Source organism: Nicotiana tabacum, chromosome 18, assembly GCF_000715075.1.
Source record: "Nicotiana tabacum cultivar K326 chromosome 18, ASM71507v2, whole genome shotgun sequence".
Lineage (NCBI taxonomy): Eukaryota > Viridiplantae > Streptophyta > Magnoliopsida > Solanales > Solanaceae > Nicotiana > Nicotiana tabacum.
Window position 1 is genome coordinate 143,494,634 of NC_134097.1, and position 72,089 is coordinate 143,566,722.

General features: G+C 40.0%; 1 protein-coding gene, 1 long non-coding RNA gene and 1 pseudogene across 2 annotated transcripts; 2 read left to right on the forward strand and 1 right to left on the reverse strand.

Annotated features, from left to right (window-relative positions):
- The first annotated feature begins 18,544 nt into the window (after positions 1 to 18,544).
- On the forward strand, positions 18,545 to 20,335 carry LOC107820329 (glucan endo-1,3-beta-glucosidase, acidic-like). Its single transcript, XM_075236422.1, has 2 exons — positions 18,545 to 18,575; positions 19,295 to 20,335. The coding sequence occupies exons 1-2, from the start codon at positions 18,545 to 18,547 to the stop codon at positions 20,239 to 20,241; spliced, it is 978 nt and encodes a 325-aa protein (XP_075092523.1). The 3' UTR covers positions 20,242 to 20,335.
- Positions 20,336 to 20,701: 366 nt separating this feature from the next.
- Positions 20,702 to 23,835, reverse strand: LOC107820330 (uncharacterized). Its single transcript, XR_012701810.1, has 5 exons — positions 23,704 to 23,835; positions 23,481 to 23,580; positions 23,334 to 23,386; positions 22,805 to 22,875; positions 20,702 to 21,775 (listed from the first exon to the last, which is right to left on the reverse strand). It is a non-coding gene; the product is annotated as an uncharacterized LOC107820330 (long non-coding RNA).
- A 13,750-nt stretch (positions 23,836 to 37,585) lies between these two features.
- Positions 37,586 to 39,494, forward strand: LOC107803849 (glucan endo-1,3-beta-glucosidase, acidic-like; annotated as a pseudogene).
- The last annotated feature ends 32,595 nt before the right edge of the window (positions 39,495 to 72,089 follow it).

Here is a 72,089-nt window from a genome sequence, read left to right on the forward strand (position 1 = left end):
ATATTAATAGTTGATAAAGAGTAAAATTACAGACAGAATATGCTCAGTACACAGAGATAGCAACAAGGGATCTCCCGGGATATCATCCCGTAGTCCCAAATATAAAGGCACAGAGGATCTCCCGGGATATCGTTTCGTAGCCCAAATTATAAATATGCAGGAGAAAATCACGGAATACCAATCCGTAGTCCCAAAGTAAATACCCAATACAGGGGAATCTCCCGGGTGTCGTCTCGTAGTCCCAAGCGTAAAAGTGCAGGGGGATCTCCTGAAATATAAATCTCTGCCAACCGCTCCAAAGAATAAGTAGTACACACAGGAATGAAGTGCGCGGACTTGGTCAGCCAATCTACAATCACCCAAATGGCATCGAACTTCTTCAAAGTTCGTGGGAGTCCAACTACGAAGTCCATGGTGATCTGCTCCCACTTTCACTCCGAAATCTCTATCTGCTAAAGCAACCCACCTGATCTCTGGTGCTCATACTTTACCTGCTGACAATTGAGGCACCGAGCTACATACCCGACTATATCTTTCTTCATCTACCTCCACCAATAGTGCTATCTCAAATCCTGATACATTTTCGCGGCACCCGGATGGATGGAATACCGCGAACTGTGGGTCTCCTCTAGAATCAACTCCCGAAGCCGATCAACATTGGGTACACAGACCCGACCCTACATCCTTAATACCCCGTCATCACCAAGGGTCACATATCTGGCATCACCACGCAGAACCTTGTCCTCGAGGACAAACAAATGAGGGTCATCATACTAACGCTCTCGAATATGATCGAACAAGGAAGACCGAGAAATCACACAAGCTAGAACCCGATTGGGATCCGAAAGATCCAATCTCACAAACTGGCTGGTTAAGGTCTGAACATCCATCGTCATGGGCATCTCCGCTGCTGGTAAATAAGCCAAACTCCCTAAATTCTCTGCCCAATGACTCAAAGCATCGGCAACCATATTGGCCTTGTCCGGGTGATATAAGATAGTGATATCATAGTCCTTTAGCAGCTCTAACCACCTCCTCTAGTGCAAATTAAGATCCTTCTGCTTTAACAGATGCTGCAAACTCTGGTGATCAGTATAAATCTCACAAGGAACACCGTACAAATAATAACGCAAGATCTTCAAGGCATGAACAATAGCAGCCAACTCGAGATCATGGACAAGATAATTCTTCTCATATACCTTCAACTGTCTGGACGCATAGGCAATCACCCTACCATTCTTCATCAATACCGCTCCAAGGCCAATCCTCTAGGCATCACAATAGAGAGTATAAGACCCCGAACCTGTAGGCAATATCAAAACTGGGGTTGTAGTCAAAGTTGTCTTGAGCTTATAGAAGCTCACCTCACACTCTTTCATCCACTAGAACGGAGCACCCTTCTGGGTCAACCTGGTCATAGATGCTGCAATAGATGAAAATTCCTTAACGAATCGACGGTAATAACCCGCCAAGCCAAGAAAACTGCGATGATGATCAGCATTGCTTCCACTTTCTTGGCAGGTTTCACCTTTATCCCCAGCACTGCTTCCACTTTCTTCAGATCCACCTTTATCCCCTCACTCGATACCACGTGACCCAAGAATGCCATAAAATCCAACCAAAACTCACATTTCGAGAACTTTGCATATAATTTCTTTTCTTCAAGGTCTGGAGCACTATCCTCAGGTGCTGCTCATGATCTTCCCAACTCTGGGAGTACACCAGAATATCATCAATAAAGATAATGACGAACGAGTCAAGACATGGCCGGAACACATGGTGCATCAAATGCATGAAGGTTGTTGGGGCATTGATTTGCCCAAATGACATAATAAGGAACTCGTAATGACCATACCGAGTACTGAAAGCAGTATTTGGGATATCTGACTCCCGAATCTTCAACTGATGATAACATGAACGCAAGTCAATCTTAGAAAACAATCGTGCACTCTGTAACTGGTCAAACAGATCATCAATATGAGGCAAAGGATACCGATTCTTCACTGTAACTTTGTTCAACTAGCGATAATCAATGGACATACGCATAGAACCGTCCTTTTTCTTCACAAACAAGATAGGAGCACCCCAAGGTGATACACTCGGCAGACTAAAACCCTTATCAAGCAATTCCTATAACTGATCCTTCAACTCCTTCAACTCAGGATGGGCCATACGATACGGAGGAATAGAAATGGGTTGAGTGCCCGGCAACAAATCAATGCCGAAATCAATATCTTTTTTGGGCGACATACCGGGAAGATCAGTTGGAAACACATCAGGGAAGTCCTGTACTACTGGGACTGAATCAACTGTAGGGGTATCAATACTAAAATCACTCACATAGGCCAGATACGCGTCACACCCCTTCTCAATCATTCGTTGAACCTTAAAGAATGAAATAACTCTACTGGGAGTGTGATTTAAGGTACCCTTCCACTCAACTCGAGGAACACCTGGCATAGCCAGTGTCACGATTTTGGCATGACAATAAAGAATAATATAATGGGGCGACAACCAGTCCATGCCCAAGATAACATCAAAATCTACCATGCTGAGCAATAATAAATCGACTCTGGTCTCAAAACCACTAAAAGCAACCAACACGACTGATAAATGTGGTCCATAATAAGGGAATCCCCACAAGAGTAGAAACATAAATAGGGGAACTCAATGAATCCCGAGATACGCCCAAATACGGGGCAAAATAAGAATACACATAAGAATAAGTGGAGCCTGGATCGAATAAAACTGATGCATCTTTATGACAAACCAGGACAACACCTGTGATGACAGAATCGGAGGTGACAACCTTGGTACGGGAAGGAAGGGCATAGTATCTGGCCTAGCCTCCCCCTCTAGGGCGACCTCTACCTCTTCAACCTCCACCTCTAGCTGGCTGGGCAGGCGAGGTGGCAACTGGTGTTGTAATCATGGCTTGAGAACCTAGTGGAGCACGCTTTGGCTGAGAAGTCTGTGGAGGTACACCCCTCCTAAGTCTGGGGCAATCCCTCACCATATGGCATGTGTCGGCACACTCAAAACAAGCTCTTGGAGGACGTGGTGGTTGTGACTGGCTTGGGCCAGGTCTGCTGGACTGACCACTAAAAGCACCCCACGCAGGAGGCGCACTAGATACTAGAGGTGTATAATAAGGCTCTTAAGGTCTAGGAGGAACTGGAATACCACTGGCTGTTGGAAGAGCTGAATGAACGGTGACTCATATAACCCCTACCATGACGAACTGCAGCTGAGGCACGAGCACTAGAATAATGGCCCAACTCACGAGACCTCTTGTCCTTCCTCTCCTCCATGTCCCGAGCATGCATACCCTCTACTCTCCCAGCAATGCTCACCACCTGCTGATAAGAAATATCCTTCTCCAACTCCCGAGCCATGTTAGACCTGATGCTGGGAATGATCCCCTTAATAAATCGGTGAACTCTCTCACGAACTGTAGAAACCAAGGCTGGTGCATGTCTATCCAAGTCAGTGAAATGGACAACATACTCTAAAACAGTCATAATGCCCAGGCGCAAATACTGAAACGCGGCGCGTCATGCGTCCCTAAGGCTCTGCGAGACAAACTCTCTCAAGAATATATCTGAAAACTGAGTCCAAGTAACGGAAGTTGCCTTAGCTGGACTGTCCAACTCAAAAGTACGCCACCACTGATAGGTTGCTCCTCAAAGTTGGAAGGCAGTGAAAGAAACTCCACTCGGCCCTGATATACCCATAGTGCGGATGATACAGTAGCATTCCTCCAGAAATTCTAGAGCATCATCTGATGCTAGACCACTGAATACAGGAGGTTTGTCCTTCTTGAACTTTTCAAGCCTATGTTGCTCATCCTCGGAAGTCGCTGCCCTGTCCTCGGGCTGAACTGGGGCTACAGGCGGTACCGGTATAACCTCTAAGATCTGATCAACCTGGACCCGCTGCTCAGGAGTACGGGCGGCGGGAGTCTGTGCTCCTCCCCCGGCCTGGGATGTGACTGCAGCAAGGGGATTCAACACTACCTGAGCTAGGGTTGTGTACATGCTTACGAATTGTGCAAGGTTCTCCTGAAGAGCTGGAATAGTAGTAGCAGTAGGTGTATCGGGTGCCCGGGCTCCGGCTAGATCTGTTGGTGGCTCCTCGGTGGCAGCTCGCGTAGGTGCTCCGGCTACACCACGTGCACATCCTCGGCCTCTACCCCGGCCCCGACCTCTAACGGCTCTAGCAAGGGGTGGGGAGCCTAGTCATCTCCGGTATCACGTGTCCTCACCATCTGTGAGATAATAGAAGATAGAAGTTTAGAATTTCAATATCAAAAATCTCGCATGATAAGGAAATCAAATGAAGTGGAATTTTCCTAACAGTTACATAGCCTCTCGTGGATCGTACAGACGTCTCCGGACCGATCCAGAGACTCTAATAAACCGGCTTGTGGTTCATGACTCCTATGAACCAAGAGCTACGATACCAACTTTGAGAATCGGATTTCGACCCGGATATCAAAATCTCACTAACAATCCGAAAACTTCAAAAATTCAACTTTCGGCATTTCAAGCCTAAGTAAGCTACAGACCTCCAAATCACAATCCGAACATTCCCCTAAGCCCGAAATCACTCAACGGAGCTAACAGAATCGACAGAATTCCATTCCGGGGCCGTCTTCATACTGCTCCGACTACGGTCCAAATTTTAAACCTTAAGCTCGCATTGAGGGACTAAGTGTCCCAAAACACTCCGAAACTCACAATGAATCATCCCAGCAAATCAAAATAGCAGAAACAAGCACGGGAAATGCAGTTAATAGGGGATCAGGGTGTTAATTCTTAAAACGACATGTCGGGTCGTTATATCCTCCCTCTTATAAAACATTCGTTCGTGAGTTTATTTTAAAACATTTGTTCTCAGTGATTCGAGGGCTGGATCAACATATTCTTGAACATATGATGATACAGACCTCTCTGGATTATTTAATCTCCATGAAAGTCGATCATTGTATGGATATTCTTCTTGAAGTATTTTATTATCAAGAAGAACATCTATTGATCACGATATTATTTTATGCCTTGATCCCTTTGTGAATATCCCGAGAATTTATGGGACTTTTGAGACCCCTCTTCAAGAAAATATGTATCCCTTTATATAGGTGTACGTTAGGGTTTAGGGTAGAGTAACCTCCAAGAAATTCTGATAGACTCCTAAAATTTCAAGAGTCTTGTAGTATCTTAAATTTAGGATTTAGCTTGATCCTTTAAAATTTCGATGTCTACAAATTCCCCCTACTTCAAAGTTTATTGGGGTGTAGGCTTGCCAATACTTGAAGACGAGACTTGAAGTACTCGACTATCGCAACAAATAATTTTGAAACTTGGAGTTTTCAATTTATAGGAGGAAGAGATGAAGGGTAGAACTGGTCCCACTAGGCGTGCCAATTTATTTGCAATAAATTTTCAACATGCGAACATAGGCTACAACCACAAAAGAATAAATTGATTTTGTTGATAAACATTGCGGGTAAAAACTCTGTTTATCCCTTGAATCTTCCTCTGAATTGTTCTCCGTGATTCGAGGGCTGGATCAGCATAGTCTCGAACATAGTATAAGTAATGTCCGTCGGGTATGGAACATCCACCGTACACGCTCTCACTATCTGTGAGAGAATAGAATAAGGAAACTTAGTACACCATCAATGCACGATAGGAGATGAATAAAAAGTAGTTTCCTAATACCCTATAGTCTCTCGAAGATAAGTACAGACGTCTCTGTGCCGATCCACAAGACTCTACCAGGTTTGCCCATAACTTGTGAGACCTACGTGAACCTAGTGCTCTGATACCATGTTGTCACGACCCAAATTCCATATTAGGTCGTGATGGTACCCAACACCGTTGTTAGGCAAGCCAACATTAATCAAATAGTAAATTCTCATTTGTTTAGTTAGTACGTGATAACTTCCATTATATATTTAAGAAATTTATAGTTTAAAAACTTAAGCATATTTAAATGAAGGAAATCAATGCAAATCTCAATTATGAAGACAAGCCAAAACATCATAATTCTGCTAATGTGTGTGGAAGACCTAGTGTCACAAGTGTATGGGCAATCAAGTAGAATATACATAACCATACTACCCTACTGTCTGGAAAAGGAATAGACAGCAAACATAAAGACAAAAGAAAGACTCCAACTGTTGTAGATCGGCTCAAAAGTGCAGCTCACCAGAAAGTCTCAAGCTGAGGAGTCCACTCTATGCACCGGACTGATGGCCAGATGCACCTGTCTTAAAGCTTGTACAATCAAGAATAGAAGTGTAGCATGAGTACATAGAAATATATACCCAATAAGTATCTGAAACTCATTCAAATAAGAATAAATACTGAAACTCCTTTCACCCAATTAATAAAACTCGGCACTTTGCTCATTTAAAATAAGTGATCCTTCAAGCAATAAAATATCCGAATTATAAGACTTCAGGTTCCATTATCATACACAACTACCACCGAGGACGTTCGGCCCGATTAACCATAAAAGTAAAATGTGCACTGCCGAGGGTCGAACGGCACGAACCATAGATGCATCTATTCACCCCGCTCGCGAATCATACATGTGACGAGGTAAAAAGCATAACCCCGCTCGCAAATCATACGTGTGACGCGGTCAAACATAATTTTCATCATTTAAGACACAACAGTTCTTTAATTCTATTTTAAAAAATGGATACAATTCACTTGAAGCCTGTAAATCCTTAGATTTCCATCAACTTAAATTCTTTCATACCATTAGCACATATAAGCAAATAATAGTGTCCACAAGGCATGATGCAAACCTAGAGCTACCCGGACATAAGAGGAATAGTAGCTACGTACGGACTCTCGTCACTTCGTGCATACATAGCCCCCCACAATAAATCATATATTAATGAAGTTCACCTATGGGGAAGTTTCCCCCTTACAAGATTAGAAAAGAGACTTACCTCATTTCGAGCCTACTTCCAACTCAAGAACGCATTCAAACTCTCAAACCGGAGCTGCACAATCAGAAACTATGCAAATAGTGTAGAAACCAATCATTATAGGCTTACAAATTCATATTCTAGCTATTAAAGTGATTATCCAACCCCAAAGGCAAGGTTCGTAAAATTCACCCACATGCCCACGAGCCTGGATTCCGGAAATTTTTGAAGGAAGTTGTTACCCATAACCTAAGGATCAAGAATATATGATTTTTACTTTATTCCATAACGAATTTTGTGGTTAAATTTTGTTTTTACCAAAATCCTAGGTTTTACAATAGTCCCATGATTTTTCACTAATCTATACGTGATAATCTACCAAAATCCAAGTATTTAACTCACATATAGTAGGAATTTCTTACCTTCAAAAGCTTGGTGAAGAACCCCTCTCAAGAAGCTCAAAAATCGTCTACAATGGAGTGAAAAATGAGCCAAAATGTCTAAATCCCAAAATAAATGAAGGTCACTGCCTTTAGTGATTTCCGCATCTGCGGAAAAAAGGTCCGCTTCTGCTGAACTCCACTGGGCCAGCTGGGCCGTATCTGCGAGAAGCCAACCACTTCTGTGGAAAAGAGGTCGCTTCTGCGGTTTCTAGGTTGGCCACCCATGGCCGTATCTGTGACGGCTTAGTCGCTTCTGCGGTCTTGCACCTGCGGCTGGCCAACTGCAAGTGCGGTTATGACAGATGCCTGGAGCTTCAGCTTCTTCTCATATTATCAAACGGACTCGCTCGAACCCTCTGAACGCCCGAAATAATGCTAAATCTAAGAATCACACCATTAAACCAATTGGATCAAACTTATGAACTTCAAGTACATTAATCTACTTGCAATGTAACGAAATACACTTATACTACTCGGATTGACACCAAATTTTGCGTGCAAGTATTAAATGACATTATGGAACTATTCTTGGTCTCGGAATCCCATTTGGACCTCAATAACACAAAAACCCGCTCCAACCCAAATTTAAAGAACTTCAAAATCCTTAAGGAATCAACTTTCACTATTAGGCGCCAAAACGTTCACGGGTCATCTAAAATCCAATCCGGGCATATGTCCAAGTCCGAAATTATCATACGAACCTATTGGAGCCATCAAATTCTGATTCTGAGGTCGTTTACTCAAAATGTTGACCGAAGTCAAACTTGGCCTTCGAAGCCAACCTTAAGGAACCAAAGGTTCCGATTTCAACCCAAACTCTTCCAAATCCCGAACCAACCATCCCCGCAAGTCATAAATCAGTTAAAAGCAAGTACGTGAAGTCTTATTTAGGGGAACGAGGTTCTAGAAAGCAAAATAATTGGTTGGGTCGTTACATTCTCCACCTCTTAAACAAACGATCGTCCTCGAATGGGTTTAGATTCATACCAGAAGTGCTAAATAAGTGTGGATATCTGCTCCGCATGTCCTCCTCGGACTCCCAGGTCGCCTCCTCGACTGATTGGCCCCTCCACTTTACTGCGGAAATCTTCTTGGATCGCAACTGGAGATCTTGTCTAGCAACAATGGCAACTGGCTCCTCCTCATAACCCAAACTGTCATCTAGCTGAATAGTGCTGAAGTCTAACACATGTGACAAGTCGGCGTGATACCTACGTAGCATAGACACGTGAAAAATTTGATGAACTCCCGATAAGTTGGGGGTAAAGCAAGCTCATAAGCAACTTCCCAACTCGCCACAACACCTCAAATGGGACTATAAACCTTGGGCTCAACATTCCCTTCTTCTCGAATCTTATAATACCCTTCATCGGCGAGACTTTCAAGAGAACCTTCTCCCCGGCCATGAATGATACATCACGCACCGTCTGATCCGTGTAACTCTTATGCCTGGACTGTGCTATGCGAAGTCTCTCCTAAATCATCTTTACATTTTCCAAGGCATCCTTCACCAAGTTCGTACCATAAAACCTAGACTCACCAGGCTCAAACCACCCGATAGAAGAACGACATCGCCGACCATATAAAGCCTCAAATGGAGCCATCTCGATGCTGGACTGATAACTATTGTTGTAAGAAAACTCAGTCAAAGGCAAGAACTGATCCCACTTCCCCCCTAAAGTCAATCATATGCTCTAAGCATGTCCTCCAAAATCTGAACTGTCCGTTCTGACTATCTGTCGGTCTGCAGGTGGAATGTTGTGCTGAGCTCTACCCGGGTCCCCAACTCACTCTGTACGGCTCTTCAGAAATGGGAAGTGAACTGAGGGCCTCTATCTAATATGATGGAAACAAGCACATCGTTCAACCGAAGTATCTCCCAAATGTATATCTGAGCCAACCTCTCTGAAGTATAGGTAGTTATTAACCGAATAAAGTGTACTGACATGGTCAAGTGTCAATAATGACCCAAACTACATCATACTTCCGCAATGTCTGCGGGAACCCAACTACAAAGTCCATAGTAATGTGCTCCTACTTCTACTCAGTTATAGGCATCTGCTGAAGTAGGCCACCTGGCCTCTAATGCTCATACTTAACCTACTGGCAATTCAATCACCTAGCCACATATTCGAATATATCTTTCTTCATCCGCCTCCACCAATAATGTTGCCTTGGGTCATGATACATCTTTGTAGCACTTGGATCAATCGAATACCGTGAACTGTGTGCCTCCTCTAGAATCCTTGCCCTCAAGCCATCGACATTAGGAACACATAGGCGACCCGAGAATCGCAGAACACCATCCTCGCCAATAGAAATCTCCTTGGAACTACCCTATAGCATCGTCTCTCTAAGAACTGCCAATTGCGGATCATTGAACTACCGAGCCTTTATTTGTCCCAATAATGAAGATTTAGCAATAACACACGCAAGGAATCAGTTGGGCTCTGAAATATCCAACCTCACAAGTCTTTTAGCCAAGGACTGGATGTCCAAGGCTAGTGTTCTCTCCTCCATTGAGATGTATGCCAAGCTACCCATACTCTCTGCCTTCCTACTTAAGGCATCCGCGACCACGTTTGCCTTGCCCGGATGATAAAGAATGGTAATGCCATAATCCTTCAGTAACTCAAGCCACCTACGCTGCCTCAAATTAATATCCTCTGCTTGAACAATTGTTGTAAGCTGCGATGATCAATATAAACCTCACATGACACCCTATAGATAATGCCTCCATATCTTAAGAGTGTGAACAATAGCTACTAACTCTAGGTCGTGTACAGGATAATTCTTCTCATGAATCTTCAGCTGATGCGAAACATATGCAATAACTCATCCCTCTTGCATCAATACACATCCAAAGCTAACGCGTGAAGCCTCGCAATATACCGTATACATCCCTGAATCGGAAGGCAACACTAGAACCGGTGTTGTAGTCAAGGCTGTCTTGAGCTTCTGAAAGCTCGCCTCATAATCATCGGACTAATAGAAAGGAGCACCCTTCTGGGTCAATCTAGTCAAAGGTGATGAAATGGATGAAAAGCCCTGCACAAATCAGCGGTAATAACCTGCTAACCCTAGGAAGCTCCTGATCTCAGTCACTAAAGTAGGACGGGGTTAACTCTGAACTGCCTCGATTTTCTTAGGGTCTACTTTAGTACCCTCTCCTGATACAACATGCCCCAAGAATGCTACTGACTCAAGCTAGAACTCACACTTGGAGAACTTAGTATATAGCTCCAACTCTCGTAATGTCTGGAGCACTACTCGTAAATGTTGCTCGTGCTCCCCCAGGCTACGTGAGTAGATCAAGATGTCATCAATGAAGACAATAACAAAGGAATCGATATAAGGCCTTAACATAAACACCGATGGGGCATTAGTCAAGCCGAAGGACAACACTAGAAACGCATAATGACCATATCTAGTATGGAAGGAAGTCTTCGGAACATTTAAGTCCCGAATCTTCAACTGGTGGTACCCCGATCTCAAGTCGATCTTAGAAAACACTCTAGCACCATGCAACTGATCAAACAAATCATCGATACAAGGCAATGGGTACTTATTCTTGATGGTTACTTTGTTCAACTAGCGGTAATCAATACACATCCGCATAGTCCCATCCTTCTTCTTCACAAATAACACTGGTGCACCCCAAGATGATATACTGAGCCTCACAAACTCCTTTGCTAACAACTCCTCAAGCTGATCCTTCAACTCTTTCAACTCTTTCGGTGCCATACAATACAGTGGGATAGATATAGGTTGGGTACCTGGAGCCAAATCAATACAGAAATTAATGACACGATTCGGCGACATGCTTGGAAGGTCAGAAGGAAAGACATTGATAAACTCCCGGACTACTGGCACTAAATCAATCGTAGGAGACTCTGCGGTGGTGTCCTGAACATATGCTAGATACGCCAAACAACCTTTCTCGACCAGATATCGAGCCTTCAGAAAAGAGATAACCCGACTAGATGCACTAACGGAGGAAACCTTCCACTCTAATCCCGGTAACTCTGGCCTTGCTAAAGTAATAGTCTTGGCATGATAATCAAGAATGGTGTGATATGGAGATAACCAATCCATGCCTTGGATGACCTCAAAGTCGATCATATCAAGTAATAGAAGGTCTGGTCTAGTCTCGTAACCACAGAATGTAACCACACATGACCGGTAGATCCGATCCACGACTATAGAATCGCCCACCAGAGTGGACATATAAACAAAAGTACCCAAAGACTCATGAGGGATATCCAGGAAATGAGCAAATAGAGATGACACATATGAATATGTAGACCCTGGATCAAATAATACCGAAGCATCCCTGCCGCATACAGAAATAATACATGTGATCACGGTATCTGAGGCCACTGCATCTGGTCTGACCGAAAAAGCATAGAATCTAGCTGGAGCGCTGGCTGACTGAACTCCCCTTGCCTGGCCTCCACCTCTAGGACGACCCCTACCAACCTGTCCCCCACCTCTAGGCAGTCGAATGCCTGGTGCTGCAATCATAAGCTGATGACCCTGCTATACTACATTACCCCGAATTCTGGGGTAGGTCCTCTTTATATGACCTAGATCTCCACACTCGTAACAACCCCGCGGTGCCATAGACTATTATCCTGTATCCTTACCCAGATGGCGTGAATACCTGTTGGAGGAACCCTGAATAGCTGGTGGGCGGTAAGAACTCTCCGGCATCGCACTGAAATAAGGCCTCATTGGAGCACCTCGAGGAGGTGATGGTGGTGTTGAATATGCGGGCCTGCTAGATTGGACCCTCCCAAACTGAACTCTGCCCCTAGCTGGGGCACCTTTAAACTCTCCAAATAATCGGGTCCTCTTGTCCTGCTACAACTGCTCTCTACTCCTCTGGCGGTAACCCTTAATCCTCCGCACAATTTCTACCACTAGCTGATACTCAGTCCCCATCTCAACCTCTCGGGCCATGCTAGCTCGAATACCGGGGTGTAATCCCGCAACAAATCTCCACACTCTCTCTGCGTTTGTAGGAAGTATCATGAGTGCATGGCGAGACAACTCAGAGAATCTCGCCTCATAGTCGGTCACAGACATCTGACCCCGATCAAGCTGCTCAAACTGACACCACAACTCTTCCCTCTGAGAGGGTGGAATATACCTCTCCAATAGAAGCAGTGTAAACTGATCCAAAGTCATAGGAGGAGAACCTACTGGTCTGTTGAGAAGATAAGACTGCCACCATCTACGGGCCCTGCCCTCTAACTAGAAGGTGGTGAAATCCACTCCATGGGACTCCAATATCCTTATGTTGTGCAGTCTATCCCTACACGTGTCAATGAAATCCTGGGCATCCTCATGACGCTCACCTCCAAATATAGGAGGGTATAGCCTAGTCCATCTGTCTAATAACTTCTGTAAATTGTCGTTCGCAGCTGGTTTGGGCTCAGGTGCCACTACTGTAAATAGCTGGGCACCGCCCGCGAGTAGTGTACTCGGAGTCTGGTATACGGTAGTTACGTGCCTAGGAGCCTAAGCAGTAGGGGTCTGTGCTCCCCCTCTTGCCTGAGATGTGGCCGAGTCTGCTGGAAATAAACCAACCTGAGTCATCGAGTCCATGAACCGCAGCATACGGCCCATGGCCTCCTGAAAACCCGGTTCTGTCATGAAATCCGTCGGGGCAAGCTCTGTTGCGGGCACCTTGCCCTGCTCCTCGATAATGGGATCCCCTTCTAGATCCGCCGATGGTACAACTGGGTCAGCTCTGGGACGCCCTTGTCCCCTACCTCGGGCTAGTGCCCTCCCCCGGCCTCTACCTTGGCCTCTAGCAACGGGGGGAGCAGCTCCTCCCGGGTCTGGAACGTCCGTCGTATGTGTCCCCACCATCTGTGAGAGAATAGAATAAGGAAACTTAGTACACCATCAACTGCATGATAGGAGATGAATAAAAAGTAGTTTCCTAAAACCCTATAGCCTCTTGAAGATAAGTACAAACATCTCTGTACCGATCCGTAAGACTCTACCAGGTTTGCCCATAACTTGTGAGACCTACATGAACCTAGTGCTCTGATACCATGTTGTCACGATCCAAATTTCATATTAGGCCGTGATGGCACCTAACACCATTGTTAGGCAAGCCAACACTAATCAAATAGTAAATTCTCATTTGTGTAGTTAGTACGTGATAACTTCCATTATAAGTTTATGAAATTCATAGTTTAAAAACTTAAGCATATTTAAATGAAGGAAATAAATGCGAATCTCAATCATGAAGATAAGCCAAAATATCATAATTCTACTAATGTGTGTGCTAAGGCCTGGTGTCACAAGTGTATGGGCAATCTAGTAGAATATACATACCATACTACCCTACTGTCTGGAAAAGGAATGGACCAAAAATATAAAGACAAAAGAAAGACTCTAGCCGTTGCAGATCGGCTCAAAAGGGCAACTCACTGGAAAGTTTCAAGCTGAGGAGTCCACTCTATGCGCCGAACTGATGGCCAGATGCACCTGCCTTAAAGCCTATACAATCAAGTATAGAAGTGTAGCATGAGTACATAGAAATATATGTACCCAGTAAGTATCTCGCCTCACTTCGCAGAAGTAGTGACGAGGGGTCAACTCCGACAGTTACTAGGGCTAGCAAATATAATAATATGAAGTTCAATATATTTAATTCACAATGTATGTAGATGACAACAATCTAAACTAAGAATAAATACTGAGACACCTTTCACCCAATTAATAAAACTTGGCACTTTGCTCATTTAAAATAAGTGATCCTTCAAGCAATAAATTATACGAATTATAAGAGTTTTGGTTCCATTATCATACACAACTACCACCGAGGACGTTCTGCCCGATCAAACATAAAAGTAAAATGTGCATTGTCGAGGGTCGAACGGCACGAACCGTAGATACATCTATTCACCCCACTCGTGAATCATATATGTGACGCGGTAAAAAGCATAACTCCACTCGCGAATCATATGTGCGACGCAGTCAAACATAATTTTCATCATTTAAGACACAACACTTCTTTAATTCCTTTTTAAAAAAATGGATACAATTCCCTTGAAACCTGTAAATCCTTAGATTTCCATCAACTTAAATTCTTTCATACCATTAGCACATATAAGAAAATAATAGTGTCCGCAAAGCATGATGTAAACCTAGAGCTACCCGGACATAATGGGAATAGTAGCTACGTACAGACTCTCGTCACTTCGTGCATACGTATCCCCCTACAATAAATCATATATTAATTAAGTTCACCTATGGGGAAGTTTCCCCCTTACAAGGTTAGAAAAGAGACTTACCTCGTTTCGATCCTACTTTTAACTCAAGAACGCGTTCAAACTCTCAAATCGGAGCCGCACAATCCGAAACTTTGTAAATAGTGTAGAAACTAATCATTATAGGCTTACAAATTCATACTCTAGCCATTAAAGTGATTATCCAACTCCAAAGGCAAGGTTCTTAAAATTCACCGCCGAGCCCACGTGCCCGGATTCCGAAATTTTTTGAAGGAAGTTGTTACTCATAACCTAAGGATCAAGAATATATGATTTTTACTTCATTCCATAACAAATTTCGTGGTTAAATCTTGTTTTTACCAAAACCCTAAGTTTTACTCTTATCCCATGATTTTTCACTAATTTATACATAATAATCTACCCAAAATCCAAGTATTTAACTCACATATGGTAGGAATTTCTTACCTTGAAAAGCTTGGTGAAGAACCCCTCTCAGGAAGCTCAAAAATCGTCTACAATGTAGTGAAAAATGAGCCAAAACGTCTAAATCCCGAAATAATGAAGGTCGCTACCTTCAGTAACTTCCGCATCTGCCGTCCTAAGCCGCACCTGCGCCCACCGCATCTGCGGAAAAAGGGTCCGCTTCTGCGAAACACCACTGGGCCGACTGGGCCGCATCTGCGAGAAGCCAACCGCTTCTGCGGAAAGGAAGCCGCTTCTGCGGTTTCTGGGTTGGCCATCCGCTACCGCATCTGCAAAGGCTTAGCCGTTTTTGCGGTTTCTCACCTACGACTGGCCAACTGCAAGTGCGGTTATGACAAATGCCTGGAGCTTCAGCTCCTTCTCATATTTTCAAGTAAGCTCGAGCCTCGTACGATTGACGCTCGAGGCCCCCATGGCCCTGCCCGAACTTACCGACAAGTTTGGAATAATAAAACGGATTTGCTCGAACCCTCGGAACGACCGAAACATTGCTAAATCTAAGAATCACACCCTAAAACTTATTGGATCAAACTTCTGAACTTCAAGTTCTTCAATCTACTTCCAATGTGACTAAACACACTTATACTACTCAGATTGATACCAAATTTTACGTGCAAGTCTTAAATGACATTACGGAACTATTCTCGATCTCGGAATTTCGTTCGGACCTAGATAACACAAAAACCCGCTCCAAACCACATTTAAATAATTTCAAAATCCTTAAGGAATCAACTTTCACTATTAGGTGCCAAAACGTTCCTGGTTCATCTAAAACCCAATCCGGACATACGTCCAAGTTCGAAATTATCATACAAACCTATTGGAGCCGTCAAATCCCGATTCGAGGTCGTTTATTCAAAATGTTGACCGAAGTCAAACTTAGCCTTCTAAGCCAACCTTAAGGAACCAAGGGTTCCGATTTCAACCCAAACTCTTCCAAATCTTGAACCAACCATCCCCGCAAGTCATAAATCAGTTAAACCAAGTACGGGAAATCTTATTCAGGGGAACGGGGTTCTAGAAAATAAAACGACCGGTCGGGTCATTACAATTTAATCTCCATGAAAGTCGATCACTGTATGGATATTCTTCTTGAAGTATTTGATTATCAAGAAGAACATCTATTGATCACGACATTATTTTATGCCTCGATCCCTTTGTGAATATCCCGAGAATTTATGGAATTTTTGAGATCCCTCTTCAAGGGAATATTTATACCTTTATATAGGTGTGCGTTAGGGTTTAGGGTAGAGTAACATCCAAGAAACCCTGATAGACTTCTAAGATTTCGAGAGTCCTGTAGTATCTTGAATTTAGGATTTAGCTTGATCCTTTAAAATTTCGATGTCTACACTTGAACCAAATCACATTAAATATAACAGAAACTACATCGGTCCGATTTTTGTCGATTTTACAGTTTCCCCCGATTTTTATCGTTTTTCTTTTTATGAAAATTCTCAAGTCTCAGGGTGTGTTTGGTATGAAGGAAAACATTTTCCGGAAAATGTTTTCCAATTTTCCTATGTTTGGTTGACTTAAATGTTTTGGAAAACATTTTCCTTATGAACTCATTTTCCTCCAATTGGAGGAAAATATTTTCCTTATCAAGAGAAGGGAAAACATTTTCCAAAACTCCTTCTCAACCTTCCCCACCCTCACCAACCACCCCACCCCCTCTCCAAAAAAGGTGTTTTTTTTTCACATTTCAGTTTTTCCACCACCCACCCTACTACCCCTCCCCCTCCTCCCGCAAAAAAAATTGTTTTTTTTTGGAAATTATAAATTTCTGTTTTTTCGTTTTTCTGCACCACCCACCTCCTCACCTACCCCCCCCCCCCCGCAAGTTTTTCTTTTACTTTTTTTGTAATTTTAAATTTCTATTTTCTTCGTTTTTCTGCCGTCCCTGCCCCCGCCCCACCCCTCCCCCTCCCCCTCCCCTCTCCCCCCAAAAAAATATTTTTTAAATATATTTTTCAGTTTTACTTTTTTTTATTTATCGGTTCAAAATTTTACAAGTTCCAAAGTTATGAGTTCGGAGGTTTATGTGTTTGGAAGTTTAGAAATTATAAAATTTACGGGTTCGAAATTCCATGGTTTCGTAAGTTTTGCGTTCAAAAGTTCATCAAATTTGTGGGTTCTAAAGGTTGTTGGTTTGAAAGTTTATGGCTTCATGTTTATTATATCTAAATTATTTATAAATACTCTTGAAAAGTCATTTTCCTTAATTGTGTACCAAACACCGAAAAATGAATACGATTACTACTTGTTTTCCAAAAAAAATATTTTCTTGAAAAATATTTTCTATGGAAAACATTTTCCTTTATACGTAACACACCCTTAGAGTCTTGACATCAAGTCCCTTACTTGACATCGGAAAAATTGTAGGAAATTCTTGAAATAGACTAATTGATCATATGGCTACTGAAAAGGCCAACGTTAGACATTAGACCTATATTGAGAAAAAAATTATATTAATTAGATATATAGTGTACTCACAAGTCTTAATATATTTTGCAGAAAAACATCCACTAAAAAATAAGGCACTAGATAACAATTTCACAAGGATAATTAGTCTTAGTGAGGGAATAATTACTGTGTTCAAAGGAAAATGTTGCAAAACACAGTTTAAAAATATTAATTGTATAAAACTATCAGACAGTAACAAGGCTTAATTAGTTAGAAAAGCCACTTCCACAAAGAAAATAAAACAAAAAAAATTTACGGTTTATATTTATATTGCTTAAAATCAAATCAAACCAAAATTTTATCAGTTTTAAACCAAATCAAACAAAAAAAATATCTTTTTTATTTTTGGTCGGTTTACTTAAGTTTTTAATTTGGTTTAGTTTTACGGTTTACATGAACACCTCCATATATAGTTAATTAATTTGATTGTGTGAATAACTTTTAGGCAGTCAAATGCACGCAGTCAATGATTTTTGTTTTTGCCCTTTTTGTGCTACTTCTCGTGGATATGTATGGCTATTTTAAAATTGACATAGCATTTAAACCACAAGCTCAAAATTCAATTAATTTGACAAAAAAAATATATAATTTATCTATCGCTAGACATCTAACACAATTCAGTGAGGGAAAAAAAACCCCAGATATTATGATGATATATTAAAAAGTATGTCATGCTCTAATCATATTCCAAAATTGTGAGGAACTGCTCATAAATAATAGAGTAGTAAATCTGAACTCAAATTCTCAATTAGTCCATCAAATAATTTCCAATTATGTACATGTGATATAAGCTTATATGTTTATATATTAATGACTTTACATATTCCTAACTTTGACCAAATTACAGTAACTAATTTTAATATGACACTTTAGTCATTTTTTCCCCTATATAAGAGGCCATCATTTGGTCTTTTTCCTACAGTATACACATTTCATTTGTTTCTTATTGCTTTTTCACGATGGCTAACTTGTTCATGTTTCTTATTGTTGGTATGGTAATGACATACCTTCAAATAATAGGTATTTTCTCATCATCTCATTATCTTGGTTTTACTTTTAACATTTTATTGTTATCATTTTGTATACCTTCAAATAATGATATTCTTTTTGGTGTATCCCCTATGTTCTGTGCATGATTCTATAAAATAGGTCATGAAAGCATTGAAAGGGGAATAAATTTAGCAAATCGCATTTTTAACATAATTTATACAAATGAGTTTAAGTTCTATGTACTATTGATGTACAAATATTGATATAACTCGATTACCTAAAATGTAATTATCGGTAACCCTTTTCTATTAATATTGGTTGGTCGCTTCAAAAAATAGTCAACAAACTATTATAATTGATTAAACTATATCGATAACGTAAAATCTTATGCAGAATAGGTGCTTTAGTTTCAAAGGGTGTCAACTTGGGTACATATGTAATGGCGGAGGCACGGCTAATGACGGGGTTCAATTGAATCCCTTTCGTTGGAGTACTGTGTAAATAATGCGAGAATAATATTTTTCATATACATATAAACTTTTGAATCTCTCCCTGACATAGAAAAACTTTTCATTGTAGTGACATAAGTAGTTTAGAAAATTGCTTTAGGTCGCAAGTATGAACTTTTTGAATCCCCTTATTACAATTTTTGGCTTCCGTCGCTGATTCGACAATAAATTCCTTTATTTACACTATCTTTTTTTTATTTTATGATGCAGAGGCACAACCTATTGGAGTATGTTATGGAAGAAATGGTAACAACTTACCATCAGCACAAGATGTTGTAAATCTTTATAAAGCTAATGGCATAACAAATATGAGAGTTTATGATCCAATTGCTGAAACACTCACTGCTCTTAAGGGAAGTAACATTGAAATAATTCTTGATATTCCTAATGATAATCTTCAAGCTTTAACAGATCCAAATGCAGCTACAAATTGGGTTAATGCAAATATTGTGGCTTATTCACCAGATGTTAAGTTCAAATATATAAATGTTGGAAATGAAATATCCCCTGCTAATAGTGCAACATCTAAATTTGCTCCCTTTCTTCTCCCTGCGTTGCAAAACGTGCAACAGGCGATAACGAAATTTCAACTTCAGGTTAAGGTCTCAACGGCAATAGAGACAGGGATTTTGACGAACACATATCCACCTTCTCAGTCAGTATTTAGGGACGATATAAGCAGTTTTATTAACCCACTTATCGGGTTCTTGAAACAGAATAACTTGCCTGTCTTAGCAAATATTTATCCGTATTTTGGTTATCTTGGTGACCCTGCTCATGTGCCACTCCCTTATGCACTATTTACACAACAAAATCCCGATCCATCGGGCTATCGTAATCTTTTCGACGCTATGTTGGATGCAACATATTATGCAGTTGAGAAAGCTGGCGGAGAAAACTTGCCAATTGTTGTTTCGGAAAGTGGATGGCCATCAGATGGTGGAGATGGAGCAAGTATAGATAATGCTGGAATTTATTACACTAATTTGATTAGTCATGTGAAGTCAGGTGCAGGAACTCCACACAAGCCCGGAACTCCTATAGAAATTTATTTGTTTGCTATGTTTGATGAAAATATTAAGATCGGGGCCGAAACTGAGAAGTATTTTGGAGTTTTCCATCCCGATAAAACTCCGAAGTATAATCTTAGCTTCTAGTAAAGTAATTGATTTTACAAAATTTGTAATTCTTCAATGATTTTAGGTGAAAACTATTGTCTCAATAAAAATTTGCTATATATGGAAGAATACATGAAAGACGTTAGTTCCTAAAATATGGCGTTCATATCTATATGCCTACCACCTTTATTAAAACTAGATATGAACAGCCCGTGCTACCAAGACCTAGTCAATATATTTTTTATTTTCATTTTTCAGTTTATTCTTGACATTTCTTTTTATGTCTATTTGCAATACATTTCATAAATATAAAGAATTCTTAAAATAATAAATGGAAGGGAACAAAATAATACAGTTCATAAAGTACTCCACAATGATCAATCTAATCCATCCTATGTTGCAATATATATATATATATATATATATATATATATATATATATATATATATATATATATCCTCTTAGCAGATAAATTCAGAAGGATTACATAATGTTCACAGGCACTTTGAACTAATTCAATACCTATACTTAATTCATTAGTGAAATTGATAGGTGATTTCACATATTTTTGTCCATAATAATTAAAAATAAAGGAGTACGAAAACAAAGTTTAAAAAAAAGTCTAACAATGCATCGCGAAGTTAAATGTAATGAATTCTAGTAGGGGCTTCAAACTGTGATAAGCTGCACCAAATTTTCGTTCTTGCAAAGCCAGGTTAGAAAAGAAAATCAAATGTTTTAGGTGTTTTACCACATATATGCAAAACAAAATGGAATAGGAACGATACTGGAGCAACAAAAAAAAGTGCGAGAAGATCACCAATTTCAAGTCCCAAAATGAATGAGAAACTTATGTCAAACATCCCCATTACTCTTTATCAGATCCCAGAGTAGAACAGATTTCACGTACTATATCAACACAAGTAGCAACAATCAATTATATATAGAGAGTATTTACCTTCAATGTTTTCATGTCTTCCTAACATCCTCTTCAATGAAGATGCATATAATTTATGACCCTTTCTGGCCCATTGTCTTATATAGGGTGTATGATATAAGCTTCTATATTGGTCAATGCATTGTAAAAGTTCCAAAAATTCTCAAAAGTTAACCTCTTATGGCTTATTCTCGTAATTCAATGCACTCATGAGATTTCTCAAATTTTACAACATTTTATTGACATGTTATATTATCTAAATCACTGTAAATATGATATTGATGTGTAACACATTATAGTTTATTTCTTGCCTAGACAATGGTACTACTACTACTCTATAATAATTTGATGATTAGAGTTAAGAAGTCCACAATTCGAAAGCTGAACTTAGATTTCTGTTCACATTAAATTTCAAATCACCTAATTGCCAAGCATATGTTTTGCCAAATAGAATAGAATTATTTGTCAAAGGCAGCTTCAGCTAAAAGACTAAAGAGTATCACATTACTTTTATCAACAAGGGGAATTGTAAAAACCTTTTTTTAGCTGACAAGGTATTAAAGTTCATTTCTTTATCTTTTTACATAAACAATATATCTCCTTTAGGGGGTCAACATTATCACAGGAAATATCACCTGCAAAGAAAGACTAAGTTAAAAAATTATTATTAAAAAAAACTAATTCTGTATTCAATAGAGTAAAATAGAGAGACAAAAATTGGACTAAGATTTGGAATTATAGCTTTAAATATAGAACTATGCGTAGAAGACTTACAATAATTACTTCATCTTCATTATTCCTTTATGTATACATTAGAAAAAATTCATAGAAACAGAAATTGATGTATCTTATAAGTTTCTTCCTGGTATTAGGTGAATTGTCTACACAAAGGAAAAGGAACAGTTTTCTATCTTAGATTTAGTTACTCAAATATTATAGTTAATAAACAAAAGTTGCTGTAATAGATGGATTTAACACTAATAGTTCACATGCAGAAGAATAATCAATTAATAGTATAAATTATTACACACGATATTACAAAGTTTAGGCTAACAAATTATTTAGTAGTCATCCATATCCAAGTTCTTCCAAAAGAAACAACATAGAAATTTATGAAGAAATCAAAGTAGTTATTACATTCACACTTCTAAAATTCAGACATTGCTATTGCAAATTTAGGGGTAACAAAGCTCTTATTTCATTAAGGAAAAATTCATTTCACAAACGAAGGCATAAATATAGTAATGGACTTTTCAAATTAAGAATCAAATGAAGAAAAGGATAAACTCCTGTCTAACTAAACAAGCAGAGCAACCTACAAATTGGATTTTTCCTAGTAAGTGTTTGAACTTTGAACTCATCATGACTAATGTCATAAATACACGTAGCAGAGAGCAAAGATTCTCCAGAATTTGATCATACTACGAAAATCGATATCCTAATTCCTAAACCAGTAGCCTTGAATTAGAGGGAATTACCTAAAACGATAGATAATGGACTACATGTTAATATTCGAGACACCTCCTCTCCTATTTTCCTCTTTGCCTCTCTGTGTGTGAGCACAATAGAGGAATGAAGTACTATAGATTATAGAAACCCACATATTGCAAAAATTTAATATTGGCTTAGCATATTCAGGAACTCAAAGGAAAAAATGCAATTACCTATCTTGAACTTTCAATACCATCTGCAGACTCGGTTTCAAGAGAATCCATAACAAACTGCATAAAAAGTTCTTTACAAGGATATGTGTCAATTCAAACTCAGTGTGGTTCTCTTAAAATAATTCTTATTCTATAACTAAGATCCAAAGAGAAGTAACTATGACTATCTAAGGAGTATAGATGATAACTTAACATATTTCACCTTCTATGTTTCTCTTTCCATCTAGATCTGTAGTAAGATTCTTCTTTGATTAAACTTGTGAAGGTGACACCAACTCAAAAAGAGCTAAAGCGAGCAGAGAAACAAAAATAGTATCGTGATAACAAAATAGCTCAATAGAAAAATACTTACAATGCATAGGAGCAAAAAATTTCAGCTTTGACAAAAAATAAAAAAATAAAAGAGGCAAACCTACAGTAACTTCCATAAGAGCAACAAGAAACTTGCCCAATACATTATTACATCACCTAAAAAATATTTTATGCTAAACTACAAAATATTTCTCTCTCTCTCTCTCTTGGTTCTTACCTGCAATGCTCCATAAGCCCAAAAAACATCTCTCTCTCTCTTTTGGTTTTTACCTGCAATGCTCCATAAGCCCAAAAAAACACAAAACCTCAATATTCATGGATTATTTCATAAGAACAAACCTTAAGAACCACAATAGTAATCTACCTCCTCTGGTCCTCAAGCAAGTATGTTGATCACCTGTTTGCTCTTGGCTAATCTGTATCCAATTGGACTAATACAAGCAGGAACAAAAAAGCCCAAAAATCTGACACAGCAAATCCAAAATTATAAATCGTTTTTCTTAAATTTAGAAGTACATGAAAAAAATAAGCAAAAGTTAGGGGAAAAAATCTTTAAAAAACTTGAAGAAGATGAAGAAATAGAAAACCTTCTAATTCCTTACTGATGAACTAATATATAAGCTTGGAATGTTTCTCCATCCTAGGAACAAAAGAAATAAAAGCTGGTTCTTCTAGAATTATATTTGAGAGAAGCCACGTCAGCGAGCATTGAGATAATTAGTATTGGAAAACAGTTTTATGGATAAGCAAAATGTCAAATTTGCCTTTGATCGACCACACTTCCCTTTTCTATATAATAGAAAAATTTATTTATGCAGTCTAATTAATTTTTTAATTGCTTATTTTTTCTTCATGTATTTGTCACGACCCGAATTTCCCAACCTCGAGAGCCGTGATGGAGCCTACTGGTGAAAGCTAGGCAAGCCAAATTATTCTGATTACTTAACCTTTTTCAGTTTTAAACCATTATCAGTGATGAATAGATATCATGCAAATAGCGAAAATAATTAAGCGGAAGACAAAATCTGATAATTAATCGTAATACAACTGTGGAAGTCTAAATATAACTCTACCCAGAATTTGGTGTCACAGCTTCACAAACGGTCTAAGAACACTATATACAAAGTCTGAAAGATGAAATATGCATTGTTTCTGAAATGAGTAAAGGAAACAGGATAAAGGAAAGGTAGGAGGTGACACCAAAGCCCGCAAACGCCTGCAGGACTACCTCGGGTCGCCTGTTGGACTGAAGGCAGCAACCTCATCTACAACACTGGGATCTGCTCAAAAGAGTGCAGAGTGTAGTATCAGCACAACCGACCCCATGTGTTGGTAAGTGTCTAGCCTAACCTCGGCGAAGTAGTGACGAGGCTAGGACCAGACTACCAAATAAACCTGTGCAGTTATATCATAAACAACGGAAATAGAAGGAGATAATTGCAAATAAAATTGGGTAGGGAAAACATGCTTTGGGGAATAACAGATAACAACAGAATATCAAAAGAATATAAAAAATCAAAATCCAATTACTAACACGGATAGGGAAAATAAATGCAGAGTTCAATTTCATTTCACATTTCGTTGCAGGCGTACAACCCGATCCCATTTCATGTATCCCATTGCAGGCGTACAACCCGATCTCATTTCATATATCTCATTGCAGGCGTGCAACCCGATCCCATATCACACATCTCATTGCAGGCATGTAATCTGCTCCCATTTCACATATCTCGTTGCAGGCATGCAACCCGCTCCCATTTTACATATCTCGTTGCAGGCGTGCAACCCGCTCCCATTTCACATATCTTGTTCAAGGCGTGCAACCCGCTCCCATTTCTTTTATCAACACCAATCACAAAAGGGTCCTAGCAAGGGAACAATAATATCAAAATAAGCATCCCAGCAAAGGAACAATAATATGATAATAACATCCCAGCAAGGAAACAATAACGATAATAATATCCCGGCAAGGGAACAATAATGATAATAACATCCCGGCAAGGGAACAATAAGGATAATAACATGTGAAGCACAATAAACTACAACAGAGTCATAATAATTACAATACAAGACTCACGAACATGCTTGACACCAACGTATAGATACTCGTCACCATGCTTATATGTCGTACTCCACAATTAACACGTAGCAAATAAGACACGACTCCTAATCCCTCAACCTAAGGTTAGACCAAACACTTACCTAGATGTCACGAACACAGTTCAAGTCTCTACTATTGCTTTACCTCTTGATTCCACCACCAATTCGCTCGTATCTAGCCACAAGTTACTTAATTACATCAATAAACGCTAAATGAATCGATTCCAACGCATGAAAATAAATTTTCCAAAGTTTTACCCAAAAAGTCAAAAATCTCCCCCGGGCCCACATGGTCAAAACCCGAGGTTCGAACCAAAACCAGATTACCCATTCCCCCACGAACCCAAATATATAATTTGTTTTGAAATCGGACCTCAAATCGAGGTCCAAATCCCTAATTTTTGAAAAACCTAGGTTCTACCCAAAACACCCAATTTCTCCCATGAAAATCATTGATTTTGAGTTGAAATCATGTGAAAAGATGTTAATGATTAAAGAAAACGAGTTAAAATTGACTTACAATTGATTTGGAAGAAGAGTTGTCTTTGAAAAATCGCCCAAGAGTGTTTTGATTTTGAAAGAGTGTGAAAAATGAGAGATTTTCGACTAAGTATAAAAATTGCAGGTTGCAGATATGGGAATTGCGACCGGGGTTCGCAATTGCGAACCCCGACCTCTGCTATGTTCGCATTTGCGAACAAAATGTCGCATTTGCGACCAAGTAGATTTTACGGTCTCTTCGCATTTGCGATAGACCTCTCGCAAATGCGAAATCGTATTTGCGATACAAGAGTCGCATTTGCGACTAAGGCAGTAGCTGGGGGGAATCGCATTTGCGATGGGAACCTCGCATTTGCGAGATAGTGCTGGCCTGGGCTAGTTCGTATTTGCGACATAGCCTTCGCAAATGCGATCTCGCATTTGCGAGCCAGGCTTCGCGTGGCCTGCAATACATCAGTTCAAAATCTGCAACATCCTAAGTCAAAATTCCATGGACTTCGCGTGGCCTGCAATACATCAGTTCAAAATCTGCAACATCCTAAGTCAAAATTCCACTCCGTGGCCTATCCAAAACTCACCCGAGCCCTCGGGGCTCCAAACCAACCATGTACACCAACCTAAGAATATCATACGGACTTGCTTGTGCATTCAAATCGCTAAAATAACATCAACAACTATGAATTTAGCATCAAAATCATGAAATTTCTTAAGAACTTCAAACTTGCCAAATTTCTCAAATAAGGTCCGACTCACATCATTTCAAATCCGTTTCTTACCAATTTTCACGGGATCGACTCAAATCATATATAAGACCTGTACCGGGCTCCGGGACCAAAATACGGGCCCAATACCAATGGTTTCAAACACATTTCTCTTTCAAAAACTCATAATTAATTCAACAAAACAATTTCTTGCAAAATTTTATTTTTCGGGCTTGGGACCTCAGAATTCGATTCCGGGCATATGCCCAAGTCCTATATTTTCCTACGGATCCTTCAGGATCGTCAAATCATGGGTCCGGGTCCATTTACCCAAAATATTGACCGAAGTCAAATTAATTCATTTTAAAGTCAAAATTCATCATTTTTCATAGATTTTCACATACTGGCTTTCCGTCTACGCGCTCGGACTGCGCGCACAAATCGAGGTGATGCTGAAAGAGGTTTTTAAGGCCTCATAATACAGAATTCATTTCTAAAACAAGTGTGACCTTTGGGTCATCACATTCTCCACCTCTAAAACAACCGTTCGTCCTCGAACGGACATAAGAAGGAAGTACCTGAGTCAGGGAAAATATGGGGATAACAGCTCCGCATATCGGACTCGAATTCCCAGGTTGATGCCTCAGCGGGCTGACCTCTCCACTAAACACGAATATAAGGAAAATTATTAGATCTCAACTGACGAACATGCCGGTCTAGAATAGCTACCGGCTCCTCCTCATAAGACAAGTCCTTGTCCAACTGGACATTGCTGAAATCTAACATGTGGGATGGATCGCCGTGATATTTCCGAAGCATGGACACATGAAACACGAGATGCACAGTTGATAAGCTCGGCGACAATGCAAGTCTGTAAGCCACCTCTCCCACTCGATCAAGAATCTCAAATGGGCCAATGAACCTAGGGATAAGCTTGCCCTTCTTCCAAAATCTCATCACGCCCTTCATAGGCGACACTCAAAGCAATACCCGTTCACCTACCATGAATGCTAAATCACGAACCTTGCGGTCGGCATAACTCTTTTGCCTGGACTGAGTTGTACGAAGCCTATCGTGAATAATCCTGACCTTGTCCAAGGCATCCTGTACTAGATCCGTACCCAACAACCGAGCCTCCCCCAGCTCGAACCATCCAACCGTCGACCGACACTGCCTACCATACAAAGCCTCGTAAGGAGCCATCTGGATACTCGACTGGTAGTTGTTGTTGTAGGCAAACTCTGCTAAAGGCAAAAAATGATCCCACGAACCTCCAAAGTCAATGACACAAGCTCAGAGCATATCCTCCAAAATCTGAATGGTCCGCTCGGACTACCTGTCCGTCTGAGGATGAAACGTCGTGCTCAACTCAATTTGTGTGCCCAACTCTTACTGAACTACTCTCCAGAAAGGGAGGTAAACTATGTACCTCGGACCGAAATGATAGACTCGGGCACACCATGAAGGCGAACTATCTCTCGGATATAGATCTCAGCTAACCTCTCGGAAGAGTAGGAGACTGCCACAGGAATGAAATGTGCTGACTTGGTCAGCTTATCAACAATAACCCACACTGCGTCGAACTTCCTCTGAGTCCGTGGGATCCCAACAACGAAGTCCATAGTGATTCGCTCCCACTTTCACTCGGGAAGCTCAATCCTTTGAAACAAACCACCAGGCATCTGATGCTCGTACTGAACCTGCTGACAGTTCAAACACCGAGCCATATATGCAACAATGTCCTTCTTCATCCTCCGCCACCAATAATGCTACCGCAAATCCTGATATATTTTAGTGTCGCCCGGGTGAATAGAGTACCGGGAACTATGGGCCTCCTCTAAAATCAACTCTCGGAGTCCATCCATATTAAGCACACAAATTTGACCCTGCAATCTCAAAACTCCATCATCACCTAAGGTCACCTGCTTGGCACCTCCGTGTTGTACTGTGTCTCTAAGGACACACAAATGGGGATCATCATATTGCCAATCACGGATACGCTCTAATAAGGAAGAACGACCGATTGTGCAAGCTAACACACCGCTGGGCTCAAAAACGTCAAACCTCACGAACTGATTGGCCAAAGCCTGAACATCCAAGGCAAGCGGTCTCTTACCGACCGAAATATAAGCAAGACTGCCCATGCTAGCTGACTTCCTACTCAAAGCGTCGGCCACCACATTGGCCTTTCCCGGATGATATAAGATGATGATATCATAGTCCTTTAATAGCTTCAACCACCTTCTCTGCCTCAAATTTAGCTCTTTTTGCTTGAACAAATACTGCAGACTCTTGTGATCCGTGAACACCTCACATTCCATGCCATACAGATAATGCCTCCAAATCTTCAACGCGTGAACGATGGCTGCTAACTCCAAATCATGAACCGGATAGTTGTTCTCATGAATCTTCAACCGCCGTGAAGCATAGGCAATGACCTTGCCATCCTGCATCAACACCGCACCAAGTCCAATATCACAATAAATTGTATAAGGCCCTGAACCTGCGGGCAAAACCAACACCAATGCCGTAGTCAGAGCTGTCTTGAGCTTCGGAAAGCTCGCCTCACACTTGTCCGACCATCTAAACTGGGCACCCTTTTGGGTCAACCTGGTCATCGGGGCAGCGATAGATGAAAACCCCTCCACAAACCGATGAAAGTAGCCTGCTAATCCCAAGAAACTCCGAATCTCTGTAGTTGATGCTGGTCTAGGCCAGTTCTTGACTGCCTCAATTTTCTTCAGATCAACCTGAATACCCTCTGCGGATATAACATGACCCAGGAATGCAACTGAACTCAACCAGAACTCACATTTCGAAAACTTGGCATACAACTGACTATCCCTTAAAGTCTAAAGAACCACTCTATGATGTTTCTCGTGCTCCTCCCGGCTACGGGAATAGATCAAAATATCATCAATGAAGACTATCACAAACAAATCCAAGTAAGGCATGAACACTCGGTTCATCAACTCTATAAAAGCTGCTGGGACATTTGTCAACCCGAATGACATCACCAAGAACTCATAATGCCCTTACTGAGTGTGAAAAGTTGTCTTAGGGACATCGGATGCCCTAATCCTTAACTGAAGGTAACCAGATCTCAAGTCAATATTCGAAAATATCTTAGCACCCTGAAGCTGATCAAACAAATCATCAATCCTCGGCAATAGATACTTATTCTTAATTGTAACCTTGTTCAACTGCTGGTAATCAATACACATTCTCATCGATCTGTCTTTCTTCTTAACAAACAACACCGGTACACCCCAAGGCAAAACACTCGGTCTAATGAAACCTTTCTCAAGCAAGTCTTGCAACTGCTCTTTCAACTCTTTCAACTCAGGCGAGTCCATATGATACGGCAGAATAGAAATGAGCTGGGTGCCCAGAGCCAAATCAATGCAAAAGTTAATATCCCTGTAGGGTGGCATACCCGGCAGGTCTGAAGGGAATACCTCAGGAAACTCACGAACAACGGGCACAAAATCAATAGAAGGGACCTCAGCACTAGAATCACGAACATAGGTCAAATAGGCCAAACACCCCTTCTCGACCATACGCCGAGCCTTTATGTAAGAAATAACACTACGGGTGGAATAACAAGGAGTCCCTCTCCACTCTAAACGAGGTAAACCCAGCAAGGCTAAGGTCACAGTCTTGGCATGACAATCCAAGATAGCGTGATAAAGTGATAACCAGTCCATCCCTAATATGACATCGAAATCAACCATGTCCAGAAGAAGCAAATCTACACGAGTCTCAAGACCCTCAATCGCAACTATACATGAACGATGGACTCGATCTACATCATTAGAATCACCCACCGGTGTAAATACATAAACAGGAGCACTCAAAGAATCACTAGGCATGACCGAATACGGTGCAAAATAAGATGACACATAGGAGTATGTAGATTCCGGATCAAATAAAACTGAAGCATCTCTGCTACAAACCAGAAAAGTACCTGTGATAACTGCATCGGAAGCCTCAGCCTCGGGCCTGGCTGGAAGATCATAACATTGGGCTAGGCCCCACCACCCTGAACTGCATCCCTAGGACGGCCTGCTGTTGGTTGGCCTCCACCTCTAGCGGCTTGAGCTCCACCTCTAATACCTCTACCTCCACCTCTAGCACCTCTAACCCCACCTCTAGCTGGCTGGCCGGGCTGTGGAACACTTGGTACCTGAACCATAGCACGGGAACCCTGCTACTGTGAACTGCCCGGTGCTCGAGGGCAATATCTAGCAATGCACCTCGTGTTGCCATAAGTAAAACAAGCCATCAGCTGCTGGGGTTGACGACCTTGGAAACTCTGAAGCGGCGGTGCATTGATAGGAGTTGCAGGTGCACTATAGGTCTACTGATCGGAATACTGCATATGAGAACCACGGCCACCTGAAGAACCATGAGAAACCTAAAGTGCTGATTGAAAAGGCCTAGGAGGATGGCCTCTACCATATGAATCTCTGCCTCCAAACGAGGCACCACGGAATCGGCCTGAATGACGAAGCCTCTTGTCAGACCCCTGACCACCTCCCTGCGATAGAACTATCTCAACTCTCCTGGCCACATTGGCCACCTCCTAGAAAGAAATCTCGCTCCCAGTCTCCTTGGCCATCTGGAGTCGAATATGCTGGATAAGTCCCTCAACGAACCTCCTCACCCTCTCTCTCTCGGTGGAAAGTATGATAAGAGCATGACGAGCCAAGTCGATAAATCTGGTCTCATACTAGGTAACAGTCATAGAACCCTACTGGAGACGCTCAAACTGCCTCCGATAAGCCTCTCTCTGAGTGATAGGGAGAAACTTCTCCAGAAATAGCTGAGTGAACTGCTCCTAAGTCAAAGCTGGTGATCCGACTGGTCTAGCCAAACAATAATCTCTCCACCAAGTCTTGGCGGATCCAGACAAGCGAAAAGTAGCAAAATCGACCCCATTGGTCTCAACTATCCCCATGTTCCTGAGAACCTCATGACAGTTGTCTAGATAATTCTGGGGATCCTTAGAAGATGCACCGCTGAAAGTAGTAGTAAAGAGCTTGGTGAACCTGTCCAACCTCCACAAAGCATCGGCAGACATAGCTGCTCCATCACCGGTCTGAGCTACCACACCCGGCTGAACTGCTCCAACTGGCTGAACTGTTGGAGTCTGGAACTAGGAAGCTACCTGCTCCAGAGTGCAAGTAGCAGGAGTCTGAGCTCCTCCTCCAGCCTAAGAGACGGCTGGGGCTACAGGAAGTAAGCCTGCCCGGGTGACACTCTCCATAAGGCCCATTAGACGGACCAGAGCATTTTGGAGTACTGGGGTAGCAATAAACCCTTCTGGGACCTAACTGGGCCCACCGGAACTGCTGGGGCCAGAACCTCATCATCAAAGTCAACCTGAGGCTTCGCCACTGATGTTGCTACTCTAGGCTGAGCTCTACCCTTACCTCGGCCTCTAGCACGGCCTCGGCCTCGCCCTCTGCCCCTCGTGGGAGCTGATGTTGGGGGCTCGGGCTGCTAATCAGTGGATGAGAAAGCGCGTGTTCTCGCCATCTGTGAGAGAACAGAGTAGAAATTCAATTAGCATTGAGAAACCAAACCGCACGACAGGAAAGAATAAATATGAAGTTTTTTCCTAACTCTGTAGCCTCTGGGGATAAATACAAACGTCTCTGTACCGATCCCTCAGACTCTACTAAGCTTGTCTGTGAACTGTGAGACCCATGTAACCTAGAGCTCTAATACCAACTTGTCACGACCCAGATTTCTCACCCTCGAGAGCCGTGATGGCGCCTACTGGTGAAAGTTAGGCAAGCCAAATTATTCTAATTACTTAACCTTTTCTAGTTTTAAACCATTATTAGTGATGAATAGATATCATGCAAATAGAGAAAATAATTAAGCGGAAGACAAAATTTGATAATTAATCGTAATACAACTGCGCAAGTTTAAATATAACTCTACCCAAAATTTGGTGTCACAGCTTCACAAAGGGTCTAAGAACACTACATACAAAGTCTGAAAGATGAAATATACACTGTTTCTGAAATAAATAAAGGAAACGGGATAAAGGAAAGGTAGGAGGCAATGCCAAGGCCCGTGAACGCTTGCAGCACTACCTCGGGTCGCCTGCAGGACTACCTCGGGTCATCTGTTGGACTGAAGGCAGCAACCTCACTGAGGTCCGAAGTCTACAACACTGGGATCTGCACAAAAGAGTGTAGAATGTACTATCAACACAACCGACGCCATGTGCTGGTAAGTGTCTAGCCAAATCTCGGCGAAGTAGTGACGTGGTTAGGATCAGACTACCAAATAAACCTGCGCAGTTATATCATAAACAGCGGAAACAGATACAGATAATTGCAATTAAAATTGGCCAGGGGAAACATGCTTTGGGGAATAACAGATAACAACAGAATATCAAGAGAATATAAAGAAATCAAAATCCAATTACTAACACGGATAGGGAAAACAAATGTAGAGTTCACTTTTATTTCACATCTCGTTGCAGGTGTGCAACCCGATCGCATTTCATGTATCCCGTTGCAGGCGTGCAACCCGATCCCATTTCATATATCTCATTACAGGCGTGCAACCCAATCCCATTTCACATATCTCGTTGCAGGCGTGTAACCCGCTCCCATTTCACATATCTCGTTGCAGGCGTACAACCCGCTCCCATTTCACATATCTCATTGCAGGGGTGCAACCCGCTCCATTCACATATCTCGTTGCAGGCATGCAACCCGCTCCCATTTCACATATCTCGTTGCCGGCATGCAACCCGCTCAGATTTCACATATTTTGTTGTAGGTGTGCAACCCGCTCCCATTTCTTTTATCAACACCAATCACAAAAGGGTCCCGGCAAGGGAACAATAATATCAAAACAAACATCCCGACAAGGGAACAATAATACGATAATAACATCCCGGCAAGCGAACAATAATGATAATAATATCCCGGCAAGGGAACAGTAATGATAATAACATCCCGGCAAGGGAACAATAAGGATAATAACATGTGAAGTGCAATAAACCACAACAGAGTCATAATAATTACAATACAAGACTCACGGACATGTTTGACACCAACGTATAGATACTCGTCACCATGCCTATATGTCGTACTCCACAATTAACACATAGCAAATAAGACACGACTCCTAATCCATCAAGCTAAGGTTAGACCAAACACTTACCTAAATGCCACGAACACAATTCAAGTCTCTACTATCGCTTTACCTCTTGATTCCACCACTAATTCGCTCGTATCTAGCCACAAGTTACTTAATTACATCAATAAACGCTAAATGAATCGATTCCAATGCATGAAAATAAATTTCCCAAAGTTTTACCCAAAAAGTCAAAAATCGCCCCCGGACCCACATGGTCAAAACCTGAGGTTCGAACCAAAACCTGATTACTCATTCCCACACGAACCCAAATATATAATTTATTTTGAAATCGGACCTAAAATCGAGGTCCAAATCCCTAATTTTTGAAAAACCTAGGTTATACCCAAAACACCCAATTTCTCCCATGAAAATCATTGATTTTGAGTTGAAATCATGTGAAAAGATGTTAATGATTGAAGAAAACGAGTTAAAATTGACTTACAATTGATTTGGAAGAAGAGTTGTCTTCGAAAAATCGCCCAAGAGTGTGAAAAATGGGAGATTTTCGACTAAGTATAAAAATTGCAGGTTGCAGATATGGGAATTGCGACCGGGGTTTGCAATGATATGTTCGCATTTGCGAACAAAATGTCGCATTTGCGACCAAGTAGATTTTCCGGTCTTCTTCGCATTTGCGATAGACCTCTCGCAAATGCGAAATCGTATTTGCGATACAAGAGTCACATTTGCGACTAAAGCAGTAGCTAAGGGGAATTGCATTTGCGATAGGAACCTTCCATTTGCGAGATAGTGCTGGCCCGGGCTAGTTTGCATTTGCAACATAGCCTTCGCAAATGCGAGATCGCATTTGCGAGCCAGGCCTGCAATATATCAGTTCAAAATTTGCAACATCCTATGTCAAAATTCCACTTCGTGACCTATCCAAAACTCACCCGAGCCCTCGGGGCTCCAAACCAACCATGCACATCAACCTAAAAACATCATATGGACTTGTTCATGCATTCAAATCGCTAAAATAATATCAAAAACTATGAATTTAGCATCAAAATCATGAAATTTCTTAAGAACTTCAAACTTGCCAAATTTCTCAAATAAGGTCCGATTCACATCATTTCAAATCCGTTTCTTACCAATTTTTACAGGCTCGACTCAAATCATATATAAGACCTGTACTGGGCTCCGGAACCAAAATACGGGCCCGATACCAATGGTTTCAAACACATTTCTCTTTCAAAAACTCATAATTAATTCAACAAAACAATTTTTTTCAAAAATTTATTTCTCGAGCTTTGGACCTTAAGTCCCATATTTTCCTACGGACCCTCCGGGACCGTTAAATTACGGGTCCGGGTCCGTTTACCTAAAATATTGACCGAAGTCAAATTAATTCATTTTAAAGTCAAAATTCATCATTTTTCACAGATTTTCACATATTGGCTTTCCGGCTACGCGCCCGGACTGCGCACGTAAATCGAGGTAATGCTGAAAGAGATTTTTAAGACATCGAAATGCAGAATTCGTTTCTTAAACAAGTGATGACCTTTTGGGTCATTACAGTATTAGTAATGTTTACTCCTATATATGTATTCTATAAATCTATAACACGTCGTTAATCTAAAAGGAATGCGAAAAGGAAGAGTGAATCGTATTGAAGTTTTAAAGGTCATTGGTGGAAACTAAAAGAGAAAAAGAAAAATAAACAATTAAATCTTAACAAAAAAACTTGAAACTTGTTCTATTTTGCTTTTCATGACTTGATATATAAAATATGTAATTGTTAAGAAGTGATACACGTGTAACACACACGTGACTAGTGACTAGTGACTAGTTATTTCTAAAATGATCTAGTTAGATCTCCTTGTTTCAACTCGGGAGCTTTATACGAGCCGGTCGAATTCAATAATTACTTTTTCCTAGTCACATGCAAAGATTATATATTGATTGTATATGGTTATACATATATTATACATAGACAATAAATATATTATCATTCGTCGGTTATTTTTAATTTAAGCAATGGGGATGAATGGCTATTTCAATTAATTCTTTCTTTCTGTGTTTTTAGTACTGTTTTTAAGTTTGTATCATCTAGTAATGATGATTAAGCCTCTTCCAAAATGAGTTTTCAAAGTCAAAGTGCACCAATGGATATACAATAAAGTTTTTACCAAACTATAATTATCAAGTCAAGATTACACTACTTTTACTAGTTGTACTTGAGTTAAAGAAGCAATAGATGAGAATCAAGAACCGAGTGATCAACACTAATAGAAAATGAGTAAATGATTGATTATCATAATTTAAATCTTTCAAGTTTGAATTTACTTAAATTATAACATCTATTATTTTTAAAAAGTATATTTTAATCCACTAGTGGTATAAAAAAATCGCAGAGTGATTGACAGACTCAAATAGGCTACCCACTTTTTAGATTGATAATTCATTTCGTGTAAACATTTATATGTATTGGTTAATCTTATTGTGTAATTAAGCAACTCTTACGTAGTTCAATTAAATTTAAACTTATTTTCGAATTGCTACAACCTTTTTAATCACACTCAAAAAAGTTGTTTAACTCCATTTTAAACCAATATAGCATAATGTACTAAATAACAATTTCGTGGACTATGTATTGATATTTTAAATTGGTATATCATTCAAACGTGATCTTAAAAATCATAAGTCTGATTTAAAATGGAAATTTTGAGGGACTACTCATAGAATAATGGCTGGTAAATCTAAACGGAAAAGGGTCAAATATATTCCTTTACTATCAAAAATTATTTAAATCTACCCTTCGTTATACTATTTGGTCATTTCAGACTCTACCGTTATACTATGGAATAAACTCACCCTTATTTTTAACGGAGGGCCACGTGTCAGCTCCTTATTAAATGATTCATGCCCAATTTAATTTACCGGTTCAAACTCACATACCCGACCCGCCCTTCATCCTTTCTTGTTCAAATAATGGGTTCTTTCATCTCTTTTACTTTGCTTTTTACTGTTACCTGTACCGGCGAAGATGGTTGACAAAAAAAAAAAAAAAAATTGATTACTGGCTCATTAGCCATTTAAGTCATATCCTCCTTGCAAAATAGCTAAAATATATAAAGTTGATTAGAAGCTATGGTTGAAATTAGTCCATCCGGTGCAGATAAGAGTTTGTGTTATAGTTTGTTTTGAAAAAATGACCCGAGAATACAACAAGAACAAACTACACCCGTTAGCTTTTTCGTACAGAAACTGAAGAACAAGGACGAATCCAAGTTCTTCAAGTCTGCTGGTTTCAATGGTTTGGGTCTTGAAAACATAAAATTAGTGTTTGAAAATTGAAAATTGTGGTTGAATAAGTCATTAGCTGTGAAGAACTGAGTTGGACGAATTGAGGCAAAATGCAGAATCCTTCAAGCTTCAAAAACCAAACATTGAAAATTCTTTTGTGAATGGTCAATGATTATGCTTAATTATCTCTCTGAAGGTGGAGGTGGATACTAAGGCACATCATCCAAACTCAAAATCCTTCTCAATCCATTTAGTCTCTCAACCAAATCTCTTACCTAATTCCCAAATGGCTCGTACAAAACAAACTGCCAGAAAATCCACCGGAGGTAAAGCTCCGAGAAGAAAATTGGCCACAAAGGTAGCCAGAAAGTCAGCTCCAGCCACTGGAGGAGTGAAGAAGCCTCACATATTCAGGCTAGGAATAGTGGCACTCCGTGACATCTGCTAGTACTAGAAATCAACTAAGCTTTTGATCTGTAAGCTGCCATTCCAGCAATTGGTTCGCGACATAGCTCAGGACTTCAAGACTGATCCCCGCTTTCAGAGTTCGACTATGGCTGTGCTTCAGGAAGCTTCCGATGACTTTGGTGTCGAAATAAAAGAAGGGTGAAATTAATTTTAAGTGAAGAATTTTGACTCGGGTTTATGGGTCAAATCTTTTGAAGGGTCGGATATTTTAATTGGATTTGGATTATACTTCCTAGAGTGCCACGTGTCTCATCGGTTAGACCCAAGGACTCTTCTGATCTAAAGTATGACGGTAAGGATAATTTTAAACGGATAATATAAAAGAGGGTAAGTTTAAATAATTTTCGATAATAGATGGGCATATTTGACCCTTTTCCGAAATCTAAATTAAGATATACAATTAATCCACCAATTAATTTCCAATAATTTAAATTTTGACCAATTATGTCCTATGTTATACCAAGAATGTAATTTGGTGTATTAAATGATTTCACATATACTTTAACTTGGACTAGATTGCAGGAACTAGTTTCAACATTACACCAATAGCCATTTCCCCCCTATATAAGAAGCCATCATCTGGTCCTTTTCCTACTGTGTACATTTCATTTGTTTCATATTTGCTTCAATGATGGCTAACTTCTTGGTGTTTGTATTTGTTGGAATGTTAATGACATACCTTCAAATAATAGTATTTTCTCATCATCTCATAATCTTAGTTTTACTTTAAGCATTTTATTATTATCATTATATACTATTAATTTTTTAACAAGTGTGCATCATTTATATGATTTTGTACCATACACATATTTTGTTATGTAACTTATATATGCATATATGAATTTTAAGTATTATGCATCAATGGTGTAAAAGGAATTTATATAATCAAGTATTTTTAATGTATTTATAGGTAATATAACTGTCTTTAGTTAAAATTATTTAGTGACCTGAAAAGAATGGTATTTAAAATCTTTACACTATCTAGCGTGTACAGCATAAATCCTATGCAAAACCGGTTACATATTACTTTCAAAGGGTTTTATACTATGGTGTCCGGACTCTTCGAAAATGTCCTCATGTGCGAGTCGGATCCTCCAAAAGTATTGTATTTTTTAAAAGATCCAACACGAGTACATCGATATTTTAGAAAGTTCGCGCAACATATAGGTTTTAAGTTAGATATTTTATTATGGTAGGTGATCTTAAAACAACTTCCTCTAGTTATGGTATGATTTTTATAATGCAGATGCACAACCTCTTGGAGTATGCTATGGGAGAAATGGGAACAACTTACCATCATCACAAGATGTTATAAATCTTTATAAAGCTAATGGCATAACAAATATGAGACTCTATGATCCAATTCCTGAAACACTCAATGCTCTTAAGGGAAGTAACATTAGCATTATTCTTGATATTTCCAATGACAATCTTCAGCCCTTCAGTACAGATCCTAAGGCAGCTGAAAATTGGGTCATTACCAATATTAAGAGTTATTTCCCACAAGTCAAGTTCAAATATACAAGTGTTGGCAATGAAGTATCTCCTAAAAATGTTGGGACATCTCAATTTGTTCCATTTGTTCTTCCTTCATTGCGAAACGTGCAACAAGCGATAACGAAATTCAGAATGCAGAATCAAGTGAAGCTCACAACGACGATAGATACTGGGCTTTTCACGAATACATATCCACCAGCTAAGTCAGTATTTAGCGACGATGTAACTAGTTTCATCAACCCGATTATCGGGTTTTTGAAACAAAATAACCTTCCTTTGCTTGCGAATGTTTATCCATACTATGGTTATATTGGCAACCCTGATCAGGTTCCACTCCCTTATGCACTATTTACACAAAAAAGTCTGACCCAACGGGCTATCATAATCTTTTCGATGCTATGTTGGATGCAACTTATTATGAAGTTGAGAAAGCTGGTGGAGATAACGTGCAAATTGTTGTTGCTGAAAGTGGATGGCCATCTGAGGGTGAATTTGGAGCAAGTATGGAAAATGCCGGGACTTATTATAGGAATTTGATTAGTCATGTGAAGTTAGGTGCAGGAACTCCACACAAGCCTGGAAAAGCTATAGAAACTTATTTGTTTGCTATGTTTGATGAAAATATTAAGATTGGGGCTGAGACAGAGAAGCATTTTGGAGTTTTCCATACTCAAAAGTATAATCTTACCTTCAACTAGTATAGGATTTCAATTCTCTCTGTTAGTAACTTTATATGGCACTATTACTATTTGAAAAGTTAAATGATTCTTTTTTGAATTCGAGTCGAGCTTGAGCCAAGTTCGAGATGGTTACTCTATTTTCTTTATTTTTCAATGCCTTGAAGGGATTACATGTCCAAATGTTATTAAATAAGAGTTCAAATTTGGATAATATAGACATAAGACAATTGCCTAAAATAAAAGAGGCTCCTAAGGTGCTTGTTTCATAATAGTGAAACTTATTAAGTGGCGTGGAGAAAAGAAATATTGCTTTGTTTTATTAGTTTTGCGCGCTTGCACTTAAGTATAACTGACCGTTGCTCATCTTATGTATATTACTTTATGAGAATAAAAAAAGCATATTAAGAAACGAATCTGATTTAGTGAAGGTCGCAAAGCGCATATTAAATATCGAGTAGAAATATACACACAAAAAAGACAAGAAAAAGACATTGTATTTATATGTCTTTAACCATCATATCGAAAGTTTGACCAACGGTTTAGATGTATTTGACTCATCTTGTGGTGGAGATTCATTCGATCCTGAATAGGAATGTGTTTTAGTGACAATTATACATCGCTCTATCAAAACTCCTCAAAAAATAACGGATGAGATATTATTGACCAACTTACTATCAAAACTACAAAGGATCAAAATGCCCTCTCTCTCATGATGAACAACTTTCCTTGGTTAAATCTTTCTTCTGATTAATCTTAATTATTTTTAATTTGGGGTTACTGATTTCTTGGAGTTTCTTGAATTAATGTAGAACTGCTAGTATTTTCTAAAATTTAAGATAAGATTTACCCATTTTTAGTCTCTACACTCTGTTTGAATGAGCTTATGATTAGAAATCATCTTATGCTTTAAAAAATTGAATATTACATCCCACTCCACAAATAAAAAAGTGTAGGAGCAAAATAGAACACTAAGGGGTTCAATGATACGATTCAGCACTTCTGGAATTTTGATGTTAAGAAACAAGGTTTATATTTGAGGATGAAAAAGTGTATGAGCAAGATAGAATGCTAAGGAGTTTAAATATAAGATGATTTTTCCGTAAAGGACCACTATTTCTTTTCCTTTCATAAATCCCCATTTTTTATTGAACAATATATTTTTCTTGTTCTCCTTTTATTTCACTTCATTGTTTTGTTTTAGTGGCAAGAATTTTAATACTTAACTAAAATCGAGATGCTTAGTTTTTTTCCATGTACTACTTTTTGTAATCTTGTAAAGGTTTTATTGTCACGATCCGGACTTTCTACCCTCGAGAGTCGTGATGACATCTACTAGTGAAAGCTAGGCAAGCCAACTATTCCAATTTAATTACCCTTTTCAAGTCTTTAAGTCCTTATATTTTAAAACGACATATCAAAACAGCTGAAAAAGTAATATCAATAACAAAGCGGAAGACGAAATCTGATAATTTAACTTAATATAAACTGCGGAAGTCTAAATACAACTCTACCCAAAATTTGGTGTCACAATTTCACAGACTGTCTAAGAGCACTACAATAAAGGTCCGAAAGATAAATACAAACTGTTTCAGAAATACATAGAAGAAATAATATAGAAAGATAGAAGGAGACGCCAAGGCTTGTGGACGCCTGCAGGACTACCTCGGGTCGCCTGAATGGACTGAAGACAGCACCCTCACTGCGGTTCAAAAGCTGCTGCACCGGGATCTATACATAGTACAGAGTGTAGTATCAACACAACCGACCCCATGTGCTGGTAAGTGCCTAGACTAACCTCGGCGAAGTAGTGACGAGGCTAGGACCGGACTACCAAATAAACCTATGTAATTAAATCATATACAGCAGAAAATAAAAGCAGATATTCACAGTTAAAGATGGGGAGGGGAAAACATGCTACGAGGAGTATCAGATAACAACAAAGTACCAAAGAGGAATGTAAAGAAACCATAATTTAATTGCCAACAATAAAGAGAAAAACAAACACAACATTTACTTTCATTTCTTTCTTGTTGTAGCCGTGCAACCCGATCCCATTCATATATTGATGCAGGCATGCAACCCGCTCCCATTCATATATCTTGTTGCAGGCGTGCAACCCGCTCCCATTGTATATATCTCGTTGCAGGCGTGCAACCCGTTCCCATTTCATATATCTCGTTGGAGGCGTGCAACCAGCTCCCATTTCATATATTTTGTTGCAGGCGTGTAACCCACTCTCATTTCATATATTTCTGTGGCGGTGTGCCACCCGATCCCATTTACAAATCAACATCAATCATAAAAGAATCCCGGCAAGGGAACAAGAGTATAACAACAACATCCCATCAAGAGAAACAATATTGTAAACAATAACATCCCGACAAGGGAGACAATGTCATAACAATAACATCCCGGCAAGGGAGACAATATAATAAACAATATCATCCCGGCAAGGGAGGCAATATCATGAACAATAGCATCCCGGCAAGGGAACCAACAATGATAATCAACATATTAAGCATGAATAAATCTCAACGGAGTCACAACAATTACAACACTAGACCCACGGGCATGCTTGACACCGACGTATAGATACTCGTTACCATGCTTATACGTCGTACTCCACAATTAACACATAGCAAATAAGACACAACTCCTAATCCCTCAAGCTAAGGTTAGACCAAACACTTGCCTCGATGCCACTAACATAATTCAAGCCTCAACTACCGCTTTACCTCTTATTTCCACCACCAACTCGCTTGTATCTAGCCACAATTTACTTAATGATATCAATAAATGCTAAATGAATCAATTTTAATGCATGAAAATTGGTTTTATGAAGATTTTCCCAAAAAGTCAAAAATGACCTCAGACCCACATGGTCAAAACCCGAGGTTCGAACCAAAACCCGATTACCCATTCACCTATGAACCCAAATATATAATTTATTTTGAAATCGAACCTCAAATCGAGGTTCAAATCCCCAAAATTTGAAAAACCTAAGCTCTACCCAAAACACCCAATTTCCCCCATGAAAATCCTTGATTTTCAGTTGAAATCATGTGAAAAGATGTTAAAGATCAATGCCAACGAGTTAGAAATGACTTACAATCTATTTGGAAGAGTACTTGTCTTTGAAAAATCGCACAAAGGTGTTTAGGTTTTGAAAAGGTTTGAAAAATGAAAGATATTCGGCTAAGTTATGAATTTGCAAGTCGCAGATGTCGCAATTGCGACCAGGGTTCGCAATTGCGAACCCCTTCAAAACCTGTTGACTTCGCAAATGCGAAGATTTTGTCTTATTTGCGATCAAGTGCAATTCTGATCACCTTCGTATTTGAGAGGGACCCTTCGCAAATGTGATATCGCATTTGTGATACAAATGTCGCATTTGCGACCAAGGCAGCCCGGGTTGACTTTCGCATTTGCGATACTTTCTCGCATTTTGCGAGAAATGCGAAGCCTGCAGACCTGCAACATACCAGCAATCTCCTAAGTCCAAATTTCATTCTGTGGCCTATCCAAAACTCACCCGAGCCCTCGGGGCTCCAAACCAAATATGCACGCAAGTCCAAAAGTATCATACGGACTTGCTCGTGCGATTAAATCATCAAAACAACATCAATAACTATGAATTTAACATCAAAATCAAAGAAAATCTCAAGAACTTTCAAAGTTTCAAATTATACAACTAAGGTTCCGAATCACGTCATATGACCTCCGTTTCTTACCAAATTTTACAGGCTCAACTTAAATCACATATAAGAACTGTACTGGGCTTCGGAACCAAAATATGAGCCCGATACCATCAATTTCAAACATATTTCATTTCCAAAAACTCATATATATTCCAGAAAATAATTTTCTTTAAAAGTTCATTTCTCAGGCTTGGGACCTCGGAATTTGATTTCGGGCGTACGCCCAAGTCCCATATTTTCCTACGGACCCTCCGAGACCATCAAATCACAGGTCCGGGTCCGTTTATGCAAATTGTTGATCGAAGTCAACCTAAATTTATTTTAAAAGTAAAATTCACTATTTTCACAGATTTTCAAATAATGGCTTTCCGGATACACACCCGGACTGTGCACACACATCGAGGTGAGATAAAAAGGAGGTTTTAAGGCCTCGGAACACATAATTTGGTTCTAAAACAAGTGATAACCTTTTGGGTCATCACATTCTCCACCTCTAAAACAATTGTTCGTCCTCGAACGGATATAAGAAGGAAGTACCTGAGTCAGAGAAAAGATGGGGTTAACGGATATGCATATCGGACTCGGACTCCTAGGTCGCTGCCTCAACAGGCTGACCTCTCCACTGAACACAAACAGAAGGGAAACTCTTCGATCTCAACTGACGAACCTGCCGGTCAAGAATAGCTACCGGCTCCTCATCATAGGACAAGTCCTTGTCCAACTGGACAGTGCTGAAATCTAACACGTGGGATGGATTGCTGTGATACTTACGAAGCATGGACATATGAAACACTGGATGCACGACTGATAAGCTCGGCGGCAACACAAGTCTGTAAGCCACCTCTCCTACTCAATCAAGAATCTCAAATGGACCAATGAACCTAGGGCTAAGCTTGCCCTTCTTTCCAAATCTCATTATGCCCTTCATAGGCGACACCCGAAGCAACACCCGCTCACCGACCATGAATGCCACATTGCAAACCTTGCGGTCGACATAACTCTTTTGCCTGGACTGAGTTGTGCCAAACCTATCCTGAATGATCCTGACCTTGTCCAAGGAATCCTATACTAGATCCGTACCCAACAACCAAGCCTCTCCCGGCTCAAACCATCCAACCGGCGACCGACACCGCCTACCATATAAAGCATTATAAGGAGCCATCAAGATACTCAACTGGTAGCTGATGTTGTAGGCAAACTCCGCTAAAGGCAAAAACTGATCCCACGAGCCTCCAAAGTCAATGACACAAGCTCGGAGCATATCCTCTAAATTCTCAATAGTACGCTCGGACTACCCGCCTGTCTGAGGATGAAATGCTGCGCTCAACTCAACCCGCGTGCCCAACTCACGCTGAACTGCTCTCCAGAAACGTGAGGCAAATTGCGTACCTTGGTCCGAAATGATAGACTCGGGCACACCATAAAGACAAATAATCTCCCGGATATAGATCTCAGTTAACCTCTCGGAAGAATAAGAGACTGCCACAGGAATGAAATGTGCTGACTTGGTCAGCCTATCAACAATGACCCATACTGTGTCGAACTTCCTCCGAGTCTATGGGAGTCCAACAACAAAGTCCATAGTGATACGCTCCCACTTCCACTCAAGAATCTCAATCTTCTGGAACAAACCACCAGGTCTCTGGTGCTCGTACATTACCTGCTGACAATTCAAACACCGAGCCACATACACAACAATATCCTTCTTCATCCTCCTCCACTAATAATGTTGCCGCAAATCCTGATACATCTTAGCGGCGCCCGGATGAATAGAGTTCTGGGAACTGTAGGCCTTTTCTAAAATCAACTCTCGAAGCCCATCCACATTAGGCACACAAACTCAACCCTGCAGCCTCAAAACCCTATCATCTCCTAATGTTACCTGCTTGGCACCATCGTGTTGCACCGTATCTCTAAGGACACACAAATGAGGATCATCATACTGCCGATCTCGAATACGCTCCAATAAAGAAGAACGAGCGACTGTGCAAGCTAATTCACGGTTGGGCTCAGAAACATCCAACCTCATGAACTGATTGGCCAAAGCCTGAACATCCAACGCAAGCGGTCTCTCACCGACCGGAATATACGCGAGACTACCCATACTAGCTGACTTCCTACTCAAAGCATTGGCCACCACATTGGCCTTTCCCGAATGGTATAAGATGGTGATATCATAGTCTTTCAATAGCTCCAACCACCTTCTCTGCCTCAAATTTAGCTCCTTCTTCTTGAACAAATACTGAAGACTCTTGTGATCCGAGAACACCTCACACGACACGCCATACAGGTAGTGCTTCCAAATCTTCAATGCGTGAACAATGGCTACTAACTCAAAATCATGAACTATATAATTCTTCTCATGAATCTTCAACTGACGTGAATAATAAGAAATGACTTTTCCATCCTGCATCAACACCGCACCAAGTCGAATACGAGATGCATCACAATAAACTGTGTATGGCCCTGAACCTGTGGGCAAAACCAACACTGGCGTCGTAGTCAAAGCTGTCTTGAACTTCTGAAAGCTCGACTCACACTCATCCGACCACCTGAACTGGGCACCCTTCTGGGTCAACCTGGTCATCGGGGCTGCAATAGATGAAAACCCCTCCACAAACCGACGGTAATAGCCTGCCACACCCAAGAAACTCCGGATCTCTGTAGCTGATGCGGATCTAGGCCAGTTCTTGACTGCCTCTATCTTCTTCGAATCTACCTGAATACCCTCTGCTAATACAATATGACCCAATAATGCAACCGAACTCAACCATAACTTACACTTCGAAAACTTAGCATATAACTGACTATCTCTCAAAGTCTGAAGAACCACTCTCAGATGCTGCTCATGCTCCTCCCAGCTGCGGGAATAGATCAAAATATCATCAATGAAGACTATTACGAATGAATCCAAGTAAGGCTTGAACACTCGGTTCATCAAATCCATAAAAGCTACTAGGGCATTTGTCAACCCAAATGACATCACCAAGAACTCATAATGCCTGTACCGAGTGTGGAAAGCTGTCTTAGCGACATAGGATGCCCTAATCCTCAACTGATGGTAGCCCAATCTCAAGTCAATCTTCGAAAATACCTTGGCACCCTGAAGCTGATCAAACAAATCATCAATCCTCGATAATGGATACTTATTCTTGATTGTAACCTTGTTCAACTACCGGTAATCTATACACATCCTCATAGATCCATCCTTCTTTTTAACAAACAACACTGTCACACCCCAAGGGGAGACACTAGGTCTAATGAAGCCTTTATCAAGCAAGTCTTGCAACTGCTCCTTCAATTCTTTCAACTCAAGTGGGGCCATACGATACGGCGAAATAGAAATGGGCTGAGTGTCCGGAGCCAAATCAATGCAGAAGTCAATATCCCTATCGGGTAGCATACCCGACAGGTCTAAAGAAAATACCTCAGGAAACTCACGTACCACAGGCACATAATCCATAGAAGGAACCTCAGCACTAGAATCACGAACATATGCCAAATAGGCCAAACACCCCTTCTCGACCATATGCCGAGCCTTCATATATGAGATAATACTATAGGTATAATGACCAGGAGTCCCTCTCAACTCTAAACGAGGCAACCCCAGCAAGGCTAAGGTCATAGTCTTGGCATGACAGTCCAAGATAGCATGGTAAGGTGATAACCAGTCCATCCCCAATACGACCTCAAAATCAACCATGTCCAAAAGTAATAAGTCTACTCGGGTCTCAAGGCCCCCAATCACCACTATACAAGAACAATGGACACGATCTACCACAACAGAATCACCCACCGGTGTAGACACATATATATAGGAGCACTCAAAGAATCATTAGGCATGACCAGACACGGTGCAAAATAAGATGACACATAAGAGTACGTAGACCCTGGGTCAAATAGAACTGAAGCATCTCTACTACAAACCAGAACAGTACCTATGATAACTCCATCAGAAGCCTCAGCCTCAGGCCTGACATCGAAGCTGGCCCCCACCACTTTGAACCACATCTATGGGACATCCTCCTACTGGTTGGCCTTCACCTCTAATACCTCTACCTCCACCTCTAGCAGCCCTACCTCCACCTCTAGTTGGCCGAGCGGGAGGTGGAACACTCGGTGCCTGAACCATGACACGGGAACCTTGGTGCTGAGAACTGCTTGGTGCTCGAGGGCAAAATCTAGCAATATGCCTCGTGTCACAACAAGTAAAACAAGCCCTCGGCTGTTGGGGCTGACGACCCTGAAAACTCTGAAGTGGAGGTGCACTGATAGGAGCTGGTGATGCACTATAGGACTGTTAATCAGAATACTGCATGTGAGAACCACGTCCACCTGAAGCACCGTGAGAAACCTGAAGTGCTGACTGAAAAGGCCTAGGAGGATGGCCTCTATCATACAAATCCCTATCTCCAAACGAGGCACCATTGAATCTGCCTGAATGACTAGGACTCTTGTCAGACCACTGACCACCCCCCTGCGATAGAACCATCTCAACTCTCCTGGTCACATTGGTAGCCTCCTGAAAAGAAATTTCACTCCCTGTCTCCTTAGCCATCTGCAATCGAATAGGCTGAATGAGTCCCTCAATGAACCTCCCCTCTCTCTCTCTCTCTCTTAGTGGGAAGTATAAGAAGAGCATGATGGGCCAAGTCAATAAATCTGGTCTCGTACTAAGTAACAGTCATAGAACCTTGCTGGAGACGCTCAAACTGCCTCCTATAGTTCTCCCTCTATATGATAGGAAGAAACTTCTCCAGAAATAGTTGAGAGAACTGATCCCAAGTTAAAGCTGGTGACCCAACTGGTCTACCCAAACAATAATCTCTCCACAAAGTCTTGGCGGATCCAGATAAGCAAAAAGTAGCAAAGTAGACCCCATTGGTCTCCACTATCCCTATGTTCCTGAGAACCTCATGACAGCTGTCTAGATCATCCTGGGGATTCTCAGAAGATGCACCGCTGAAAGTGGTAGTGAAGAGCTGGGTAAACCTGTCCAATCTCCACAAAGCATCAGTAGACAAAGCTACTCCATCACCGGTCTGAGCTACCACACCCGACTGGACTGCTCCAACTGACTGAGCTACTGAAGTCTGAAACTGGGGAGCCATCTTCTCCGGAGTGTGGGTAGCAGAAGTCTGGGCTCCTCCTCCAGCCCGAGAGAGGGCTGATGCTATAAGAAGCAAGCTTACCCGGGTGACACTCTCCATAAGGCCCACTAGACGGACCAGAGCAACTTGGAGTACTGGGGTAGAAATGAACCCCTCTGGGACTTGAGCTAGGCCACCGGTTTTGCCTCAGTTGGAACCTCATCATCAAACTCAACCTGAGGCTCCGCCGCTGGTGTTGCTGCTCTAGGCTAAGCTCTGCCCCTGCCTCAGCCTCTATCACGGCCTCGGCCTCTCCCTCTACCCCTCGTGGGAGCTACTGCTGGGGGCTTGGGCTGCTGATCAGAGTATAAGGAAGCGTGTGTTCTCGCCATCTGAGAAAGAACAGAGTAGAAATTCAATTAGCATTAAAAAACCAAACCACATGACATGAAAGAATAGATGTGAAGTTTTTTCTAAATCTGTAGCCTCTGGGGGATAAATACAAACGTCTCTATATCGATCCCTCAGACTCTACTAAGCTTGTCCGTGAATTGTGAGACATAAGTAAGCTCTAATACCAACTTGTCACGATCCGGATTTTCCACCCTCGGGAGTCGTGATGGCGCATACTAGTGAAAACTATGCAAGCAAACTATTCCAATTTAATTACCCTTTTCAAGTCTTTAAGTCCTTATATTTCAAAATAACATATCAAAACAGCTGAAATAATAATATTAATATCAAAGCGGAAGACGAAATTTAGTAATTTAACTTAATACAAACTACAGAAGTCTAAATACAGTTCTACCTAGAATTTAGTATCACAATTTCACAGACTGTCTAAGAGTACTACAGATAAAGGTCCGAAATACAAACTATTACAGAAATACATATAAGAAACAGTATAGAAAGATAGAAGGAGATGCCAGGTCTGCGGATGCCTGCATGACTACCTCGGGTCGTCTGAATGGACTGAAAACAGCACCCTCACTGCGGTTCAAAAGCTGTTGCACCGGGATCTGCACACAGTACAGAGTGTAGTATCAGCACAACCGACCCCATGTGCTGGTAAATGCCTAGACTAACTTCGGCGAAGTAGTGACGAGGCTAGGACCGGACTACCAAATAAACCTGTGTAGTTAAATCATATACATCGGAAAATAAAAGCATATATTCACAGTTAAAGATGGGGAGGGGAAAGCATGCTACGGGGAGTATCAGATAACAACAAAGTACCAAAGAGGAATGTAAAGAAACCATAATTTAATTGCCAACAATAAAGAGAAAAACAAACACAGCATTTACTTTCATTTCTTTCTTGTTGCAGCCGTGGAACCCGATCCCATTTCATATCTCGTTGCAGGTGTGCAACCCGCTCCCATTCATATATCTTGTTGCAGGCATGCAACCCACTCCCATTTTATATATCTCGTTGCAGGCGTGCAACCCACTCCCATTTCATATATCTCGTTGCAGACATACAACCCGCTCCCATTTCATATATTTCATTGCAGGCGGGCAACCCGCTCCTATTTCATATATTTCCGTAGCGGCGTGCCACCCGATCCCATTTACAGATCAACATCAATCACAAACGAATCCCGGCAAGGGAACAAGAGTATAACAATAACATCCCGACAAGGGAAACAATATCGTAGACAATAACATTCCGTCAATGGAGACAATGTCATAACAATAACATCCCGGCAAGGGAGACAATATCATAAACAATAACATTCCGGCAAGGAAGGAATTATCATAAACAATAGCATCCCGTCAAGGGAACCAACAATGACAATCAACATATTAAGCATGAATAAATATCAACAAAGTCACAACAATTACAACACTAGACTCACAGTCATTCTTGACACCGACATATAGATACTCGTCACCATGCTTATACGTCGTACTCCACAATTAACACATTGCAAATAAGACACAATTGCTAATCCCTCAAGCTAAGGTTAGACCAAACACTTACCTCGATGCCACGAACACAATTCAAGCCTCAACTACCGCTTTACCTCTTGTTTCCACCACCAACTCGCTTGTATCTAGCCACAATTTACTTAACGATATCAATAAATGCTAAATGAATCAATTTTAATGCATGAAAAATAGGTTTTATGAAGATTTCCCCAAAAAGTCAAAAATCGACCCCGGGCCCACATGGTCAAAACCCGAGGTTCAAATCAAAACTCGATTACCCATTCACCCACGAACTTAAATATATAATTTATTTTGAAATTGGCCCTCAAACCGAGGTCCAAATCCCCAAAATTTGAAAAATCTAAGCTCTACCCAAAACACCCAATTTCCCCATGAAAACCCTTGAAAAGATGTGAAAAGATGTTAAAGATCAATGAAAACAAGTTAGAAATGACTTATAATCGATTTGGAAGAGTACTTGTCTTTAAAAAATCGCCCAAAGGTGTTTAGGTTTTGAAAAGGTTTGAAAAATGAAAGATTTTCGGCTAAGTTATGAATTTGCAGGTCCCAGATGTTGCAATTGCGACTAGGGTTCGCAATTACGAATCCCTTTGAAACCTGTTGACTTCGCAAATGTGAAGATTTTGTCGCATTTGCGACTAAGTGCAATTCCGGTCACCTTCACATTTGCGAGGAACCCTTCGCAAATGCGATATCGCATTTGCGATACAAACGTCGCATTTGCGACCAAGGCAGCCCATGTCGACTTTCGCATTTTCGATACTTTCTCGCATTTGCGAGCCAGGCTTCGCAAATGCGAAGCTTGCAGACCTGCAACATACCAGCAATTTCCTAAGTCCAAATTTCACTCCGTGGCCTATCCAGAACTCACCCGAGCCCTCGGGACTCAAACCAAACATGCACGCAATTCCGAAAACATCATACGAACTTGCTCGTGCGATCAAATCATCAAAACAACATCAATAACTATGAATTTAGCATCAAAATCAAAGAAAATCTCAAGAACTTTCAAAGTTTAAAATTTTACAACTAAGGTTCCGAATCACGTCATATGACCTCCGTTTCTTGCCAAATTTTACAGGCTCAACTTAAATCACATATAAGACCTGTACCGTGTTCCGGAATCAAAATACGGGCTCGATACCATCAATTTCAAACATATTTCATTTCCAAAAATTGATATATATTCCAGAAAATAATTTTCTTTAAAAATTTATTTTCCCAGCTTGGGACCTCGGAATTCGATTTCGGATATACGCCCAAGTCCCACGGGTCCGTTTACCCAAAATGTTGACCGAAGTCAACCTAAATTCATTTTAAAAGCAAACTTCACTATTTTTCACAGATTTTCACATAATGGCTTTCTGGATACACGGCCGGACTGCGCACGCACATCAAGATGAGACAGAAAGAAGGTTTTAAGGCCTCAGAAAACAGAATTTGGTTCTAAAACAAGTGATGAAAGGTCATCACATTTATAATACTATGAATCATTAAAAACTAAATCGTGATGCTACAAGAAGTCTTAAAAAACATAACATAGTTACTATAACTGCATTTCATGATTAGACAACCTTTTTTCCTTAAAGAACCACTATATCTTTTCTTTCAATAATTTCCCATTTCTTATCGAACAATAGTTTTTTCTTATTCTCCTTTTATTTCGCTTCATTGTTTTGTTTTAGCGCGTACATTTAAATCACATATTATGTGTTATACTCTTACCAATAAATTATGTAAAACAACGGAGTAGACAAATTTGATTGAGGCAAGATCCAATCCCATAAGAGTTGTAGTGGCTCTTTTCAACTTCTCAATTTTTACAATAATTAATTATATATTTTACTAAACTTATTAATTATTATAGGACAAATAGTACAATGGATTTAAATATTGCCTCAATTATACAGTACAATATAATACAATACAGTGTAAAGTGATACATTATAAAACGAACAACCCGAACAAGTTGTTAAGGTACTACTTCTTTCCCTTTGATTTCCCAGCTGAAAGTGAATCATTTTCATATTTCATACTTTGATATTTTTCAATCAATTTTTTGAAAGCCTCTTTCTTCTCCTCTGGAATTTCGTTCTTTTCCAATTGAAGCTTTATTTATTCTTTCTTTTTCTTGAGCTCGTTGATGTATGATTCGTTGGATATATGTATGTGAATGTGTGTGTGTTTTTTTGTGTGAAATGTTTCCACAATTTCTTGTTCTGAATACTTTAATCCAACTTACCGTAACTCTTTTGTTTTCTCTTTTATTTTCATTTGGTGTATGTGTTAACCCGTCTAATTTCACTTCAGCATTGGACCAATTCAGTGCTAATAAGGGAAAAGGTCTAGCCCAACAGTGTTAGGTTACAATATCTGGCCCAATTGTATTTTCTATACTTTCATTACTGTAAATATAAATAGCCCAATTGTGTATTCATTTTGTAATAATAATGAAGAATAATGAAAATAGAGGGTCTGTTCTCACCGACCCTTTTCTCTCTTTTCTTTTTCATTTTATCTAGGATTTTCATTCACTCTCTCTCATTATAGCTCGCAAATCTTCGAGCTAACATAGTATCAGAGCAGGAATTCTATTCATCCTCATCACAACCTTCATTTCGATGTTACCCTCTCCCTGAATCTTCATTGATTTGATCTCCGATTAGTTCAGAACGAGGAGAACTATCAACCAACACTTTCACCGGTAATTTTGGGATTTTCTTCATCTACGGACTTCTAGTACTCTCAGGATGCCGGACATCTCAGTTTTTTTCGGATTCCGCATTTGATTTGATCAAGTCTGATTTTCTAGGGTTTATATTTCAGAGAAAACTCTTCTTCTTCGAGTTTCAGAAGAAGGCTGGTAATATCCTTCTCATGTTAAACTGTAAATTTGCCTAGGTTTTGGTTGCATGTTCTAGTATATGTTGAGAAGACTGTTGTGTCGTAAATATTGTTGTTTGCGTTGCTTTGATTCAGTTTAGCTAAAGTTCATGCTATGGGTAGTGTCATGGATAATGTAGGATCACCCAGTAGTACAAGTTCTGATGGTTTTTGTCACGATCGGGGTTTTTCACCGTCAGCATCGTGATGACGCCTAACATTTTACTTGCTAGGCAATCCAACGTTAGAACAATTTATTCATTTTTAACAATTGAATAAAATAACGAAAAATAACTGGAATAACTGAAATATCAATGTGGAAGGTAAAACTGCCAAACATCTATTACAATTCCTTGATCATGATGTCACAAGTGCACGAGCTTCTAAAGTAATACACATAAATGGTTGAAAGAAGTACAAAGTTGTCTGAATGAAGTTGTACAGCTAAAAAGAAAAGAGGATGGGGACTCCAGGAACTGTGGGCACTGAACAGCCGTATCTTAAGTCTTCACAAATGTCCAATCCGAGCTCGCTAATAACCGCCGCAGGGACCGTCTTCAAAATCTGCAGTATCACTACAACCGACCCCATGTACTAGTAAGTGCCGAGCCTAACCTCGACGAAGTAGTGATGAGGCTAAGGCGGGTCACATATACTAAAACCTTTATGCAGAATATAATAATGATAGAATAATTGAAATACAGTACAGAATTAAATGGCCAATAGGAAATGATAATTACAACCTCGAAAATAAACCAGCGCCATCCAGAATTACCAATCTTTACTAGTTCAAATAAAAGTATATATAAAAAACAACGCAGCTTAGACAATAGAAATATGTATATTGTTGCGGCGCGCAACATGATCTCACCAGACAACACATAATCCTTCCTTATTCTACTGTATCAATAACAATGTTAGTAAATAACACATATTTGTTGCGGCGCGCAACCCAATCCCACCATATATCAATATCAATCTTATAATTCACCCTTATTTTACCATATCAATCCACCCTTATTCCACATGTTGCGGCGTGCAATCCGATCCCACCGAATATACATATTCACCCTTATTCCACCATATCAATCCTCCCTTATTTCACCTCCTGTGGCGTGTAACCCGATCCCACCATATCAGTATCAAATACTCAATATACACAGTCAAATCAACAATCTAAACCACAAGGCTTTTACAATAAATAAATACCAAACTGAACTAAGAAAAGGAAACCTTGTTCAATATAGAGTCTACACAAATAATACTACACAACAAGACCAAACCAACAATTTATAGTTAGAAGGTGCAAAGAAGTCAAATTAAGCATATATCGGGGATTGGGGGAACTATGAAGAGAGCTAACTTGGTTAACAGAGGAAGATATTGATTAACACGTAGCAGTTAAGTATGAAAAGTATTTAGACTATATAACAATTAAGACAAGAAGCAATTAAGGTCAAGCAGTAAATCAGGGAAAACAGATAATTCGGCAGTGTATAAGCACTCATCATCTTACATATACGCCGCTCATATGAAATTCACATAACACATAGTTCGAGGGTCCCTGATTCCCTCAAGTCAAGGTTAGACACAATACCTACCTCGCTCCAAATATCACTCAAAGCTCAATCATAGCTTTGCCCTTCAAATTAACCTCCGAACCAACAATATCTACCAAATTACCAACCAAACATTTCAAATTAAGCCTTAGGAATCACCCACGATTGCAAAAGATTCAATTTAGGTCATTATTAAAAAAGTCAACACCCGAGCCCGCTTGATCTAAACCTAAAATTCGGACCAAAACCCAATACCCATTCACCCCCGAGCCGGATATACAATTGGTTTTGGAATCCAACCTTAATTTGAGGTCTAAATCCCTAAATTTTAAATCCCTAGTTTCTACCCAAAAATTTTCAATCCCACCATGAAAACTTTAGATTCTAGGTTGAAATCTTGTAAAATAAAGTGAAAGATTGAAAGAAACTACTTGAGAATCACTTACCTATTATTTGGGGAAGAAACATTCTTGTGTTTTAGGTTTTGAAAATTTGAAGAATGAATCAAAAATCCCGTCCAAAAGTCATTTTGATCAGTTGCAGGTATCGTATTTTTTATCTGGGGTTCACAAATGCAAACCCCGCAAATGCGAAGATTTACCTGAGCCTGCTAACGTCGCAAATGCGACCCATGGTCCGCAAATGCGAACTGCCAGGATCGCAGATGCGATCAGTACTTCGCAATTGCGAAGCTGTCCCTTCCCGCCCACTGCTCGCAAATGGGATAATTTCTTTGCAAAAGCGAGGCTCGTATTTGCGAGCCAGAGCTCGCAAATGCGAAGTCTGCAGACCTGAAGCACACCAACTATGATTCCTAAGTTCAAAACACTCTGTAGCCAATCCGAAACTCACCCAATCCTCAGTGCTCCAAACCAAACATGCACACAAGTCTTAAAATATCATAAAAACTTGCTCGTGTGATCAAATCATCAAAATAACAGTAAAAACCACGAATTTGGCACCAAATCAAATGAAATTCTCAAGAACACATTGAAACTCCTATTTTCACAACTGGACATCCGAATCACGTCAAACCAACTCCGTTTCTCACCAAATTCCATGTACAAGTCTTAAATATAATAATGAACTTGTACCAGGCTCCAGGATTAAAATACGGACCTGATAGCAACAAGATCAAATATTAATAATTTCTTAAAAATCTTTAAATTTTCAAACTTTCAATTTTCATCAAAAATTCATAACTCAAGCTAGGGACCTCCAAATCCGATTCCGGGTATACGCCCAGGTCCCATATTTTGATATGGACCCACAGGGATTGTCAAATTACGAATCCGGGTCTATTTACCAAAAATGATGATCGAAGTCAACTCAAATGAAGCTTTAAAGCAAAAATCCTTATTTTTATCAACTTTCAACACAAAAGCTTTCCAGAAACACGTCCGGACTGTGCACACAAATCGAGGAGGAATAAAATGAGGTTTTAATGGCCTTGAAACACAAAATTTGGTTTTCAATCATAAGATGACCTACCGAGTCATCACATTCTCCACCTCTAAAATAACCGTTCGTCCTCAAACGGACATAGAAAAGTACTTGAGCTGGGAAAAAGGTGGGGATATCTACTCCGCTCCGACTCGGACTCCCAAGTAGTTGCCTCAACAGGCTGACCCCTCCACTGCACTCAAACTAAAGGATAACTCTTCGATCTCAACTGACGAACCTGCCGGTGTAGAATAGCCACCGACTCCTCCTCATAGGTCAAATCTTTGTCCAACTGGATGGAGCTGAAATCTAACACATGGTATGGATCATTGTGATACTTCTGAAGCATGTACATATAAAACACTAGATGTACCATTGATAAACCAGGTGGCAAAGCAAGTCTGTAAGCCATCTCTCCCAATCGCTCAAGAATCTCAAAAGGCCCGATGTATCTAGGGCTCAACTTTCCCTTCTTTCCAAACCTCATTACACCCTTCAAGGGTGACACATGGAGCAACACTCTCTCTCCGACCATGAATGCAACATCACGAATCTTACGGTCGGCATAACTCTTTTGCTTGGACTAAGCTGTGCGAAGTTTATCCTGAATAATCTTAACCTTATCCAAGGCATCCTGTACCAAATTCGTACCAAACAACCGATCCTCCCCCTGCTCAAACCATCCAACTGGCCATCGATACCGTCTACCATATAATGCCTCATAGGGAGCCATCTGGATGCTCGACTGATAGCTGTTGTTGTAGGCGAACTCCGCTAGATTCCGAAGTCAATAATACAAGTGCAGATCATATCCTCCAATATCTGAATAGTGCGCTCGGACTGTCCGTCTATCTAAGGATGAAATGCTGAGATGAACTCAACCTGCGTGCCCAACTCACGCTGTACTTGTTAATACCCAATTTTTCCTTATAATATTTTTTGAAATGCATATATACATTTAAAACTATGTATTAGCATCAATGGGTATTTTTCCATAATTTTTCCATTTTATAATTAATTTATCTCAATGTTTTCTTCATATAAATAATTACAAAATTGCATTACAAATGATTTTAGAACAACTCTTGATTTAATATTACCATTTATAGTCTTATTAAGCTCCAATTATTTCACATATGGCCAGATTTACACTTTTTAGTTACAATTGCACTGATTTTACAATTATAGCCCATGTACACATCACTATATGATTTTGCCAGAAATTAGTCTTTTATATTTTTAAAATATTGAATAATTATTTTGAGGTACTTCTATGCATGAAAATTATTTTTTCTCATTGTTAATTATTTTATAAAATAATTTTATTCAATTATTTGGGTATTTAACAAATAGCCTTTTAATCTTCCTAATTTTCGGACCTAAAAATCAGCCCAAATCCCTAACCCAATTCACCCCAGGCCCAAATGCAATTAAACTCGACCTAGGCCCCCCTAATCCTGGCTATTGATCTCTGAGATCAACGGCCTATATTTATTCTTACTAATTTTAACTCCAAACGACCCCCCTCCTAACCTAAATCATTTCCACCATACCCCGCTGTCACCTATTTTCTTCTCTCTCAAATGCTCTTTACCTAAACCCTAATCCTCATGCGCCGTCACCAGCTTAGCCCTCCATTCTATGATGTTTCTTTGTCGTCTCAGGCCTATACTAGCCTCTTACTTGCTATGGTTCATCAGTTTCTTAGATCCTTGGGAAGATCTCAAGGGACCTACGCGGTCTAGTTTGCACCTTTGATTTCTTTGCCTGTTTTGGGCCATTTGCTCGACCATGAGTAAGAAACCTCTTTTATTTTGATATGAATCCATGATTTTCTAGGCCTATGTTCTCGTCTCTGTCATGCTTTCTAAAGACCCTAATTTTTTATCTCCAATCTTCTCATATTTGTATAGATCTGAGACGAATCAAACATATCTCACATGTTTTCCTTGAAAGTTTATGGTTTTCAACTGATTCCCCGCTTTCCTAAACTAGGTTTTACCCTAAATCATTTTCTCAAAAGGTTTTTCGTACTTTTGAACGCTTAGTCATTTGTTCTTAAGTCTTTTGACTGATTTATGCTAAAGTTGTATAAGCCCTAAGTTGATTTGTATTAAAACTCTAACTGTCTGATGTTTTGCTTCGATTCTGAGTTTTTCAAAGTTACCAGTCGTGTTGGTTCATTCTGTATTCTAATTTACATGCCTTTCCTTAGTTAGATTCCTTGATTTGTTAAAAATTAAAGCAGAGGAGTTTATTTGCCTCTTCTCCTTCTTTCCTACGTCTGCTATTGTGAGTCTAGCCGGCTAAAAGCCAAGGCTAGATAGTGAGACTACACTTGCTCTATATTCTGCCCTTTTCTTCAACTGGTATGTCTCTAGTTAAATTTGAAACCCAAACTCTATGTATTTCATTCCTGCACTAGTTCATTGGCTATGAATTTAACCTATCCTCTTATTTACTTCTTTGCTTAGCATGCCTAAATTCTGCCCTTTCAATGTATAACTAGTATGTCTACACTTCACCTGTTATCTGATGCTTGACCAACCTATTTGTGATTTATGTCTAATCCCTTAACTATGTGATCATGTTGGTTACTTAATGCATATGGTTGATCCTACTTGTGTGTCTGATTCTGTCCTGTACATCTTTGCTCCATGTCTTAATTGCCTACTATCCTGGTTAATTTGTTAAGGCAATGAAGCTCCTAAGTATTCTATGCATATTGTTGTCTACATGCCTCCCTGCACCCTATTCATGTACCCTCAATGAGATTCCTATATGTTCCCAATCCCTTTCACCCCTGTGTGCAAACCTGCCTACTAAAGTGCCTGTGGATTTGAACCTTCTATGATTGATTGACTGTCTACTGAATTTGCTCTCTTCAGAACTGATTTCAAAATTTTATCAGTATTCTTCTAAAAACTATTTTTCATTCCTAGCATTTTCTTAAAAGTGGTCTATTCTAGAAAATCTTTTTCACTCCTAAAAAAGTTATCTCCACACTATTTTCACTAAGTCTTTCAAACTATGTCAAGCACTCTCACTTACACTTAGGTTATTAAGTTCTGCCCCTCTGGTATGTGTACTGTTTAGGGATCCTTGAGATCTCTCTGAACTCTGGCATATCAGAGCTGGCTCTTCCACACTGCACATAACCAGTCCCTATTTGAGAAAAGTCTTGGTGTGAGCACTGCCCGGGATCCTTGAGGTCCTTAGGGAACTCTGACACACCTGGACACTTGTTGGCTATGAGATTTCTGAGCATTTGAGTCTACATTGAAGGTCAGGTACTCCCAGGTTTACTTTGGCCCTGCTTCAGGCTCCCTATAGTATCATTTTACATTTCATATGTGTAATTTATTCAATTCTAGCATGTAAAAATTATTTGTAAATAGATATTGGGGTAACTAGTGAAAGTGGAGGGTTGCTATGTGATTCTGTGGGGTAAATTGGGTAGAAACCATGCTTTAGATGTTACATTATATTGAGTTGCTTTAGAAATCATGTTCTAGGTTTGTATGACGCATTAGATATCATGCTTTAGGATTTCTATGCTTACTCGCATTAAACCATGCAAAATTTGTGAATTAGATACCTTGACTTAGGACAATTACGTTTATTGCTTCTATATATCACGTGTTATAGTTCATCATCTCACTTCTGATTCTGTATAAGTCGCTATCACTTAGAAATCCTGCCATTAAGATACTAATACCACTTATTAAAAATAACCTTCTCCATGTGCATTAGAGATCCTGTTTTTGGATTACACGTGCATTTGCCTTGAGACAAATCGCTAAAATAAATAGGTTAAAACAGCCCTCACACATATGTATCATGTCCTGGTATGAATCAGTATAAAATTACATGCTATAAAATTGATCACTTAGATCAACATGCCTATAGGATGAAAGAACTTCAAACTGTTTAAGTATTCCCCAGATTGTGACTGCATATACACACCTAGGCAAGCCTTAGGCCATTAAATAATTGTGAAGCCAGTTCTGTTTATATGTGAAATTGTCTAGGCTTAACAGGCTATAAAACCAGTAGGCAAACTGGTTAGGATTCTGCCACAACCCTTAAAACAAACGCTACATATCATGTGTCTGTAACATTCATCTAGATATCATGTTCCTAGGCTTTTTGAACTTCTTCTAAATCAGCTGTTTGAGATGTGCTATTTATTTGCCTATGTATATGTGGAGGTAAATATGAGCCTTTTACCTGCTTCCTTAATTGACAGTCATATGTGTTATTTGTTGTCACCTAGACTTTTCCCCTTTAAACACCTTAGGATTATCTAGAATTGCCTAAGTCTAGAGGTCCTAAATTCCTCGGGGTCCACAAGGAAGAGACGGGTAACATCACGCTTAGAGGTCGTTAATCAAATTCGTTTATATAACCATTAATGGGAGGGTAATGGGTAGTAAAAGGATATGATGACCTGCGCGCTAATGTCACGTGTAGCCCCTCTAGTTGAGGAGGATTACCGGGCATTGCACAGATTGATCCTGTAGGCTAATCAACTTAGGACTTCCCTTTTCCAATTCCTATATGTGTTTAAATTATCTAAACTTCTTACATATATGTGCATTGGACCATCTCAACTTCCTTGGTCATATATGTATTTAACACTGTGAAAACTACCTTTATTTGCAAATATGTGCTAAGACTGCTTACTTGTTAATTGACTAGTTCGCATAGTTTAAGTTCGGCCGGGACCCACCATTGTGGACTGCGAGATGTGCCTAACACCTTCCTTTCAAGGTTATTTCGAGCCCTTATCCTAATCTCTAGTAATGGAAAACTAGTTGCATGAGTTAATTGCTCTAGGTACCCTAATGCACCTTAATCCGTTAGGTGGCGACTCTTCAAACACCCAAGTCCCAAAAGAAAATGAGTTGTTCCCCCATGAATGTCGAAACCCAGACTTCCCCTCAAAAAGGGAAAAACGGGGGTGCGACAACATGGCGACTCTCTTGGGGATATTTTTTAGACTCTTACCATAACAAACTTATTTTTTGAATTAGTCTTAAGCATGCTTTATCCCGTGCACCCTCCCCTTTATTTGGATTTAACTGCTTAGTTTCAAGCATTTATGATTTCCTTTACTTCCTGAAACTGACTTTCTCTTTGTTTTCTTTTTGTAACTGTCTTTCAATTATTTAAATACTGCATTTATCATTTTTTACATGCAAATACTTAACAACATGCCATTTATTGTTGCATAAATCATGCTCAACATCATATTTCACTCGTGCATAATCAATCCCATAGCAACGCTTGATGAGTGTTTGCGCTCTTTCTATATATCACCCTTTAAATTCAGAAAGGCGTATTTGCGATAAAACTAGTTGATCAATAGTGCGTTCGAAGGTTCCGTGCCTTTTTCCGCTCAAGTTGTTCGCTTGAGGGTCCCAGTCTAGACCTCTATAGCAGCCTTACTCTGATTAATTGTACATGCATCATGGTCAAACCTGGCAGGGTTGATATGTTTTCCGCATAATAACCCTTTAAGACAAGCCTCGTCCAAAAGTCTACCGGGTTTTCCACAATCCTAATGGACGTAATCACGATTGTGTGCATTAATTTGGAGAAATAAGTGCCAATATGCTAATCATTACTGTATAAATAGATGAACCTGGAGGGGGAAAGGGCCTAACTATCTCTTGTTTTGCAGAAAATGAGGCACAAGGTCCCCAGATTCGGTATGGTTAGTAGCATACCTCCACTTTTGCTATATTGGTGGAGGGATCTTCCCTCAAGTGACCAAAATCATATGAAAAAAGTCTTAGGGAATTTATCGTCACTATTGGATTCAACCAAACAAAATATTGATCGAGGCCGCCACTTTGTTTTGGGATAAGGAAAGGGCTGTGTTCCGTTTTTGGGATATATAAATGACTCCCCTCCTAGAAGAAATAGGAGGATTTGATGGGTTGCCTTGGGATAGCCCTAGTCTATTAGCACCTGAAAATCACACCACCAGAGGGTTCTTTAAGATGATAGGGGTGAAGAAAAATGATGATTTGGAGTGCCTGAAAAACTCCTATATACCTTTTGACTTCCTCTATGAAAGATACGGTCGCAGCAGCTCATACCGTATTTTTGATGATGAATTCTCAATCACCTCCTTGGGCTGGGTTCATCGTAGGGTCTTCGTGTTCATTGTGTGCTTCTTGGGCATGTTGGTATTCCCAATCCAAGGGGATAGAATCCATACTAGGCTGGCCATGGTGGCCCAAACTTTGATGGACATAATCGAGGGGCGGACATATACTATTGTCCCTATGATCGTTGCAGACATGTATCGGACCATGGAACACTGTCAAAAGGGGTTCAAATTCTTTGAGGGTTGCAATTTGCTGTTACAAGTCTGGCTATTCTAATATCTCCAAAAGAGCCAACACCGCCAAGAGTTTTCACGAAGGCCATGGAACGACCACATAGCCTTCCATCACCCTAAGAGAATGACTTACATTCCGGACATGTTTGCTCAACCTAAGGATGCTATAGGACGGGTGCAGTTTTTCAACAAGTTGACAAAGGAACAGGTTCAGTGGATGTTCGAGTGGTTCCCCACCGACGAGTTCATCATTAGATCCATCGACGTCCCATATTTTGTATTGATTGGATTAAGAGGGATATACCTTTATGCTCTCTTCAGGGTTATGAGGCAGGCAGGCAGGAGATAGGTCATTCCACTGGTCACTAAAATGAGTCACTTCAGAGCTGATTTCTAGGGTAACACCATCCCATATAAGAATGAAGCACAATATATGTGGACTTTGAAGATTATTGTAGAGAAGGATACCATCGAGCCGGACCGATATCATGCTGGCCACTCATTCTTTTACCCCTCATGGTTGGATGATAATTTGTCAGGAGTCTTTGAGCCAAGGGTTGGTCAATGAAATAGGGTCATAGATGAGTTTGCCGAAGTAGAAGTGAAGCACAACAAGTTGCGCAAAAGAGTTCGAGAGTTTGAAGATGAGCATATGGCGCAACACAAGGCCAATATGGAAATGATTAACGAGTGGAAAGAAAGAGCTGTTAAATCCACCGATAGGTTGGAATATCTGGAGTACAGTCTGATGGAACTAGAAAGGAAAATGAGAAAGAGAGTCACCGATTGCCAGAACACTGAGGGAAACGAAGAAGGGCATTTGGTAAGGGCATTCTTACTGTTGAACCTGTGCGAGTTAGGAGAGTTGATCGGCAGCAGCATTCGGTCCGGAGAGGGTCTTTCTGGGACCAAGTAGATTAGATTTACTTGCTTTCCTTTTAAATGTAATAAGGCCAAGTGTCATTAAAAACAATATCTTATTTAGCGTCGTTTTGGGTTGTTTATTTTTTACATTATTGAAATGAGGCAATTATTGGCACTGAATTTCTCCAAATTTATTTGTCGCTAGGCCTACCTCGGGCACAATGAGGCTCCCAAATTAGGACGCGAATTTACATTCCTGTAATATGTGTTTAAATACTGCAAACATTTCAGAACCCTTACTAACTTGTTTACTTTTTGTTTTCCTTATTTCTTTATTCCCATCCCCTAAGGTTGGTTCATGCATACTGGCATATCAACATATCACAGCAGATCTAGAGTCCCTCCACCTCCTGTGAGCACGTGATTTTTTCCCAAAGCAAATTATTCCCAGAAATTCAAACAAAATAATTTCTTTATTATTTTACAATTTTGTGAATTTTGGTGTCATTTTCTGTTAATTGTTGCATTTTATCTGTGCATTTTAATTCATATGAAAAATACAAAAATATGCATTTGCATTTAGGATTTAATTTTATATTTTAGTATTAATTAGGGGTTAATTTGTTTTAGAACAAAATATGAGGAAAATAACAAAAATAGTTCACTTTTTAATTGTTTTGATTGAGAATTCGTCACGAAATAGTTTTTAAACAATTTTAGGAGTTAATTAGTTTGACTTTGAAACATATTAGGACTTTCTTTTAAATTCTTGCAAAATCAGAAAAGAAAAGTATAAAAATACAACAATGAAAAGAAAATAAATACAAAACAAGAAAAGAGAAAAAGAAAACAATTGAAAAAAAAACAAAATAAAATACATAATAAAGAAATAAAGTGGGTTTTTACATTTGAATTAATTCAGGCCCGAATGCCCAACATAATTCGACCCAGACCAAGCCCTTCCCACCCGGTCCAATTCATTAATCCTCAAAACGACGTCGTTTGAGGGACAGTAAATCCTGGCCATTAAAATCTTCTGATCCGACGGCCAGGAACCCTCTTCCCCATTTTAATATAATTGTCCTAAAATCTGGTCTTAACCCTAAAGAACCAAGTCCGTCTTCCTCGTATCTCTTCTGTAACACCGCCGGAGTCACCGCCGCCGGCGAACACCACCTACGCCAACGGCCACCAGAAATACACCCGTAAATCTCCTTGTTCCCCTCTTTTCAACCATGCCATTGATTTTCCTCGAATCAACGCCAAACCTTTCGAATGTCTGTTTAAAGTTTTTCCAGCCAAGTCACAAAGTGGTCCAAATCCGACCAAACTCACACTGTCAGATCTCCTCAATTCCCTTAACCCAAATCCACAACTAGTTGTCCTCAGATATCAGTTAAATGTTTCGAATCTTCAATCGAAGTCTGGCCAAAACCCTAATTGCCCCAATCACTACCAAATTAACACCATGTGACCGCCTGGGCCTCCTCTACCCAACCCCATAGCCCTATCTCCTGAATCTACTTGGAACAGCTCGAATATCAAATTGAAGGTTTCCGACCAAAAGCCCTAATGCAAAGTCTCCATGATTTCGGACCCTAACAATCCTAACCAGGTGTTTTCTTATGAAAACACATGGTTAGGGATATTACGGGTCAGAAATTTTGGGGGATTTGGAGAAACAACCACTGACCGGAGCTCTTTGTTGTTAGTGAGTTCTTGTTGGCATTTTCTTTTATTTCAATTCTTTTTCCTTTTTTGATTTTCTGCATGTGTGAATTCCATGGTTAATGTCTAGTATAATTTGCGTTTTAATTTTTGTCAATATTGTTCTAATCTTGTGTCCTGATTTGTTTTGATTAAGTCTAGTTGTTTGTTTGATTTTAATATGTTCCAATTCTTGATCTTAGTTTGATTTTTAGTTAAGCCATTGATAATTTGTTAATTAGTTTTTACTAAGTTTTGTTTGAATTAATTTCTGGTGTTTAGGTTAATTACTAGTTAGTTCAGTTTCAGTTTAATTAGTCGTCCTTTGGTAGTTAGTTTGGTCATTAATTCTGAGTTCAATCGATAGATTCAACAAGAGTTTAAATTGGGGTATATTCAGAGCTTAAGAAACTGTCTTGGTTATAGCTGTAGTTTTAGCTTAAGTTCAGGGGTAGTTTAGACATTTAGGATTGGGCAGCACATGGTAGTTGAAACTAGAATCTTCTAGGGCCTTCTAGAGTAGTACTTTGGTGTAGATTTCAATAATATTAGCGGTATTAATTGGGTAACAAGTTAGAAAATAAGGGACTAATTGAATAAATAGGTAAGAGACTGACATTGAAAACTGAAAATCTGAGGGCTGCCCTCATGGGTGCTTATAAAAGAGCATGCCCTTTACTTCATGAAGGGGGTTTTTTTTAGCCATCGAATTCCCACCTACAAATCTCACCCTTTCTCAAAATTTCAGATTAGCAGTTGAATTCAAATATACAAAAATACAAAAATAGACAAAAATACAAAAAACTAAAAAAAAACCAATACCGTCCCATGGAGTATTAGGCTGATTTCGAGTTTTGTTAGTAAATACAATGCATCTTCTAGTTTGAGCTTGAGTGCTTTGGATTCTGGAGTTCTGGTTGATTTTTAAATGGTTTTGGTTTCACTTGAGTTGGTTTCGAAGAGATCTGATAGTTCTGCGTAATTTTCAAGCACTTCTGGGTTTTGAATCTGTGTTGGACTGTTTTTTTACACTCCATTAGTTGCTGCTGGGGATTCAAATTGATTTCTGAGCTGCTGCTCGAGTGTTTTTGCTTCAGCTGACCTCCATTTTGCTTCATTGTTTGTTCTGATTCCAGGTACATGCCCTGAACTCGATGCGTGTTAACATCCAATGGAAATGAAATGAAATGGAGGCTTAATTTCAGTTGCATCTTCAGTTATTTCAACATTTGCTTTTGTAATCAATTGTGGTAATTTGGAGTGCTGTTTTGTTAAGAGTGATTTGAATTGACTGAATTTATATTTGTAATGGACTGTTAATTTATAGTTATCAACTGTAGTTAGAATTTGATTTATGTTAGCATTTCTCTGTTTAGATCTTGAAAATCAGAAGTAGCTTGAACTGACGATTAGTTTGAATTGGAAATTTAATTTGAGCTGTGATGTGCATTCACGTTAGTGACTGACTGCGTTCGTACAAAACCATATTGAAATACGCTGTTAAAGTGACCATAAGTCCAAACCAAACTGATAGTTGAAATTAGATTCAAAGTATGTTCAAATTCGATCATGATAATAAGTATTAATTGGAGATTAGGAGTTACACAGGTTTTGTTTTTTTTTTTAAATAATCTTTGTACATTCTAGCCTATTTGCTGAGTTGTAGTGGGATTTAGTGATTTGAGCATCAATTGAATTGTGAACTGTGTTGGCTTAATTCATTTCAGTAGATTTCAACAACCGTGTAGTAAGATGAGTTGGGCCTCACGTTAATTGAGCTACTTGGGGCCTGCTTCTCGCCTGAATGCGGCCCATGTCTGGGCAATGCCTTCTAGCACAGGCAGAATTGAATGATGAGGTGCCAAAGGCCCAGACACTGCAAGCCTCAACGAGGCTAAGTTGTCTCCATTAAACCATTAGTTGGGCATCTTAGTAAGGACACATGGACGCACTAATTAGGAAGTATCTTTTCCTTATTTTTAGAGACAAACAAAAAATGGAAATATAGTTCACTTCAGGATGTCTTTAAATTGATGAGACGAGCCTCGCCGAATAAAACCACAAATTGTGAGGCCCTCAATAGATATTGTTTTAACTTTAGACTTCGGGATGGGCCATTTAGCGAATTTCACGGATTTCCTCAAAATAATATTACGTTAAACTCTTTAAGCACGATTTTAATAAAATTACCTTCTTAAAGTCAGGTGCGCATTGATGCGACCCAGATCCAAATCTCAACGGAGTCATAATGTGTTAACAACCACGGGTGCATTGATTGCGATGTGGTTCGAGATGCATTTTCGCGACGTTGCAATTCTTTTAAAATAAATGATAAAAGCGGTTTATAAATAAAAGGCACATAAGCTAGCATGTATTAAAATCAAATAAAAACAAATGCAACAGTTAAGTGACCGTGCTAAAACCATGGAACCCGAGAATGCCTGACACCTTCTCCCGTGTTAACAGAATTCCTTATCCGGATTTCCGGTTCGCGGACTATAATACAGAGTCAAATTTTTCTCGGTTCGGGATTCAAAACCGGTGACTTGGGACACCATTAATTTTCCAAGTGGCGACTCTGAATAATAATAATAAATCCCGTTCTGATTGTCCTTTAATTGGAAAAACTCCTTTATGCCCTTACGGGGTGTAGTGAAAAAGGAGGTGTGACAGCTCTGGCGACTCCGCTGGGGATCGAACCCAGAATCTCTGGTTCAGGGTTCAGAATTCGAGCTTAGATAAATTATTGTATTTGGTTATATCTGATTTTCCTACATGTTTTGTGCTGAATATGCTAAATGTTACCGCTTTGATATTATTTGAACTGTATATAAACTGTGCCGACACCCTTCTCTCTTCACCTCCGGGGATGTGCTTACTGGTTGAGACTCCCTATTATGTTAGTGTCATACCCTGAAATAAAAAAGAGGCTCGGATAAGTTGCAAAGCCGAACGATCTCGCGGGTCCCCGGTATGCTGCCCCCTCCTCGACTCGAGTTGTCCGCTCGAGTGCACTGTTTAGAACACATACCCAGGTTTTGAACCTAGAATAACTTGACTTCATGTCGGATCCCTACTAGGAGCGCTTAATTGCATCATGACTGCATTTGACTTAGGGGACTCAACACAGGGGTTGGGTCCGTCTAGGGCTAGCAACCTGAAATGAAAAGACTATCCTGATGCATCCTACTTGTTCTGTACATATATTTGTTTCGAACCAGCATGTTAACCGGCTTTTGAATCTCGGGAATGTTAGAAAATTGAGAAAAAAAGGAAAAGAGAAAAGAGAGAAATAACAGTTAGGGGGTTAATTGATTATTTTAGAAAAACCAATGACCAAATACTGTCGAAACTCTGCCGAAATTTTGAGAAAATGGAAAATGGAAAATGTTTTATTTTTAATAGTTTGTTTTACTAAAAAGCAAAGGAAAAATAGAAAAAGAGTCTTTTATTTTTGGAAAGTTGTTTGTTGAAAAAGAAAAGAAAAAGAGTCTTTGTTTTAGTTTGGAAAAATAGGTTGTTTATTGTTTGTTGAAAATGAAAAGGAGAAGGAGAGTCGTTATTTTGTCTTGTTTTCAAAAAATAGAAAAGGAAAAATAGTTTGTCTTGCCATGGAAAATGAAAGAAAGAGGCTTGCTTTCAAAAATATAGTTAGTTTCTTTGCCCGAACTACGCAGGTTTGATTCTCACAGGGCGTGAGATACGTAGGCAACCCTCATCGGGTCCAACCTCCCCTTTGCAAAAATTAGCCAAAAATATATATGTCAAATTCTTAATTTTCGTCGTAAATAAGTTAGGTGATGTCGTTTTTGTCAAAAATAGCCGAATGTTCATGAAAGGGACGCCGGAAGGCTGACTTTGCAAAGACGGCCATTTTTGGTCATTTTTATTTTTGACCGGTTGACTCTCACAGCTTGAAAATCTTCATTCTTGGGAGTGCTGAAAGGCCATGTTCGAAAACCGAGTCTTTCATTTTACATTTGAAAAAAGAAATAGTTAATTTTGTTCTGAGTCAAATAAAAGTTTTGTTTTTGCTTAAATCACTTTAATAAATGTGCAGAATGAGCAAGATGCAAAACGAACCTTTCTAAATAATGACTAAAATCCCTTTCGAGTTGCGGCTATGGTGGAACGATTTAGGCAAAGAAGGACAAGACGAAGTCAAGAAATATCTGAAAGGTCTTACGGGTTTATTGAAATCAAGCCTCGGGGTGATATTATAAGAGCGTTGGTCACTTGTTGGGACCCGGCGCACAATGTCTTCCACTTCTCAGATTTTGAGCTCACCCCAACTCTGGAGGAAATCGCCGGGTACACCGGAAATGCTGAGATTCCGTTAAGAGGAAAATATCTGGTTGCTCCAAGAGCCATCACGGTGCATCGGTTTTTAGACTAATTAAAAATACCCAGGACAGTCCATAATACAGATTTGGCAAAAGGCTTCATATACGACAGGTACGACCACGTGGGAGGGTTTAACAAGACGGACATCAAGCTATGCAGTAAAAATAATCGTCAAAAATGGGATGAGCACAGACGGGTGGCTTTCATGATAACCTTTTTGGGCCTCCTGGTGTTCCCAAGGAAAGACGAGAATATTGATATAAAAGTAGTCGGGGTCGTCAGTACCTTGCTTACTCAAGATGAAAGCACTCTTGCGCCTATGATCATGTCTGACATTTTCCGAGCTCTCACTGCCTGCAAAGTCGGAGGCAACTTTTTTTAGGGGTGTAACTTGTTGCTACAAATGTGGATGACCGAGCATCTATGCCGCCGTTCCCAGCTCTTGAGTTATGGTTCGTCTGACAAAACATATATAGGAGAGTTTTACACAAAGATTGATGGGGTTAGTCTACCTGAAGGAGTAACAGCATGGATATCATACTTTCGTACTCTTATGGACAGTCAGATACAGTGGACGTTGGGATGGTTGCCTGTTGAAGAAATCATATACATGCCAGCAGCTAGGTCGCATTTTCTTTTGATGGGACTTAAGAGCATCCAGCCTTATGCTCCATGTCGGGTTCTGAGACAACTTGGGAGATGCCAAACAGTGCCACGGGAGGAAGATCTTAGTGCTCAAGTAATTGAGATTAGCCCTGACGGACAGTCTCCCGAAGCAAAAGTCCGCGAGATTTGGAATGAATGTCAATATCTACAAGCAGATACTTATGTGCAGGATCGGGCCAAAGGAGAAATGTCGCCAGAATACCTCGCATGGTACAGAAGAGAGCTTGAGCATCAGAGGCCAGCTAAAAGACCCCACATCCAGGATTTCACTGAATCATCACAAGAACAATGGGGTTGGCTAGCAAAAGAAGAAGGCTATCAGGCTGAAATCGGCAAGCTGAAACAACAGATTGGAGCTCTGAAATTTGAGAACAGTGTGCAAGTTGCTGCTGATCAGGGAGAAAAGAACAGGTTGGCCCAAGAAAATGAGGCGCTTAGGGCCCAAATCCAGCAAATGAGGATAGCTGCCAATAACCAACAAAGGAGCCGGTCGGACGAGCAGTTGATAAAGGGGCTGAAAAAGGAAATTAGTGAGTGCGGGATGAGCTGAAAAAATCCGAAGGCACCATAGCGGAACTCCAGGCACAGGGGGTAAAAAGAACAGAATAACGCACCCATTACATGCAACAATTAAAGAAGGATTATGAAAAGACCATTGCTAGTCTGAAAAGAAAAGTGGTCACCCTTGAGGATAAGGCAGCTAAGCAAGCTAAAGCTTTTGAGACCGAAAGTGAACATTGCTATGACTTACTGACCCGAATGGAAGTAGAAATACAGCAGTTATAGGATCAGCATCTTCAGGATTCTCATGTGTTGGAGGCTCGCAATAATCAAGTAAGGCGATTGCTTATAGAAAAGGGTCGAATAAGAGACAAGATTGAGATCATTGCCCATGCCATCCTCAGGAGATGTCGGGCATGTGAAGACATGACCCGCACTACCTTTTTTTCTGAAGTAATGATTTATGTCAAGCGAACCATGTATGAGCTGGAGCAACTTGAAAGGGATTTGGCACCTAATCCCGCGGCGAGGCCGAATGATGCCCCGCGGGCACCCACTTTTGAAGCACTAATGTATTCATAGATCGAGTCTGTATTTTCCATTCTAGAGTTTGTTGTTTGTCAGTCTATTTACTTTTTGCGTCCAAGTATGCTAGTATGTTCGGAGTTTGTATTTGAGTTTAGTTGGAGTCCATTATTTTCCATTTTAAAATGTTTAGTTTGTAATAGAATGTTGATGAAAATCTGAAAATTCCCAAAAATTTGTTCCTTTATTTTGGCACTTATTTTCACGAACTACGCCTGGTCTAATTCGTGTGGGGTCACGATACATAGACAGTATCCATAGGATTCGACCATAACCAAGTAAAGAAAAGAAAACAAAGAAAGGGAAATAAGAAAGGGAAAAGCGGAGAGACAAGGAAAAAATGAATGAAAATAAGAGAAGAGAGAAAAGAAAAGAGCAGAGCGGAAAAACAAGAAAGGAATAGAATAAAGGAGGAAGGAAAGGAAAAGAAAAAGAGAGGAGAAAAGAAAGAGAGAAAAGAAAACAAAAAGAAAAGAGAAAGCTTACAGTTGGAACTAAGGAAATGTCGGGATGACGCATGCGGTTGAACAAATACATAATAGTAATGGTTAACTGTATAGGTGCATTCATGCCCAATGTGCGGTTATCCAATATGTTAAAGCCTAATCGCTAACGGAATTGTTGTCTAAATGTGTGAGTCCAGGTAGGTGGTTAGTTGTTTGACATTCTGGCAACTCATCCATACAACACCCGGTCTAAAGATAAAGTGAACATGACTGGCCCGGAATCTGATACGAGTATTGTTGACCCATCGAAAGAAGTAGAAGAAATGGGCGTTCATGCAATGAGGGAGGAAATGTATAAGTTGAAACAACAGATGGGTGAAATGTACCAAGCCTGGGCGAAGGGACATCCACCGCTAGTTTATCCCGCTAACCCTTCTTATATCCCACCATTGGCTCAACCTCAGGAGCCACCCACTGTGAATTCATCTCCATCATTTCCACTCTACCAACAATGCCAAGGCA

Bases quoted from the DNA above. Each gene is read 5' to 3' on its own strand.
- LOC107820329 (XM_075236422.1), top strand. From the start codon at position 18,545: ATGGCTAACTTGTTCATGTTTCTTATTGTTG. The intron at 18,576-19,294 runs GTATGGTAATGA...TTTATGATGCAG, and splicing joins GTTCATGTTTCTTATTGTTG to AGGCACAACCTATTGGAGTA.